This window comes from Pinus tabuliformis, chromosome 2_1 (assembly GCF_031772625.1).
Source record: "Pinus tabuliformis cultivar Carrire ecotype Pingquan chromosome 2_1, CPIR1, whole genome shotgun sequence".
Lineage (NCBI taxonomy): Eukaryota > Viridiplantae > Streptophyta > Pinopsida > Pinales > Pinaceae > Pinus > Pinus tabuliformis.
This window is the reverse complement of record NC_142299.1, coordinates 437,091,211-437,163,299: the sequence shown is the minus strand read 5'-3', so window position 1 is coordinate 437,163,299 and position 72,089 is coordinate 437,091,211. Positions and strand designations below refer to the sequence as shown.

The following is a 72,089-nucleotide window of genomic DNA, read 5'->3' as shown; positions in this document are numbered from 1 at the left end:
TTTCTTAGCAATGTGACCAACTCTACCACAATAAAAACATTTGGGTCCTGAATCACTTTTGTTTGAAGACATACCTTGAGGTGGTTTTCTTTGTGGTGTACCTCCACCTTTCTATCCTGCACTTGCCTTCCCTCTAAAGGGCTTCTTCTTCGAAATTAAAGCAAGATCTAAACTCTGGGGTTTCAGAGTCATCCACCTTTCTTCCTCTTGAATCAGGATCCCTGTCAATTCTTCAACTTTTGGGGCTTTCTCTCTCACATTCAAGCATGTGATAAACATCTGATAGTCATCATTCATACCATTCATGGTGATCGTGACAAGATTATTGTTTGACACTATCTCCCCTATGTCACACAAGTTATCTCTGAGCTCCTTCATTCAAGATATGAACGCAACCACTGATTCATTCTCCTCCATTTTAATGGAGAGAATCTTGCTTTTCAGAACCAATAGGCGATTTGTGTTTTTGATCTCGTACAGGTCCTTGAGAGTTGTCCAAATTTCATTTGTTGATTTACATTCTCAGATGTGAGGGATAATACAATCTTTCACTGACAATTTTAAGAACACTTTTTCTTTATTCTCCCTCTTTTCCTAGTCTTGTATTGTTGTTGTTTTTCTGCCTGTAGCTATGGTCGAATTCAACTCATCACTACTTGCAATCGCCCATGCGTTTTACCCCTCCAACAGGGTCTGCAACTTAAATTTCCAATTAGAATAATTGGATCCGTCGAGCTTATTTCTCTCATTCAAGTATGCCTCTACCACTTGATTGTTCATATTGATAGGTCTATCTCAAAAAATACATTCCACCTCCAACAATTGAAATAAAACGGATCTATCTCCAGATTTTAAAAAAATGGTGCTCTTACTAAAACCCCTTTCAGATGGGTGCACAAAACAAATCCTTTTTAAGGATATATAAACCTTCTTAAAAAAATGATCCCCTTTTTAAATGCGCCCCAAACACTTTCCACTTAAAAATATTATAACCCCTTAAAAAAAAAGAATTCAAAAGGAGAAAAAATGATTTCAAAGATACCCAATGATAGAGCTCCTTTCTTTTGATTGCGCCTCCAGAAGGTCTCCACAGTCAATCAACACCATGACCTGTGCACTCAAGTTCTCTTCTCCTCGAAACAAAATCGCAGCAGATCTTGATCCACTACCCGGCTTCTGCTGCAGTTGACAAATCAGATCCCCTACCTTAGATCAGGTTGGTCGACCTATGCCAACTCATCCCTCCTCATGTTGTTTTGTCAACTGACTCCACGTGCAAATGGATATCTAATCAATTCGATCAATGCGCGCAACGATGCCAACTCGTAAACCTCAAATTTTGCCACAAAAACCTCCACACCACGACTTCACAGTAGATCCATGACCTCCAATAGCTTATATAAGAGCAAAATTCGGCCACACACCCGGCACCAAGCTGCCACCAATGGACCTGCCCAGCTTCCATTGCAATTGATAGATGCGATCAACCAACCACCAGCACCCAGATCCACCATGCAATGCTAGATGTGTGGATCTCAGTCCACCGCTGCACCACACCTCACCGTTGCGCCCCGAGACCACAACTCTGCCACCACCACCCTCACCGTTGATTGGCCTAATCAGTGGAGCCATAGAGTGAGCTCCCACGATTCCACTGCACTAACAGTCTATAAATACATAGTCAATGGTTCATAAGTGCCAAAACTTGGTAGTGTTCATTGTTCTAAATCTACACATCCACGCAAACTACAGTTCGATACTCTCTTGGAATGAGCATCGCTCCACAAATTCAAAGCTGCTCATGCTCTTGGTCACTGTTTCCTTCCGGCTGGTTCCTCCGATCAACAATAGCTACACCGATTACCAGGCAACTACGCTGATCTCCAGGCTTGCGCAACAATGCCTTAAAAAAATAGCGAGTCAGCCAACCTCCACATTGATTAGGAGCAATGCCCTTTTTCTAGTCAAATTCGTGTTGAGGTGAATCACATAGATTAAAGGGTGATAAGCGTGATTTTTATGCCAAATCCTACGCTACTCCAAAGCTAGGTCAACACTACTTCCAACTATTAATCCAGCACTGCTTCAATTATCCTCACCAAAAAAAAAAAAAACTTCTCGTGCTATACTTCAACACTTTTGCCCCCTCACCAGCAGACCTCCTTCATATCACTAAGGGCCACAATCCTGCCCAAGGCACTCACCCAATCGCCAAAGCACTCTGGTTTTGACTCACTCAACCTTGAAGTTCACCTGGAGAGTGCCTTACAAACCTGTTTGAAAACAAAAGTGACCGTAGGAAGTTGGCACTGAAGGACAAACTCAAAAAGATCAAGATGGAGAAGGGCGACTCAATTTCTAAGAACTTGATCAAGTTCATCCAATGTCAGGATGAGTTTGGAAGTGTCGGAGTTACTATTGGAGAAAATGATCCAATGATCCTAGCACTTCTAGGCCTTCCCAAGAGCTGCCACAGTTACCAAGACTCAGTTAAGTGGAGGTAGAATCTACCAAAGTGGGAGCGGCTGTGGTCTGACTTGGTATAAGAAGAGATTTGGCGGAACACCAGAGATGGGACCTCATCCAAAGAAGTGGAAGAGGAATTTTTGCTAATCAAAAAAGAAGATAAATCCAAGTGAGAGAAGTCCCAAGGTAAGGAGGGTGGCAAGAAGAATAACTTGTCAAACATCAAGTGTTTTCATTGTCACAAGTTCAAGCACTATGTCACAAAATGCCCACAGAAGAAAGAAAGCAAGAAGGAGCCGCAGTAGCAGCAGTAGGTGAAGCTCTAGCTTTACAATTTGAACTTGATTTCACTCTCATTGCATGCATGGCAAGCACTGTAATGGGAAGCATGTGGTATCTCAACAACGGTGCCTCATTCCATATGATGAGGAATAAAGATCTCTTCAGTGACTTGGAGGGGAAAGACATCAAGAAGAACATAAAGTTTGGAGATGATGGGAGGTATAGCATGACCGATACTGGTATTGTTACTATTACTTTTCAGAGGGATTCTGGCTCCCCTCTCAGACTCATGGATGTGATGTATGTTCTAGGAATAAAGAAGAATCTTGTTTCCATCATGGTATTGGAAGGCCATTGCTAAGATGTTATTATTAGCAAAGGAAAGATTTCCTTAGACACATCACCACAAGAAAAGTGAAACAGATCGGTGTGCTAGTCAAGAACCTGTATGCACTTGAGGTACAAGATGCATGCAAAACCTTGAGGAGCAAGGAAAAGGTTAGAGACTTGGTTGTTGAGAGGGAGTATGAATTACCTCTCAACATGTAGCCTCAGAAGCAACCTCAAAGTTGTGGAGAAACCGCAATTGGAGAAGCAGAGAGGAGATCGAATGGAGACATCCACTCAAGCAGATACCTCCAGTAGAGGGAAATTTCGAGCCATGTGGGCAGAGGAAGAACATGCAGCCATACCTCCAAGTGAGAGGTGGGGCAATGTGAAGCAATAGTCCCAAGAGTTCAGAAATTAGGTAGGATCCATTGAGGTGTTTTCTTGTCTCATGGATCATTACCTTGCTACAGGAGCCAACAATTTTCAATAACAAGAGGATCAGTGTCGGTCAGATACTAAGGAGTGCAAAGTAGTGTTGACAACAGAGCAGGAGGCTCAGGAGTAGAGACAGTAGCAACACAATTTTCCCAATAGATAGTTGTAGACACAGTTGATTCAGCTTATTTTGTTAGGATGTTTTTTTATTGCAGATGTTGTATTACCAACAAAAACAATTAAAAGTGTTGCATGCAAGACATTCCAAATGTACCAAATCGGGATAGAGTTGAATTTATTTCTTGTTGAGAGGGAGTGTTGAAAATAGCAACAAGAAATGTTAAAAATAGCATCAAGAAAAATCCTAATTTAATTTGTCCTTGAATTAACTTAGGAATTAAATTATAATTCAATTCTCATAGCAACTTGTAGTAGTTAACTAAGTTAATTTGACTTAGTTGGCTCAGTAAATTCATGTTGGAAGTCTATCTAGAGTCATGTAGAGTGATCCCTAAATTTTCGGGGCCCAAGTTGAGTTCTTATTGAGTTGTAATTATTTAATTCAATTTAACTGAGTTAAAAATTTAGTTAAACTAGTTCTAACTATTGGAGGAACTAGTGAGAGGTCAAGTGAATTAAATTGGATTTAACTCACATGCAATGATCAATCAGATAGCTCATAACTCACTCAAAATAATGCATGTCAATTCAGAGGAAGACCTAGTTGAGATTAGAGTTCAAGGACAATGTACTATCAATTGTAAAATCATCTAACTTAAAGAGGTGATGCATGCAATTAGAGGAAGTCCTATGGATGGATTGTGCAGTTATGAGTGAGGAATTTACCAATTAAATATGGGATAATTCCCTAGGAAACTGCGTAAGGAAGTAGGAGCTTGGAAGGCAATAGATTTGGCTAAGTATTGGCTTGAGCTAGCTTGTGAAAAAGTGAGATAGTTTGTACTTGTGTAGAGATTGTTCAGGTTGAATAAGCATTGCATTTTCTTCTCAGATATTCTGGTTAATGCAATATAAAAATAGCGGGGTTTTTAGCTAGTGCTTTCCCTAGAAAAATATTGTGTTGTGTTTGATTGAAATTATTCATTTTCTACTTCGTTATTTCATCGATCAATTTTTGTTTCCACTGATGAGTAGAGTAGATTCAAGTCTATTGTTCTAGCATATTACATAAGTAGTTTGAATCTACAGTCAAAATCTACATTGCATTGTGACAACTATTTTCTAAATATGAAAATCAACGAGGTCAACCATCGTCGACCATTGTCCAACATCACATTGTGACAAATGTTATCTCAATTTGAAAATCAATCATGGTCAAGTATAGTCCAACGTCGCATTATGACATAGATTTTATTAATATGAAAATCAACTGTGGTCAACCATGTTTATTTGAGGGTTTATATACCTTTGGTTTATAATATTTATCTCTTGGGTTTAATATTATTCCCTTGGGTTTTTAGTATTAATCCCTTGGTTTTATAATATTTATCTTAGGGTTTATATACCTTGGGTTTATAATATTAATCCTCTGTGTTTAATATTATTCCCTAGGTTTTATAATACCTTGGGGTTTTAGAATTAATCTAGTGGGTTTATAATATCAATCCCTTCGGTTTATCAATCTAAGGGTTCATATTCCTAGGGTATAATATTATTCGTAAGGTTTATAATATTAATCCTGGGGTTTAATATAAATCCCTTGAGTTTATAATCATGGTCAACCATGCAAAACCATGGTCCAATGTCACATTGTGACAAAGATTGCCTCAATATGAAAATCAACCATGGTCAAATTTTGCATTGGGACAAAGATTGACTCAATATGAAAATCAACCATGGTAAAAACATGGTCAACCATGTTTATTTTAAGGTTTATAGTATTTATCTTAGGTTTTATATACCTAGCATTTATAATATTAATCCCTTAGGTTTAATATTACTCATTTGGGCTTATAATTCCTTAGGTTTTTAGTATTAATCCCCTGACTTTATTATTCCCTCCAATTTATAATATTAGTCTACTGGGTTTATTAATCTATGGGTTAATTTTCCTAGGGTGTAATATTATTCATAGGGTTTATAATATCTTTAATCCTTGATTTTAATATAAATCCATTGCATTTATAATCATGGTCAACCATGGTCCATCGTCACATTGTGACAAAATTTTTCTCAATATGAAAATCAACCTGGTCCAATGTCGGAATGTGACAAAGATTGCCTCGATATGTAAATCAATCATATTGAACTATGATCAACCATGGTCCAATGTCGCTTTGTGACATAAATTATCTCAATATGAAAATGAACCATGGTCAACCACGATCAACCATGTTTATTTTAGGGTTTATAATATTTATCTTAGGGTTTATATATCTTGTGTTTATAATATTATTCCCTTGGTTTTATAATACCTTGGGGTTTTAGAATTAATCCCTTCGGCTTATTATTCCCTTAGGTTTATAATATCAAACACTTGGTTTCATTAATCTATGGGTTCAAATTCCGAGGGTATAATATTATTAATATGGTTTATAATATTAATTCTAGGGTTTAATATAAATCCCTTGCATTTACAATCATGGTCAACCATGGTCAACGATGGTCCAATGTCACATTGTGCGAAAGATTGTCTTAATATGAAAATCAACCATGGTCAATCATGGTCCAATGATGCATTGTGACAAACGTTGTCTCAGCATGAAAATCAACGATGGTAAACCATGGTCAACCGTATTTATTTTAGGGTTTGTAAAATTTATCTTAGGGTTTTTATAGCTTGGTTTTATAATATTTATCCCTTGGGTTTAATATTATTCTCTTGATTTTATAATCCCTTGGGATTTTAGTATTAATCCCTTGGTTTATTATTCCTTTGAGTTTATTAATATAAGTGTTCATATTCCTAGGGTATAGTATTATTCATAGGGTTTATAATATTAATCTTTGGGTTTAATATAAATCCATTGGGTTTATAATCATGGTAAACCATGGTCCAATGTCACATTGTGACAAAGATTTTCTTAATATGAAAACCAATGAATGTTGCATTGTGACAAGGATTGTCTCAATATGAAAACCAACCATGGTCAACCATGTTAAATCATAATAATAATCATAATAATCATTATTATAGGCCTTCAGCGTATATCAACCATATTTACTAATGTGGTTTTGCATGTGATTGATATAAGCCTTTGACGTATATCAAATGCATTTACTAATGTGATTGTGCTAGCACAACCATATTAAAAATAAAACATGGTTAGCTATGATCAACCATGGTCACACTGTGACAAAGATTGTATCAATATGAAAATCAACCATGGTCAACCATGGTCCAATATATCATTGTCACAAAGATTGTCTTCATATGAAAATCAATCATGGTCAAACATGGTCCAACATCACATTGTCACAAATATTGTCTCAATATGAAAATTCAACCATGGTAAACCATGGTCAATCATGTTTATTTTAAGGTTTATAATATTTATCTTAGGATTTATATACCTTGGGTTTATAATATTATTCCCTCAAGTTTATAATCCCTTAGGTTTTTAGTGTTAATGCCTTGTGTTTATTATTCTCTTGGGTTTATAATGTCAATCCCTTAGGTTTATTAATCTATGGGTTCATATACCTAGGGTATAAAATTATTCCTAGGGTTTAGAATATTAATCTTGGGGTTCAATATAAATCTCTTGTGTTTATAATCATGGTCAACCATAGTACAACATCATATTGTGAGAAATATTGTCTCAATAAGAACATCAAGCATGGTTAACCGTCGTCAACCATGATTAACCACGATCAACCACGATTAAGAATAATAAACAAATATAAACATTATTATTGTTATTATTATCAATTATATTTTTCAAAAATAATATTAAAAATTAATTAATTATTTTATAATTGTTTAGTTTGATTTTATACTTTTGTGATCCATATTTAATTATTATTTTTAAATATAATTATTTAGTTTGGTTTTACATTTTATAAAAATATTTAGTTATTTAATATTATTTATTATTTAATTTAAATTTATTATTATTATTTAATAATATTATTAATGGATAAGAGTAACAATATTAATTAATAACAATAATTTTAATAATAACAATTATTTTAAAATGATAATCATTATTATTATATATTTAATATTATTAATTAATTAATTAATTTTTATTACATAATTTAAAATTTAATAATAATAAATGGCATTTAATATTATATAATAATAACTATTAATTATAATGATAATAATAATAATAACTATTAATTATAATGATAATAATAATATTTTTATTTCAATAGTTTTTTTGTATTATTATTATATCCGCAAAAAGCATGTAGGTTATAATATTTTTTCTTTTAGTAAAATAGATTGACTTTCTATTAATTTTGAAATTTCTAAATAGATTTTATGAAGTTCATTAAAATTTTGAAAAAATTAAATATTAAACTAAATATTTTGAAAATAAAAAATAAATTTTGAAAATTTTTAACATTGAATTTCTATTTTATGATTGGTTCATTTATAAGAAATGACTAATTTCATGGTGTTTAAAATTGAATTGTAGGAAAAAAAAATATTTAAAAAACAAAAAATCAAAAATATCTTGTATGCAACCAAGTGTCATAACATCTAATAAAGAGTACACCTATCAAATCTGAATATTTATGAAAATGAATTGTCATTGTATGAAGTACCAAACCAAGTGTGGTAACATTTAATAAAGAACACGCCTATCAAATCTAAATATTGATACTTAATAATTTACTTTTACACAACTTTTTCAATATTTATTTTTACTATATAGTTTTACTAATAAAAATGTACAAGACAATAAATATAGTTTTTTTTTCCCCTAGGAAAAAATCGTAATTTTATTCATAAATTGATAAAATTACATTTTGTAGATGCCATAGGCATATGCAGATGGCTGATCCTGTAATAACAGGCAGCATAACAAAGAAAATAACACTGAATAGCAGATGAATAAATCCTGTAAGGACAGGATCCAACAAAATAACAGAAAAAAATAAAATAAAAATGTTCCAGCAATCCTATTCTTTTCTTCCCTTCTTCTTCTCTACCCGGCGCCATCCTCCCGAATCAACTGTGGGTGTAGTTGTAGCTAGCTGGTTTCCCATGGTGATCATTTGTTGTTCTTTGTCTGATTCTGAGCCCGCCGAGCTATGGGTTCTCTTTATGCCACTAACTTCCATTTGCAGCTCTTGATGTAGATCTGTAATGATCAGCCCCGTATGAGTAGAAAGGTTTTTTGCTTCCTGAGTTTGTTTCTGTCCCATTTGAGGTTCTGGTTCCATGTGGTTCTCTGGAGGGTCCTCCTTGATGTCCTCTTCTTCCAACGGCTCTGTGTGTTGCCAGCCTTTGGGTTTTTTTTGTTGTTTCTTAGTTTTCCTAGAGTCCTTTCGAGCTGATGGACACTCATTCTGGAGATGCCCTGTCTGCAAACAGTTCCTGCACCTGAATGCTGTGTTTTCGTAGTCGAGCTGTTGTATCCATTGGGTATTGTTGAAGTTTAGCGTGATGTGGTCTGGTAGCCCCTGACTCAGATCCACTTCTACGCATATTCTGGCGAATGTAAAGATACCCCTGACTGCTCTGTCTTCATCCATTTTTAGGAATTTCCCTAGAGAATTCCCAATGGCGGTTAGCACTTTATGATGCCAGAAATGCAGTGGGAGCCCGTGAAGCCTCACCCATACAGGCATGGTTGAGACTTTCATTGTATTAGCATCAAATCCCGAGAACCAGGGGGTTGTGAAGAGGCCAGCACTGCCCCAGAACCATGGCCCCTGTTTAATAATACTGTCTCTTTCCTGTTCTGTATCAAAACTAACTATGAAAAATCCTTTAGGGCAGAGGTAAATTTCGCAGTTAGATGTCCATGTTGTATAGATCCATTGATGCAGGGCATCTGATTTTGGCCAGAATCCATTGAATCTACATATAACTGTAGTATTCGATAAATCAGTATATAGGGTAATTACCTCTGGTATAGATACCTGAAGAGTTGGTGATTCTGGCTTTTGCTCGACAATGTAGGGTCCTAGCAGTTCTGTTGTTGGTGCTGCTTTGCTTCCCCTTTTTTCTTCCTTTCCTTTTACTGCATCCCGAAAGGAACCTGTATTTTTAGAGCTGATTCCAGAGCTTCCGCCACGCAGTCGGAGGGTTAGATTAATGGTTGAATCATTAGCTATGCCATAATGCTGCAGGGTTTTGTTGTCTTGCAGATTGAACCCTGAATAAATGAGGTTTTGAAATCATTCTGGGATTCCATGGCGGCCCTGTATTTCCTTTTTTAACTCCTGGATGCTTGTTGCCTTCCTGAGCTGCATGCAGTAGTGTTTTCCTTCAAGCAATTTGATGAAGATCCGAATCAGATCTGCATCTGTATGGGTTAGATCGGTGCTGTGGAGCCTTTGTTGAGCCAGATCTGTACCCCTGCGCAGTGGATCGCTCCTGTGGTCTTTATCTTGAAGCATGACCGAGACAAGATGGGTTTGCCGATCTGATCGCTTAATCAAGCCCTGATGCCCATGATTGTTCTCCAGATCTGGCGATCTTCCACCTCCAATAATCCATTTTTTAGTTTCAATGGGCTTAGGTTCTGAGCGCGCCTTATTTGATTCAGGATCGGAGGTTCGAGTCACCCCAGGGCGCTCTGATTTCAGATCTGAGCCGCTCCTGTTTCTTTCAACTAGAAATGGGCTCGTATTCTTTATGGCTCCAGCATGCGCAGCCATCTCCGGCCATTCCGTTTCGTTCTTACCCTTAATCTCAATTAAAGGCTGCAGATCCAGGTATGGTTGCGTTGCCGGTTGCAGATCTGGGCGTTTACTGTGTATTCCTTCCTGACCGTAACCTGTTACAGAAAGGGCAAGAGGTATTTCATGAGAGTAACCCTTAATCAGATGGTGAAAAAACGACCTTGCCCTGCGAGCGGTCCATTCATCATCCGAGCTGCAGTACCAGAACCTTGTCTGCGCATTCTGTTGGGATGGTCCAGCGTTCGATCGCCATGGTTTCTCTGTCATCTCTGCCTCTTCGCAGCGCATCGTGACGGCGGCACCGTAAACCCTATCCATCCTCACTTCCAACTCCCTTCGTTTGATCAAAGAAGTTCCCCGACAATAAATATAGTTATTCATATATTATATTATATTATTTTTAATTTAACAATTTTTAACTTTTTAGTTAATAATTATATAATGAATCTAATATAAAATAAATAACAACATATTTTTAAGTTATAATAACCATTTAAATTTTTGAAGAATTCTTCGGCGAGAATCACATGGAGAAATTTATGTCGACGCGTTTCGAACCAACCAGTGTGGTTCATCGTCAGGACAAGTTGAATGAGCAGATCTAGCTATGCACTTTAAATAGATCGGGCAGAATATCCAATGACTCAAATTTCTCGATAAGGTAATAGCTAAAAAGACAACAGCTCAATTTGACCTGATAACGGCTAGTTTGACCATGATAAGGGGTATTATATTAATTTATATTATTTATTTATTTTATTTATATAAAAGAAATTTCAGTTATAATATAGAATAAATTAATATAATATAATAAGTAAATCATAAAATAAATTAATTTCAAATAAATTAATTTTAAATATATCAATAAATCTAAATTAATTTAACGGAAAATTTGCTAGGGCAATGGCGATGAGAGACGCAGCTACCAGAGCAGTCACATCAGATGAAGGCAGAGTCGTCAAAGGTTCTTCAGTTGCCAACGTTGATGATTTCATAGCAGAAATCAACAAACTATTCCGCGCACCAAAACCAGGAACTGATGCATGCTGCAACGACGGTCGAAGGGTTCCGAACCAGGGCCGAAATGCATTCATACCAGCGGCCAGTTTGGATGGCGAAGACGCCGCATTACACTCTATCAGGACAGTGAGGCAGCATCATTCCTGGCTTGGCTTTCAACGAAAATCCGGGATAATGCGGTTGGAGACGAGGGTTTCAATAGCTTTCGGCACTCTGGTACCCTTTGCGTTGGATGATTTCTTTGTGGCAGAGAATCCGGCGTTCCCAGAAGGCGTAGAATGGCCTCAGGCATCTTGCATGGAACCCAAATCCTGGCGCATCTTGCATGGAACCCAAATCCTGGAACTCAATGTTCTAAATCTGCTCAATGGGGTCACAGATCTGCCTTTATTACAGATCTGCAGCCTTCGAATCCTCAAGATCCGATGTCAAGGGTCATGGATCTGCTCTGAATCGGGAGTACTGACTATGCATGGTAGTCAGATGATCAGATCTGCAGTTAAACCATCAAATCAGGAGCCCAGAAGATCTTGGGGCCTTAAAAAAACCCAGATCGATGGACAAGCAGCTTGCAGGAGGCAAGTTCAGACGAGATCAACTCTGAAGCAGCTTTCGATCGTGAACCAGCTGGATCTGCCGGAAGAACCTCATGCATTCCAGATCCAAGTTAATCTTTCCGGCAAAACGACAATGTTATGGGTTTGCGCAACAGATCTTGTGCAGGATCTTCTGCAAAAACTTGAATGCCGGCTGGGGATTCCCTCCTCCTGCCTCAGATTGCTGTATAAGGGTAAGCAGCTTATGCATTCCCTTCCTCTTTCTTTTTACAGCATTCAAAAGGACGCGTCTATTGGGGTTTCTTTCCGTCTAAGAGGTGGTTCATTTGGGCAAACCTCCTCTGCCCCATCTTTCTCTTACAAAGATGCAGCACGCAAAAATGCTGCCCAACCTCAGTTCTCTTCAAAGGCATCCCAGCTACATGAAGCTCCAAAGCCGTTTCTGGTAGACAAATCAGAGGAAATTCCCTCCATCGACTTCTCTAATCCTAGGGTTGAAAGCCGCTACCAGAGCTTTGCAGAATCCGCACTCATTTGCAGATTTAATGGCCTATGGCCTCGCACAACAGATCTTTATCAATGGGTCCATTCCTCTTGGACTAAAAAGTGTAAAATCTTCTTATGTTCAAAAGGTTTTTTCCTGGTGCTTTTTGAATCAAGCGAAGACTACCAAAAAGCCTTAACGGGAAGCCCTTGGTTCTGGTGTTCAGCTGGGCTTTTTCTAACTCCCTGGTTTCCTAACTTCAACCTCTCTACAACAGTCATTTCCAAGCTTCCCATTTGGGTCAGGCTCCCGAATCTTCCGGCACATTTTTGGGATTTCTCTGTCTTCCTAGCTATTGGAAACACTTTGGGACGATACCTGGCTACAGATACCTCAAGAAGGGAAAATGGTCTCTACAGTTATGGCAGACTGTGTGCAGAAATAGATAACAGCAAAGGACTGTCGGATCAGATTAATCTCAAATTTGGAGATTTCCATTGGACTCAACCACTGGATTACGAGAACATAGCCTTCCGCTGTCGCCATTGTCATCAAACAGGGCACCTTCAGAGTACATGTTCACAGCTCAAAGACAAAAAGAAGAGTCTGAATCGTAAGCCCAAATCCAAGAGATGGAATCCTTTTGAGCCACCCCGTCCGCTGGACGATTTAGACTTCTCGAGTTCGGAGGAGGAGGAATCTGAGGCAAATGTGCAGGTTGATGAGGAAATTGAAGCTGATCTACAGAATGAGGAAATTCCGAAGGACGCCCCCTCGGCTCACCAGGAGGCTCCCTCTAACCAGCAGATTTCTCAGAAACGTACCCATCTCTCTTCGTCCTCAGACTCTGACAAGGATGATCAGCCATCAGGACAAAATAATCTACAACTTGTCATGACACAGCCAAACTCCACTGGGTGGATAAAAGTGAGCAAGAAAAAAGGCAAAAAATGTCGATTTGCAGGAAACAACCCTTCGGGGTAGCCTTTTGATCAGTACTTTCCTTTGTATTCCTTTGCTTCTATGACCTGTCCCTTGTCTGTCTATTTGGAGCAAGGTTGATTCCCTATCACCTTCGGCTCCATTGCTTCTCTGCTAAGCCTGTTTCCAGGCTTGATTGTACTATATTTTCCATCACTTAATAGAATTAGTCTTTACTCAGAAAAAAATAAAAAAATCTAAATTAATTTAAAATTGTTAGAAACATATACTAGAATAAGTAAAATTAATATATTATAATAAGTAAATCATTAAAAATAATAATAATAAATAAATAAATAATTTCAAATATATTAATTAATAAGAATAAGAATAAAATTAATTTTGAACTGTTAGATAAAAATATTAGTTAGTTATAACAGCTAGTTTGACCATGATAAGGGGCATTATATTAGTTTATATTATTTATTTATTTATTTTTATTTTTTAAATAAATTCGGTTACTAATATAGAATAAATTAATATAATATAATAAGTAAATCATAAAATTAATTAATTTCAAATATATTAATATATTAATAAATCTAAATTAATTTAAAATTGTCGAATTGAGGCTTCTGTGATCCATATCATTTATGAGAGATTTTTCAGCGAAAATCACATAGAATATCATTTGTCGACGTGTTTTGAACCAACTAGTGTGGTTCATTGTCAGGACAAGTTGAAGAAACAGATCCAGCTTAGCATGTTAAATAGTCTGAGCAGAGTCTCCAACGACTAATTCGACCAACGGCTAATTTTAACCTTGGGACCAGGGTCAAATTATTATTATTATTATTATTATTATTCAATTTTTAATAAATAAAATAATTTTAATTGGTGTTAATGGTTAGTTAGAAAACTAATTCATTTATTTATTTAATAATTAATAACTATAAAGATTATAATAATAGGTTGTTAATAAAAGTTAGTTAGAATTAATAACAATATAAGAACGAGGTAAAAAAATAAATAAATAAAAAAATAAAAAAATAAAAATAAAAATAATTTAGTTAATTAATTAGAACGTAACAAATAACCATAAAAAATAAATATATATATATATATATATATATATATATATATATATATATATATATATATAGATATAAATAAAAAATAATAATAATAATAATAATAAATAAAAAATAAAAAATAAATAAAAATACATAAATAAATATTAATGTATGTAAATTAAAAAAGCTGGTTATAAAAGGTACTAAAATAAATAAATAATAAAATAAAAATAAAAATAAATTAGTTAATTAATTAGAACGTAACAAATAACCATAAAAAATAAATAAATAAATAAATAATTAAAAAAAAAATGATAATAATATATATATATATATATATATATATATATATATATATATATATATATATAATAATGATAATAATAATACGTAACAAGAAAAGATTATCAAGTTAAATAAGTTAACTAATAAAAATCATAATCCTTTAGTTAGGAAGAGAGGGTTGGGTTCCAACAGCGGCTTATCTTCCATCCGTCCTCTCTATTGAGATTGTTCGGTCTTTTCTCAATTTCAAGGGTTTCCCTAAATTTTCAGTGATGGAATTGCGAAACCCTAGCGATAACACTCGCCTCCTCTATGCAGACATGATGATTGGTACTCTCTTAAGAGGCATAATGTCCCCTCGACCTTTAGACCCCTCAACACCATCCGTAAATCCCTCAGATCTGTGAAGGATCCTATCAACCCTAAGGACATGAAAGGGGTTTATATTATTCCTTGTTCCTGTGGGGCACCCTATATTGGTGAGACTGGTCGCTCCATTAGTCAAAGGATTAGTGAGCATGCAGCTGACCTCAGGCATAGGAGAACCAAGTCTTTCGCTTTAGCTGAGCATGCAGAGAGTACCAATCATCATGTCTGGATAGAGGAGGCGAGTGTTATCGCTAGGGTTTCGCAATTCCATCACCGAAAATTTAGGGAAGCCCTTGAAATTGAGAAAAGACTGAACAATCTCAATAGAGAGGACGGATGGAAGATAAGCAACTGTTGGATCCCAACCCTCTCTTCCTAACTGAAGGATTATGATTTTTATTAGTTAACTTATTTAACTTGATAATCTTTTCTTGTTACGTATTATTATTATTATTATAATTATTATTATTGATATATATATATATATATATATATATATATATATATATATATATATATATATATATATATATATATATTATTTATTATTATTATTATTATTTATTTATTTATTTATGGTTATTTGTTACGTTCTAATTAATTAATTAACTAATTTATTTTTATTTTTATTTTATTATTTATTTATTTATTTTTATTTATTTTTTATTTATTTATTTTTTTACTTCGTTCCAATTATTTTTATTTTTAAGTTACCTCGTTCCTATATTTTTATTATTTCTAACTAACTTTTATTAACAACCTATTATTATAATCTTTATAGTTATTAATTATTAAATAAATAAATGAATTAGTTTTCTAACTAACCATTAACACCAATTAAAATTATTTTATTTATTAAAAATTGAAGAATAATAATAATAATAATAAATAAATAAATAATAGTAATAATAATATTAATAATTTGACCCTGGTCGCAAGGTCAAAATTAGCCATTGGTCGAATTAGCCGTTGGAGACTCTGCTCATACTATTTAACATGCTAAGCTGGATCTGTTTCTTCAACTTGTCCTGACGATGAACCACACTAGTTGGTTCGAAACGCGTCGACAAATGATATTCTATGTGATTTTCACTGAAGAATCTCTCATAAATAATTTAAAACTGTTAGAAATATATAATAGAATAAGTAAAATTAATAAGTAAATCAATCAAATAATAATAATAATAATAATAAATAAATAAATAATTTCAAATATATTAATTAATAAGAATAAAATTAATTTTAGATTGTTAGATAAAAATATTAGTTAGTAATATAAATATTCGTCAAAAAAATTAGAGAACTCAAGGGTTGGAAATATAAAAATTAATTCAAGGTCTATTTAATGGTAAAAAAAAATAATAAAAAAATTGTATATTAATTATAAAATAGATTAATTTTAAAATTAACTTTATGTAAATTAAGTTTAAATTGATACCAAAAAAATAAAAATAAATAATAATAATAATAATAATTTTACCATATTAAAATTAATTAATAGTTTAAATTAATTAATTAAATTAATTTTTGTAGATAAATTAAGTTTAAATTAATAGTCAAAGAGTTTTCACATATAAATTAAAAATATAAATAAATAAATTACCATATTAAAAATTAATTTGTCGATGAAATAAGGGAGGAAAAGAAAGAAAACGACTAGGAGGAGAGGGCTGGGATCCAGCAACTACTGATCTTCTAACCATCCTCTCTATTGAGGTTGTTCGGTCTTTTTTCAATCTCGAGGGCTTCCCTAAATTTCCGGTGTTGGAATTACGACACTCTAGCAATCACACTAGCCTCCTCGATGCAGACATGATGATTGGTTTTCTCCACATGCTCTGCTAAAGCGGAAGACTTAGTTCTCATATGCTTGAGGTCAGCTGCGTGCTCACTAATCCTTTGATTAATGGAGCGATCAGTCTCACCAATATAGGGGGTCCCACAAGAACAAGGAATAATATAAACCCCTTTCATGTCCTTAGGGTCGATGGGATCCTTTATAGATCTGAGGGATTTACGAATGGTGTTGAGAGGTCTAAAAGTTGCAGGGACATTATGCTTCTTAAGAACCCTCGCAATCTTATCTTAATTTAAATATATTTTCATTAATTAATTTAAACTAGTAATTAATTTTAATATAGTAAAATTATTATTATTATTATTTTATTTATTTATTTATTTATTTTGGTATCAATTTAAACTTAATTTACATAAATTTAATTTTAAAATTAATCTATTTTATAATTAATATACAATTTTTATTTTATTTTATTTTTTTACCATTAAATAGACCTTGAATTAATTTTTATATTTCCAACCCTTGAGTTCTCTAATTTTTTGACGAATATTTATATTACTAACTAATATTTTTATCTAACAATCTAAAATTAATTTTATTCTTATTAATTAATATATTTGAAATTATTTATTTATTTATTTATTATTATTATTATTTGATTGATTTACTTATTAATTTTACTTATTCTATTATATATTTCTAACAATTTTAAATTAATTTAGATTTATTAATATATTAATATATTTGAAATTAATTTATTTTATGATTTACTTATTATATTATATTAATTTATTCTATATTAATAACCGAATTTCCTTAAAAAATAAAAATAAATAAACAAATATATAAATAATATAAATTAATATAATGCCCTTTATCATGGTCAAACTAGCCGTTATAACTAACTAATATTTTTATCCAACAGTTCAAAATTAATTTTATTCTTATTCTTATTAATTAATATATTTGAAATTATTTATTTATTTATTATTATTATTATTATTGATGATTTACTCATTATAATATATTAATTTTACTTATTATAGTATATATTTCTAACAATTTAAAATTAATTTAGATTTATTAATATATTTAAAATTAATTTATTTTATGATTTACTTATTATATTATATTAATTTATTCTATATTATAACTGAATTTTTTTTATATAAATTAATATAATACCCCTTATCATGGTCTAACTAGCCGTTATCAGGTCAAATCGAGCTTTGTCTTTTTAGCCGTTACCTTATCGAGAAATTTAAGTCATTGGATATTCTGCCCGATTTATTTAAAGTGCATAGCCAGATCTGCTCATTCAACTTGTCCTGATGATGAACCACACTAGTTGGTTCGAAACGCGTCGACATAAATTTCTCCATGTGATTTTCGCCGAAGAATTCTTCAAAAATTTGATATGGATCACAGAAGTGTCAATTCAATAACCATTTAAATTAATTTATTTGCATAAACTATTTAGAGTTCTTTTTAAATATTATTTATTTATAATTTATTTATTTAGAAAATGTTTAATTTTTTTATTTTTTTTTATATGAAAAATATTGATGTTTCATTTCAAAATTTATATATTTATAATTTTTAGTAAATTTTTTACATAATAATAATAATAATTTAATTTTAAGATATATAAATATGATATTATATGTAAAACTATTTTAAATTGAGGTTTATGATTAATATGTATTATAGTTTATGATATATATATATATATATATATATATATATATATATATATATATATATATATATATATATATATATATATATATATATATATATATATATATATATATATATATATATAGATATGGTTTTGGAGGTTTTAACTCTGTAAACATTTAAATTAATCTAAAGAAGCTATCAATTACATTTTACATAAGGAGGTACTAAGTAGCAACATTGCATATTACACTTGTTTATTAATTTATTTAATTTAATTGTTGTTGTTGTTGTTTTTCTCATATTTATAATAATTAAAGAATATTAATAATGTTTAGAATTTTTTTTTTTTTTTTTTTTTTTAACTAAAACGGGTGTATCTTTATTTGAATTGGAAGAAATTTGGACTTACGCCAATGCTGCCATCATTACATTGCATCTAATTCTGTTCCATAATGCATGCTGCAGAATCCTCATGGATTACATGGGTGGATAGAACTATCCCTGTTATGAGGATTTGACCTTTCCCAAGTGTACAGCCCTTATTTGCCAACAGATCAGCTTCGCTATTCAAATTTCTAAGTATGTGGAAGCATTTGTAGGATTCAAAATCGAGTAGGACTTCCTTCAATCTGCTCAGAGTTTTGTTAAGGCTTACATTAATGAACAAGTTCTCCAAATTTATCTTTTTAATTATGAGCTCGGAATCTCCGAAAACTTGGATTTCTTTGTCCCCTCTGTCTCTAGCAATTTGGCAGGCTTTAAGAAGGCTTAATATCTCGGCTTGATTGTTAGATTTCTGCACAATGCCCCAGGAGAAGATGTCCCTTTTGACTCCATCCGGGTCATAGATGACCCCACCTGCCCCAGCAGCCCCGGGGTTGCCTTTGGAGGTGCCATCAAAGAAGATCGTGGATATTTTTTGTTTTTTCCACCATTCTTGAAAGTTCTCTTCAGTTTCTCTTATTCTCCAGATTGGATTCATTGATTGAGGGGCATAAAACAACCTCCGGGGGTAGGGGGAGAGAGAATTCAGCCACCTTTCTTCTTCGGGAAGCAGCGATGGGTCTGCAGAAAAGTACTGCTGTTGGGCAGCTTCCAGGAGGAGGGATTTCGCTTTTGCAGCTACAGCTAGAGGAGTTTGTTCTTTTCCATTGAAGATCAGGTTGTTCCGGGCCAGCCAAGTCTGCCAGCAAGTGAATTTGGGGATGGAAATCCAGATTTTTCTCCAAAAAGATTTGTTGGGGATTTTGTGGGGGTAGCAATGATTCCAGGCGTCGAAGAGATCAGCTACAGAGTTGTACGAGGGAACAGTGATTTGGAACTCATAACGGATAAGACACCACACCTCTTTGACAAACTTGCAGTCCATGAAGAGGTGCTTAGCTGTTTCTTCACTATTTCTGCACAGCTTGCATCTGTGAGGCCTAGTAATGCCTCTTTTCATCAGACTGTCACCGGTTAGCAATTTATTATGAGCCAGCGTCCAAAAAAAGAAGTTGACTTTTGGTAGAGTGAGGGGCTCCCATACTTTCTTCTAGAATTCCAGGTTTCTGCTGCTGTTCTTTGTGGGTTGGAGAGCGTTGAAGGCTGCCGCTGATGTATAAGTCCCAGAGCGCCCCCAACCCCATCTCTCCTTCGACCATCTGCTCACTGGAGCTGCTTCCTCCAGCAACTCATCGAGCACAATCATCTGATGGTTTAGGCGGCCTGGGATGCCATGGAAATCCCAACCGATTTATGCGCCACAACTGTCCCACTTGGAAAGATCATAAACACTGTTGATTCCAGCGCGCTCCAACCATTGTCTTATTTCGTCGATTTCCTCGTTTTCTGAAAGAGGGGCGCTGTCCATAATACGATCATGCCACAGTTTTGTATGTTTACCGTTGCGGGCATTTTATAAACTCTGTCTTTGAATAAATTCAAACTTTTATTACAGAGTTTCCATACCTGGGAGGCGTTAATTGTTTGGGAAGCCTGTAGATTTCGAAGCAATACCTTATGGGCATACTTTGCTTTCAAAGTTTCGCTGACAGGGTTCTTTGGATTCTCATATAAATTCCAGAGTATTTTTCCCCCCAACGCCAGATTAACCATGGCTGGATCCCTGATTTGCAGACCTCCTTCTGCAAAAGGGCGTTTCACCTGTTCCCATTTCACAAGATGCATTTTATGGGTGTTCCCTTTCCCACCTTGCCAGAGGAAGTCACGAATCAGTTTGGAGATGTGGTCTGTCACCTGCTTTGGTGCTAGTAGGAAGGCAGCTTGGTAAATTGGTAATGCTGAGAGAACAGACTTGATCAAGATGACCTTACCACCGGAAGTGAGCCAATACCCTCCCCAGCTTGTGATCTTTGTCTTGATTTTGCTGATGACTTCAGACCACAGAGCTCTCTTATTGCAGCCATTAATGATAGGGAGTCCAAGGTATTTTATCGTCTCCCATTGGGCTTGGCTATTGAAACCTAGGAGAGCAGAGATGTTTGTGAGCTCCTGTTGATCGATATTCCATCCATAGACTTCACTTTTCCTTTCATTTATGGAGGCTCCCGTGGCCCTGCAGTAACTTTTTAGGACTTCATCAAAAGCTTTGGCAATTCTAGGAGAAGCTCCTCCGAGTAGGAGAGAGTCGTCTGCAAAAAGAGCATGATTCTGGGCAGGAGAGTGAATGGAAGGTTTAAGGCCTGGAAGAGTGCCTGCCGCTTTTTCTGCTGAGAGTTTTCTGCTGAGAGTGTCCGCCATCAAAATGTAAAGGAAGGGAGAGAGGGGGCATCCCTGCCTAAGACCTCTCTGGGCATGGAAAAAGGAGGTGGGGCGGCCAGGGTTTCCTGGTTTGTTGTAGCTATCGTTTTCTGACTGTTTTCTTTGCCATTTGGATTTTTGCCTTGGGTGTGATTGGAACTGCTTGGAGCCTCTTTCAGGGGGCCTTTCCCAGTGCCCTTCCTATTGGGTTTTTGGGCTAGAGTACACTGCTCTCCTTTTTGGTTCTCTGGAAGATCTTCTGCCTTTTTCTTGCAGTGTTTGGCAAAATGCCCGTAGCCATGGCAGTGTCTGCATTTGAATGGGATCTGTTCGTAGTCCAGCTCTTGGACATGGGTCCATCCTGCGACTGTGAGATTGATGGCTTCCGGTAAGCCCTCCTCTAGGTCTACTTCGACGCAAATGCGGGCACAGGAGTATTGATCTTTCCTTGGGGCTTGATCGATATAATTGCCTAAGGCGTTGCCTATGATCTGGAGGGACTTAGGATTCCAGCAATGAAGAGGAAGATGGGGGAGGCGTACCCAGACCGGAACGGCCGTAGGAACGTCCTGAGCTGGATCAAAATCAGGCGACCATTTATTGAGGTATAGACCTTGCGGCCCCATGAAGTAAGGGCCATTCCTGAAAATCAAGCTTCTGTCCTCTGCACTTTCGAAGACAAAGACGAAGAAACCTTTGCCAACGAAATAGCTTTTAACTCCCTCTTTGATAAGCGGCTTCCAGTTCCTTTGAGTCCACTCCTCCACCGATTTGGGAGAGGGCCAGAGGCCCGTGAACTGGCCAATGAGGCCGCGCTCAGCAGCTTTACAGGTTTCTTCCTCGGGGAGGGCGACAGAGGGGATGGTGTCCATCTTCTTCACAAATTTCTGCTGGCTCACAGAGGGAGGGCGCTTATTGCATTGTGCAATCATTTCTTTGAAGGCAGAAACCTCCGGGGGGGGGAGGCAGATCCGAGCCCCCAGAGGGCTCCATGGCTGCGCGCAGCAGCAGCAGAACAGAGACAAGACGCGGCGGCCCAAGGGGCGCGAGATAGCTCGGAAGCCCTAGCTCGGTTACTCGCAAAGTTCTTCACGGGCAGAGCTCTAATGTTTAGAATATTATATCTATGGACATGTTTATCAATAAAATATTTTTTAATATAATAATAATTTCCTATATATATCCATTGACATTTTTGCCATAATTTGTTTTAATTATTTTGAAATATTAATATATTCTTTTAGTATGAGAATTTTGAAATGGTGTATCAAAAGTTGAGTTTGTCATTTTTATAAATATGCATGATTTATTAGAGAGTCTCAATTAATTTATTATCTTCTTAAGATTTGATAAACTACATTGGTCTTAGTGGACGTTAATCATTATCATCATCATCATCATCAACATCTATTAAAGATATTCCATTATAACAATTTGTCACAACAATAATTATAATTTTAGTATAACTATGCTGTTGTTGAGATCTTCTGGAATACGATGTTGCAACACTATGTGTCTACGTTTCAAGCAAACACTTCACTCATCTTTAGCGATAGAAAGCTATATTACTGATACAATGAGTGCTAGGCCAAGAATAAATACATCAAGAATGTGAGCGTTAAGGGATGTAAGGATATTTGATGAACGTTATTGAAAACTAAAAAAATAATTAAAACTATAAAGGAAGAGGTCAACTAAGATTAGTAATAATAATATTATATAATTAAATCAAATCCTTAGTTTAGGAATAAATTAAATTAATGTAAATTTAAAAGATTAGTCAAAACGACAAAAAAAGGGAGGTAAATGAATTGAATACAATATAATCAATAATATGAGTGGTTAATATTAATTAAAATAATAAGGTTAATAAGAAATTTTGGTCAAAGTAACGATAAGTTACAAATATTAATTAGAGAAAGCCAAATTAACAAATTAATAAATAAAGAATTACATTAAAATATCAGATATGAAAAAGATGATGGTAAAAGTAAAAGGTAAAGAATTAGGTCAAAATGAAAAATCAATGATAAAGATAAGGTTAACAAGGAGATATTATAACTAGCAATAACCCTAAAAGGTGCAAAGAGAGGCTCATAGGATTTTTAAATTGTGATAATTTCAAAGACATTTACATTTGAATTCAACTTCCAATATTATCAACATTTCAAGGGAGAATATATCACTATTTAATAAGAAATAAAAAGTGGAATCTCAACCCATTAATTGATTATATCAAATTAAGAAAAAGTTAAGACATCTTTTTAGGTGATCTTTTTCAAGTTTCAATGTGAAGTTAGAAATATTTCTGGTTGTGGCCCAAACTGTAATAAACCCATATATACGGTTATATAACTTCAATAAACCCATACATATGGTTATATAACTTCTTAAGAAGTGTTGGTTAGATCTTTATAAATATCCTTATATGTAGTTATGTAATTTCTCATAAATTATTGGGGAGATCATTTTTAAGAGAGGTGGATTAGAAGAGTATCTCATTTATCAAGAAAGAAATTTGCAACTTTGAATCAATTGTCTCCAAAAATGAAAGGAAAGTGAAAGGGATTCCTGTTCGGCCTGCACTGTGACCTCAATTAGAGTCTCCACAGATGGAGACATGTCCTCCTACATGGCCATCACATGTCCAATAGCTCTGACACAAATATACTACCAAACCCTCAGTGCATTTTCCAATGTTGTTATTAGTCAATAATGGGGGGTTAGTTTCGAACTTGTGACTTCATCATGGCCCGCTCCTCATTTCGTAGTGTTGTTAGTAGTCATTAATAGGGGGTTAGTGTAGAACTTGTGAATTCATCGTGGCGCACTCTAAGTTTGGCTAGTGTAGAAAAAATAGATATTGAAACAGAATGGATTTACCATTTGAGCTAGTAAATCCTGAACAGGAAGTATGTACGAGCATTTGTCTGACAAATATGATTTACCATTTGAGCTAGTAAATCCTTTATTAATGATGCCATAACCCTTCCATATCATGTCATCTACCGTGCACAGGGAGCTCATACGAAAAGTTGCTTTTGAGAAAATTGTGGCAAAAAGGTGTGTGATAGTCCACATTCTACCTACCATGCATAGGAAGCTCACACTCGAAAAGTTGCTTTTGGGAAAGTTGCCTACCCTACACAGGAAGCTCACACTCGAAAAGTTGCTATTGGGAAAGTTGTGGCGAATAGGTGTGTGATAGTCCGCATTCTACCTACCGTGCACAGGAAGCTCACACTCGAAAAGTTGCTTTTGGGAAAGTTGCCTACCCCGCACAAGAAGCTCACACTCGAAAAGTTGCTTTTGGGAAAGTTGTGGCGAAAAGGAGTGTGATAGTCCGCATTCTACCTACAGTGCACAGGAAGCTCACTGTCACGCCCCTACACCTGCGGTGATCTTCCAACCGCTTGTAGCGAGGTGCGGCACCACCGAATGTTTTCTTTTAACAATACTAGCACTCGTGGACTACGCCTACTTCAACATGAACACACTTAGTTTATGTTTTTACGACCGAATAAAGCATTATCCTTTATACTTTAGTGAAGACCATTCTCAATTATTAACCATGTACAATAAACTGAGAACATCAACAATAATCAAGTACAAAGGGAGGGGCAACTCCCGAACAGTCTGCCCAACAATATATTAAGAATATCAGATTTTACAATGTACAAGTGTGCCTTGCCAAACCAAGACTACACTTAACCAATTTTACAATATAAGCAACCTGCTTTACAACCGTGTGCACCCTTGCGCAAGGAGAAGAAGTGCTCACCCGAGCCTCTCAACCTTCCTACCAAGTCCTGCGCACATATCTCGAACCCCGGCACGCTTGTCACACTCCAACCGGCATAAAACCCAAAACTGCACCTTAGAAGGCCTACGCATGAGATATGCGTAGCCTCTTTTACCCCTGCGCAGCTTTACTCCTCTTATGCGTATGAGAGAATGTGATGAACGTGTGATTCAATGGTTTACAAATGAGCTTCATGCTCTTTACTTATACCATTCCATGCGTGTCTTTAAGGGGGGGGGTGCGCAGCCCCATGGCCGACCCCCACAAGCCTATTAACAAGCCCATGCAACTCCATTTACACGTCGGCTTCCATATATTTTGTATTGCATATAAATGTGCTTTCTTCAACACTTAGTCGTATTAAGTGTCCTTCGTTTACTTCGCGCCCGCCTTGCGCCCATCGTTCACTCATCGCCCATCGCGCGCTCGTCGTTTACCTTGCGCTCGCCTTGCGTCCGTCGTTCACCCATCGCTCGGAGGCCTTACATTCTCCTCCACCTAAAATCGTTGTCGTCCTCGACAACATATCATCCTGGTAGCTCTCTACCAAGATCATCATTCATTCACGATGTCGACCTTTCTACACAAGGCAAACATCCTTGCAACATATGTAGAGACTCTTTCTCCACTATGTCCCGGCCTAGTGACCGCTGCCACCAAGCTCACCATACCAAAGTATGTATCTCCATAATCCATGCTCAGGTCCATGGAAACTCCATCCATCTCATCTGCAACATGTTGCCCATATGTGTGTCTCCTCCAAGTGAAGGGAACATCTCCTCAAACCGACTCTTGATGTGCCCCATTCAGGTCCATGAAGCTCTCTTCATCATCTGCAATGTGCCATCCTCAAGTCTTCATAGAAACAAGTATGCACTTGTCTCATCTATCCATGTGCTGCCCATGATCCTTGATCAAATCAGCTCCCATGTATAGAAAGTCGTTGAGTCTCGGCTCAACCCATGCTCAAGTGTATCACCAAAGCATCATCATCATCATTGTAACTTCATCACTTCAAAGTGCCCCTTATCGATCCTCTACATCAAGTCACTCTTCCAAGCCATGCCCATACATGCACTTTGAAAGTATGCATCCCATACTGCATCAAAGTCACCTGACCTCAGCTCCTCAATGTGTTAGATCTTTAAGTCCACCATGCATGAAGTCCCTAAGTCACAACAATCCCATGTCCTCATGAGCTCCATAACCCATCCCCATGTAGTAGGAATGCTCCATAGCTGCTCACAAGTCCATCCAAGTCTTCAATCTTATCAACTCTCGATGTGCCCCATTCAGGTCCATGAAGTCCTCTTCATCATCTGCAATGTGCCATCCTCAAGTCTCCAATCTTATCAACTCTTGATGTGCCCCATTCAGGTCCATGAAGTTCTCTTCATCATCTGCAATGTGCCATCCTCAAGTCTCCAATCTTATCAACTCTTGATGTGCCCCATTCAGGTCCATGAAGTCCTCTTCATCATCTGCAATGTGCCATCCTCAAGTCCCCATGTCACACTAGCAAGTCCTCCTGCATAACATTCCTGCCCTAGCACTCCTCTTTGGATGTCCCTTGACATCTCTACAAGTGCTTCCACACAATGTCCTTGCATAGGTCTGCCATGCTCCATATCTTCAAGTCTCCAACCTGATGTCCATGACTAAGTTGCCCATGTAGTCCAACCAAGTAGACACATCACAACATCTGGCCATCCCATCCGAGTCTTCAACTTTTGGTTTAGTGAACTCGGTCACCCAACCATCTCATCATCATGTCATGAGTCCCTTCATCATAGCTCCTCCACCAAAGTGTCCATCAAGACTTACTCTTGGTCTCGGCCATGACAAGTCCACCCAAAACATCACAAGTGTGTGCCCTCCTCAACCTGTCCATGAGTCATGCCGGGCACTTAGCCAATTCATGTGGCTAAAGCATGACTCATTCTTCCACAACGATCATCAAGTTCCACCCTTGTCCCGGGTCCTTGCACCTTTCATCATAAGGTCACAAGTAACCCCAACAAGCTTTCCAACAACTGACAATCCTTGCTCTTCCATACAAGGTTCCATCATAGTCATCCATGGTGAGATGTCCTCTTGCCTTGGCAAACTGGCTTTGCCCTTCCCTGCACATTGTCCATCTTCCAAATCCCCAAATGAAACACAAGTATTAATACTTACTTCATCATCATGAGGCTCCTCCATGTGAGTGACCTCATCCATCCATGTTGATAAACTGCACGATCCTGGTTCAACTTGATCAGCCTCAAGTTCATCCTCCATCGTAGTCATGCCTGCAACATCTTCATCACAGAAAGGGACAACAATAGCCTTGTTGCCCTTCAAGAATTCTTGTCCAAGTATCACATCGAAGTCACTCATCTCCATCACTATGAAGTCCAACTGACTCTTCCATTCTTTCATCTGTACAGGTACATCGTGTACCAAACCTGCCACCTTAGCTCTAGAATTTACTGCCTTGACCTCCATATTAGATGTCAGCCCAGCCTCTTTTGCTAATCGTGTTGTCATTAAGTTATGTGTAGCACCTGTGTCTACCAGAGCTTGAATGGTCTTGCCATGAACCATCAAGTCTACGAAACCCAGACTATTCATCCATGATTTCTCCATAACCTTATCTGCATCGGCTTCACCTGTCATCAATTTCCAAGTGTCCTCACACTTGCTCCACCAGCTTCTGACCGAGCTCTGATACCAACTGTCACGCCCTTACACCTGCGGTGATCTTCCAACCGCTTGTAGCGAGGTGCGGCACCAACGAATGTTTTCTTTTAACAATACTAGCACCCGTGGACTACGCCTACTTCAACATGAACATACTTAGTTTGTGTTTTTACGACCGAATAAAGCATTATCCTTTATACTTTAGTGAAGACCATTCTCAATTATTAACCATGTACAATAAACCGTAAACATCAACAATAATCAAGTACAAAGAGAGGGGCAACTCCCGAACAGTCTGCCCAACAATATATTAAGAATATCAGATTTTACAATGTACAAGTGTGCCTTGCCAAACCAAGTCTACACTTAACCAATTTTACAATATAAGCAACCTGCTTTACAACCGTGTGCACCCTTGCGCAAGGAGAAGAAGTGCTCACCCGAGCCTCTCAACCTTCCTACCAAGTCCTGCACACATATCTCGAACCCCGACACACTTGTCACACTCCAACCGGCATAAAACCCAAAACTGCACCTTAGAAGGCCTACGCATGAGATATGCGTAGCCTCTTTTACCCCTGCGCAGCTTTACTCTTCTTATGCGTATGAGAGAATGCCATGAACGTGTGATTCAATGGTTTATAAATGAGCTTCATGCTCTTTACTTATACCATTCCATGCGTGTCTTTAAGGGGGGGGTGCGCAGTCCCATGGCCGACCCCCACAAGCCTATTAACAAGCCCATGCAACTCCATTTACACGTCGGCTTCCATATATTTTGTATTGCATATAAATGTGCTCTCTTCAACATTTAGTCATATTAAGTGTCCTTCGTTTACTTCGCGTCCGCCTTGCGCCCATCGTTCACTCATCGCCCATCGCGCGCTCGTCGTTTACCTTGCGCTCGCCTTGCGTCCGTCGTTCACCCATCGCTCGGAGGCCTTACACTCACACTCGAAAAGTTGCTTTTGGGAAAGTTGCCTACCCAGAAGCTCACACTCGAAAAGTTGCTTTTGGGAAGTTGTGGCGAAAAGGAGTGTGATAGTCCGCATTCTACCGTGCACAGGAAGCTCACACTCGAAAAGTTGTTTTTAGGAAAGTTGTGGCGAAAAGGTGTGTGATGGTCCGCAGGAAGTGGGTAGTGGGCACCAATAGAAAACGACCAAATCGTTGAGACTTTGACGTCTAAGGACCAATAAACATATTTTATGTTGGCGAGTGTTTCTTGGGTTTCTTGGCGGCTTGAAAATTACAGAAAGCAACCTTATACACTAGGGATTCAATCGTTTAAATAACTAGGTATTGATACACAGACAGAGTAGCAAAGGTGCAGCTGGTAACTTCATTGGAGTTGCTAGATCATTCAGTCGAAAATATAGAGGTTGAGCTCACATTCCCCAATATCTGTAAAACATTTTGGTTATTGCTTCTCTGTTATTCTATATCCAATGGCAGATATGATGAACTTGACAACAGTTAAATGTGCTTTCTTCAACACTTAGTCGTATTAAGTGTCCTTCGTTTACTTCGCGTCCGCCTTGCGCCCATCGTTCACTCATCACCCATCGCGTGCTCGTCGTTTACCTTGCGCTCGCCTTGCGTCCGTCGTTCACCCATCGCTCGGAGGTCTTACATTCTCCTCCACCTAAAATCGTTGTCGTCCTCGACAACATATCATCCTGGTAGCTCTCTACCAAGATCATCATTCATTCACGATGTCGACCTTTCTACACAAGGCAAACATCCTTGCAACATATGTAGAGACTCTTTCTCCACTATGTCCCGGCCTAGTGACCGCTGCCACCAAGCTCACCATACCAAAGTATGTATCTCCATAATCCATGCTCAGGTCCATGGAAACTCCATCCATCTCATCTGCAACATGTTGCCCATATGTGTGTCTCCTCCAAGTGAAGGGAACATCTCCTCAAACCGACTCTTGATGTGCCCCATTCAGGTCCATGAAGCTCTCTTCATCATCTGCAATGTGCCATCCTCAAGTCTTCATAGAAACAAGTATGCACTTGTCTCATCTATCCATGTGCTGCCCATGATCCTTGATCAAATCAGCGCCCATGTATAGAAAGTCGTTGAGTCTCGGCTCAACCCATGCTCAAGTATATCACCAAAGCATCATCATCATCATTGTAACTTCATCACTTCAAAGTGCCCCTTATCGATCCTCTACATCAAGTCACTCTTCCAAGCCATGCCCATACATGCACTTTGAAAGTATGCATCCCATACTGCATCAAAGTCACCTGACCTCAGCTCCTCAATGTGTTAGATCTTTAAGTCCACCATGCATGAAGTCCCTAAGTCACAACAATCCCATGTCCTCATGAGCTCCATAACCCATCCCCATGTAGTAGGAATGCTCCATAGCTGCTCACAAGTCCATCCAAGTCTTCAATCTTATCAACTCTCGATGTGCCCCATTCAGGTCCATGAAGTCCTCTTCATCATCTGCAATGTGCCATCCTCAAGTCTCCAATCTTATCAACTCTTGATGTGCTCCATTCAGGTCCATGAAGTTCTCTTCATCATCTGCAATGTGCCATCCTCAAGTCTCCAATCTTATCAACTCTTGATGTGCCCCATTCAGGTCCATGAAGTCCTCTTCATCATCTGCAATGTGCCATCCTCAAGTCCCCATGTCACACTAGCAAGTCCTCCTGCATAACATTCCTTCCCTAGCACTCCTCTTTGGATGTCCCTTGACATCTCTACAAGTGCTTCCACACAATGTCCTTGCATAGGTCTGCCATGCTCCATATCTTCAAGTCTCCAACCTGATGTCCATGACTAAGTTGCCCATGTAGTCCAACCAAGTAGACACATCACAACATCTGGCCATCCCATCCAAGTCTTCAACTTTTGGTTTAGTGAACTCGGTCACCCAACCATCTCATCATCATGTCATGAGTCCCTTCATCATAGCTCCTCCACCAAAGTATCCATCAAGACTTACTCTTGGTCTCGGCCATGACAAGTCCACCCAAAACATCACAAGTGTGTGCCCTCCTCAACCTGTCCATGAGTCATGCCGGGCACTTAGCCAATTCATGTGGCTAAAGCATGACTCATTCTTCCACAACGATCATCAAGTTCCACCCTTGTCCCGGGTCCTTGCACCTTTCATCATAAGGTCACAAGTAACCCCAACAAGCTTTCCAACAACTGACAATCCTTGCTCTTCCATACAAGGTTCCATCATAGTCATCCATGGTGAGATGTCCTCTTGCCTTGGCAAACTGGCTTTGCCCTTCCCTGCACATGGTCCATCTTCCAAATGCCCAAATGAAACACAAGTATCAATACTTACTTCATCATCATGAGGCTCCTCCATGTGAGTGACCTCATCCATCCATGTTGACAAACTGCACGATCCTGGTTCAACTTGATCAGCCTCAAGTTCATCCTCCATCGTAGTCATGCCTGCAACATCTTCATCACAGAAGGGGACAACAATAGCCTTGTTGCCCTTCAAGAATTCTTGTCCAAGTATCACATCGAAGTCATTCATCTCCATCACTATGAAGTCCAACTGACTCTTCCATTCTTTCATCTGTACAGGTACATCGTGTACCAAACCTGCCACCTTAGCTCTAGAGTTTACTGCCTTGACCTCCATATTAGATGTCAGCCCAGCCTCTTTTGCTAACCGTGTTGTCATAAAGTTATGTGTAGCACCTGTGTCTACCAGAGCTTGAATGGTCTTGCCATGAACCATCAAGTCTACGAAACCCAGACTATTCATCCATGATTTCTCCATAACCTTATCTGCATCGGCTTCACCTGTCATCAATTTCCAAGTGTCCTCACACTTGCTCCACCAGCTCCTGACCGAGCTCTGATACCAACTGTCACGCCCCTACACCTGCGGTGATCTTCCAACCGCTTGTAGCGAGGTGCGGCACCACCGAATGTTTTCTTTTAACAATACTAGCACCCGTGGACTACGCCTACTTCAACATGAACATACTTAGTTTATGTTTTTACGACCGAATAAAGCATTATCCTTTATACTTTAGTGAAGACCATTCTCAATTATTAACCATGTACAATAAACCGTAAACATCAACAATAATCAAGTACAAAGAGAGGGGCAACTCCCGAACAGTCTGCCCAACAATATATTAAGAATATCAGATTTTACAATGTACGAGCCTCCAACATCTTCACTTGGGTGGGTGTTCCTCTTTGCAGACACTGCCAGACTCGTTTGGGAAGTTGACGGGCCTCCAAAGTCTTTACTTGGGCGGGTGTTCCTCTTTGCAGACGCTGCCAGACTCGTTGGGGAAGTTGACGGGCCTCCAAAGTCTTAACCCGGTGTTCTGCTCTGCAGACGTTACCAGACTCGGTTAAGAACTTGGGTATATTCTCCACTGTGTAGACTATCCAAAGCTCTCAGAGTCAGTTTGGAACTTGACGGGTTTCCAAAGTCTTTACTATGCAGAGTCTCCCACGCTAGGTTGAAAACTTTATGGGACTCCAACGTTGAGCATTTTGGAAGAGTGTTGCAATTCACAGATGCTGTCTACAATTGAGCATTTTGAGGTCGTTGAAAATGTCCCAAACGGCACTGTTGTGGTATTAAGTCAATCAGCGGCACGCCCGGTTTTTCTCATTGGGTGATAATGTTTGGTAGTCTTACCTATGTTTGTATGGTTTTTTTTTTTATTATTATTTATGGTCATATGAATATAAAATGCATTTGAAAATATTATATTAGCGAAATTTTGTATGATGTTTCATGTTGGTTCCAAACGTGTAAAGATCTGTCTTTTTTTATTGTTTCTTATCATACGAATATAAAATATATTTTAAAAAATTATATTAATGAAATTTTAAGACTTTAAGATTTTTAAAGGTTTTTTAACAAGAATATAAAGATTGGCTTAAATAAAAAGTTTTAGGTTGGTTTGAAAAAGGTAAATAATTAAATGAAAAGTTGTTTATTAGGTTTTTAATTTAATATTTATTAAATGTGGTAATATTTTTTTTTGAATTTTTACAAAATAAAAAGAAAATATATATTATATAATTTAGATTTTAAAATAAAAATAAAAAATTTGTTATATGATTTGGATTTTGATTTTTTTTTTCCTTTTCTCTTTGTATGTTTTTTCGAAATATGGTTAGAGAAAATTTGATTATTATATGATTTGGATTTATTTTTTTAGGAATTATGATTAGAGAAAAATTGATTATTATATGATTTGGATTCTTTTTAAAGAATTATGATTAAATTTTTTTATATAGTTAAAATGAAATTCTATTTCTGAAAGTATTAATACATGGAATATTTTAGAAAAAAATTACTATTTTAAATTATACAATTTCAATTAATAATTTTACAATTTTAACAAAATTTTAAAAAAATTAATTGAATTTTGAATAAAAACAAGTAAAAAATATTTAAATCATAACAAGTTTAAATTAAGTTAGATCTAAGACTTTCCTGATTCATAATGTAGATATTAGTTTTTGGGATTAATCACATTGTTAGGATTTGGTCAACCTTTGGAACCAACTAATGTGGTTTAAATTAAGTTATTTTTGAGCTGCGAGGCTCATTCTACAACCTAGTATGAGGGGATGTGTAAGTTTGTCCCTCCATGTCTAGTTAAAATAAAAATTATATTCTAAATAGAAAAATAATGTTGGCTATAATTAAAAAAAATGAATACGTTGTAAAGTAATTAGAAGTAAAAAAAAATGTGTGAATGAGATGTTTAAATCTTATATTTTAACAGGAGATTTAAATAAACTATTTGAAGATCTATGCTAACTAATTTATGTGGTATCTATGTATAGGAAAGAAATTAAGTTTTATGGTTAGAATTTTTAGTTTCTCCTATAGATACTTTATTTAGCGTTCAAAACTACAATGAAAAACAACACAATGTATTTTGCACTATAAAAAAGTTCACTCGTGAAGAAATTTGATCCCTCTTGGCTCATGTTAGATCCGTACTTAAGATGGATTTATGCTGGTTGTTTTATTTTTATTTTTAAGGAATGCAAATCTATCTAATATACTCGTGTATATCAAGTGATAGTGAGGAATGATTGTTATTCTTCTCACATAAATTCAATTTCTACAAATAACATTGATAACATTGACATCTAACCTTTTTGTATCAAAAGTATGTATGTTTCCTCCTAAGAGGTCGCAGGAGTATGTATGCCTTCGTAGACTTAACAATCAAATGGTTGCATTGAGGTGGCCAAACAAGGGGTCTCATACACCCATTTAGTATGGGCTTACCCGTGACCTTAAAATTAGATAAGAAGAAGAAGAAGAAAGAAGAAATGAATTTAAAATGAGAAATAAAAAAAATGTTTAAAAATATGAACAATTAAAATAATATTTTATATATATATATGAATATTAGAATTTAATCATTTACAAAAGGATAAATTAAAAAATAAATATTTAATTTAATGAATATTTAAAATTTTAGTTTTTCCAACCAATTATTATTAACATCTCATTTTTTTTTTGTGAAATTTGCAAGTGAGCCTAATAAGGTATCTCCACAATGAATATATGCAATTCCAATAATTCATTTTCTATTAATATTTTTAATTCTCAATCTTTTAAATTATTAATTTACAAGGTCATCATGAAGAGTAATTATGTCATAAATAAGATTCAACTTGGATAAAGATCATAATAATTTATCCTTCCAGCTACAAGGTATCTCAAAAATTGATATTTGCAATTCCAATAATTCTTTTTATTTTAATGTTTGTAATTCTTAATCTTTTACATTCTTAATTTATGAGGTCATCAAGAAGATTAATCATGTCATAAATAAGATATGAGCTTGGATAGAGATTGTAACAATTTATCGTTTCAACCATTTGAACTAGACACAATGAATTTTCAAGGTTGAATTGATTATATTAATTTTGTTAAGATTAATTTAAACTCTTTCCTTCTCCATTTCCAGAAGTTTATGTGTGTGTGTGTGTGTGTGTGAATTAATGTTATGATATTATGTAGAAAACAAATTTACATGGATTTCAAAAGTGACCATGGAGGATAAAACCTCTCCTCATCTTGTTGCCATTGACGACCAGAGGACCAAAAGACTCCCATAACCAGGTTACATCGAGGCCAAAGCTAGAATTGGACTATCTTGCTACCCAACTATCCCATACATAAATAACAAATAGACTACCCAAGTATAAATGTCGCCTACAAATTTCAAACAACAAAAGATCCCACCAGAATTCCAACATAAGAGACCTTGAAAAATTACTATGACCAATACATAAACAACCAAATTGAGACTAAATTGTCGCATCCAACCATTTCCATAAAAAAAGATTTCAAAAGAAATAACAAGTTCTTTTCAAAACGAGCTGAGAACCACCACGAAGATCATGACGTCGCAACCGGCCTATGTCGACACAAAAAGGAGACCAAAAGAGATAACAATTGCCCTACATAAACATACCAATAACTATGAGAAGACCAACTTAATGCACTACCTACCATTTATGCTCAATGATCAATATCTGAGGATGAAATATTTGTTGAAGTCCTTGCACTAGAACTAGGAGGATCCATTAGGTCCCCACCATCTAAATCACAGAAATATGGCTCTCCACATGCGCCAGGTGGGAGTCAATCCTATCCAAGAAAAACATTTGATTCCTGAGCAGCCTCTCGATGTCTTCTAGGGATGCAAAAGCATTGTACTTCTCCACTTGCTTATCCTTCAAGACCAAGCCCAAAAAGGTCTTCATTTGCCAACGAAGATCCACATAGTTTAGTTAAGAACCCAAGCCAACATGTCCTCCAAAAGCTCAGAATCCGAAAAGTATTGTCTCCCCTAGTATGCCCAGGGTCAAGAACCCAAGCCAACATGTCCTCCAAAAGCTCAGAATCCGAAAAGTATTGTCTCCCCCCCCACTTGGGTCTCAAGATTACAAATTTCCTTCCAAGTATTTGGTGAAACAAAATTGAAATATGCCATAGCCAAGTCATGGGCACAAAGTCTCACGCCTCATTTCCCTAGCTGAGCTCTTCCACCTCCCCCCATTTTTCAACTCATTCTCTATCTTTGCGACATAGCTGAGACTCGGGGGGCACACTTATTGCAACTGCTATGAATGCATCTACCTGCAAAAAAAAAGAGAATGGATGTGAACCACCTCCTACAAGACCATGATACCAGTAGACCAAATCATCACAAAAGCTCTAGACATGTGACCCAAACTTTATAAAAGACCCACTAATTGAGACAAGGGATGAAACTTCCTCGACCAAGACCCTTTTCCCATTAACCATTGAACACGAGAAAGACAATACCAATACCAAATGACTTCACAAACCAAGAGTGTGCAACTAGACAATGAATTCAACAACCAACGCTCATCCTTCCATGGAAATGACCCAACATTTCAGAAACCTCGTAATTCACTTTGAATAGGACTCACAAGCCCCAACTTAAGCCATAAATGCACACCTCAAAACAAAACCCAACGCCAAACTAATAAATTTCTCCAGATAGAATCCCTAGACCAAAGATGAAAATACATACACAAAGATTTGTCCCCTAGACACACATACCTAGACCCGATGAAACACCTAAATAAGGAAACCAAGAATAGAAAATAAATAACCTTAGATTCCACGTTGCACTTGAGACTAGAAGCCCCCAATAACTCTTCTAGAAAGTAATCTCCCAGCTTCCATGAAGAAGACTAGGCATCTAGGGAACACCAAGCATTCAAATGACATTTACATTGGCCAACAATACCTCCTTTCCAACCTTTGAAACCCACTACAACCCACAACACTAAGATTCTCACACACTCAAAATGAACAAAGGAACTACACCAGGAGGCCAAGGACCTTACCTTGATTCCTCTCTACTCACCATATAATGTCTCACCGCCCATCGAAGACCTTAAATAAACCACCACCAACTGTGATACTGCATGCAAGGGAAAGCTTCGTCCTCCCTCTTTAAATGCTTAGTGTGTACTCAGGGTGGTGGGTGTAGCCTCCAAGGCCTCGTTCCATCTGCATTTACACCCCCATCGAGGGAGTATATACAATTTTAAAAATAATGATAAAATTTAAATCAATTTAGTATATCTTCACTATAATAACAATGAATACATTGAAATTTCCATGTAACCATCTCCCTCCCTTTATCATCACATTTGAGGAGGGGTATGATTTTTGTCTTTTCTCATTGATTTGATCCGTCGGGGTTATGAATTTATTTCCATTAGAACTATCCATCATTGTGTGGACCAAAGATAATGGATGGTTCTATTCTCATGTTTTCATTTGGCCCTTTTGAAAGTTTAGATAAACATGAAATTAAAATATTAGTCATGTGATACACATAAATAAGTAAGATTATGACTCTTGGTTTCATATCTGAAGAGGTCTCTTCTAATTCTCATGACTCTTGATGTTCACTTGTGGCTTTTCAATTTCCGTGCAAGTGAATATTACAATTTACATAATTCCCGATGGATTATGTTTCCAACATTCACCCCTACCCTAGTCCTACCTTAACCCAAAGGGTGTATTTGAGTCTAAGAAGAGAGCTGGAATATGAAGGTAAATAACAACTAATGGCTAGATGTGATCTATAAATGTAGTGGTTTAAGGAAGACCACAAATCAAATGGGGTAGAACAAATCGCAGTCTTCTACTAGTGGTGGTTTAAAGAAGATCAAAAATCAAAAAGGTAGTACAAGCCAAAGTCTTCTATCAATAGTAGTTTAAGGCTAGTCACCAACTATAGAACTTGGCTTGATTCAATTCCTAGAGCAATTCCTAATCTTGCTAGAAGTTTATGTCTTCTACTAAATGGAAGTGATTTTTATAATGGTTTAAAGATAACCACAAACTATTGAAATGGTGGTTTGAAGATGACTACAAGTTATATAGCAAAAGCAATAAGTCTTCTACTAAGTGGTGGTTTAAGGAGGACCACAAACCAACTGTTGGTTTTGGGATGACCATAAACCAAATTTTGTTCATGGAACATGAGTTTGTCTTTGGTTACATCTTAGACTCTGATTTTGGTTGACTCTGGCTCTAGGCTTTGAGTACTAGCTTTGGTTCTGACTATGGCTCAAACTCACTTAATATGAATTTGAAACTAGTAGTTCACTATCAATTTCCACCTCATTAGATACAAGGTGAGAGGAAGTGAAAATGAAAAGTATGTGATTTTTAGCTTCGAGAGGAAGTTCCTATACATTTGAAGGTTAAACACATCATACGAAACATGTCACTAATGTTGATATTTCTTTGAAAATTTTATATAACTAATCTAGTATTTATGCATGGAAAGTTTCCATTCTTAGAAGACTATGTGATGTGACACAATCCAAGGTCTTGCAACAACCAAACATGAATTACATAACCATAATTGTTATTATAGAGTGCACAACCCCAACCATTTGGTTTTGGATACTGTATTAAATTAATTCAAATGACTAAATCACAAAGCATAATAGAGAGTGATTTAAGCCTACACATGAGAAATCAAAATAGATTTCGAATATTTTCTGTTCATTCAGAATGTGATGTTACATACAAGAAATTTAGATCGAAGAGAGTGGAGTCCTCAAAGTACTTGTAATTCACATGTTGTTACATAGTGATACCATGCAACAACCAAAACACTCTCGCTAACTCATATAATGACCAGTTGATCTGAAATTAAAAACTTGAAGGTTTCTTAAAAAAAAAATTTGCAAGTCTATGTATTGTGGGAGATGGATCAAGTTGCAAAAGCACATAAACTTAGTGCTTTTAGCTTAGTTTGTAGAAATAAAACAAAGAAAAATGAACCATAAAAGAAACACAACACAACAATTTGATACTGGATTTGATCCTTCCTGGGCTACGTCTCTGGGTCTAGCTTCCAATGTTGGGCCTCTTCAATTATATGCTCAAATCTGAAATTATATCAATTTATTATGCTCAAATAGAAAAATAGTGCTGCCAATGGATTTAGAATGCTCAAAAATCCCTATCTAGGCTCTTCTTAAGCTGAAAAAGCTTTAAAATGAGCAAGATATGCTTGCTGAAACCAAGATTTGTTATATGTTCTGCAATTCTGCAAAAATAGCTAACCATTCTATGTATTCTGCCTTTTCCCTGCCTGCCAAAAGACAAATTTTCCTAGCACTGATGGGATTCCTATCAAAAAATGCATAAAATGTCACCTCTTTAACTCCGTTAATAACCCCTTAAGCACCCAATTTTCAGCCCCAATAAGCGGTCATATGGCCCATATGGTAAGGGGTCAGGCTAACCACATGTCCCCACCAGTTTAGTTATGTTGCTCCAACCGTTGGTTATGGGGTTGGTTTGTGACTGATGACCGATGCTTATCCTCCCAGCACCTCTGTTGTAGCCTCCTGCTGATGGTCTTGTGGGCACTACATAGAACCAGGGTTTGGGCCTAGTCCCTACCCATCTACCTTCAGCTCCTCCCAACTGGTTGTGTGGTGGCATATAAGACTAGGGGCTAGGTATAACTACTCGACCCCTCTTCCCTAAATGTGCCATTACTCGGTTTGAAATAAAAATGCCCACAATGTTATGTTAAGAACCATTGCATTGGTGTGCTAGTAAGGTGTTGTGATGGCTTGCCAAAGGTCTAGGGGTCGAACCCTGTCGAGGCCCTTTGGCCCTGTTGAAAAAATAATTTCGAATAAGAATCTGCCATGTGGTGGCCTATGATTGGTCATAAACAAAACACACCAACCAATAAAATCTCGCCAACCCAGCTTGTATGACCCTTCCACATGTCAACATGGGATTGGCCTGTCTAAAATCGTACCATACATAATCAGTTGATGACATCATCATATGGATTTTCGAGTCAGAAACCTAGTCAACTATATTATTTGACTTTTTAGTTATTTGGAAAAAACTTCAGAACATCATAACTTTCTCATACGACTTTAGATTGAGGCGATTCAAGCGATGTTAGAGACAAGACGACAAAAACTATGATTTGGCATTTGTTTTGAGTGATTTTGAGTACTTCCATTTTTGAGAATTTTTCTGATCCCCTAGATCATTCCTCCCCACTAGAAGCTTTTGAACCACCAAAAGTCTTGTTTCATTCAACAAGTAAGTGAAGTACAACTCCCTCACTTTTCTTATCTCAATCCAATTGAATTTACTTGGATTAGTTCCTTTGAGCCCCATACGAAGATACTCCACGTTGCCTCTGCGTGAAGTTCTTATCCTCTTGTCAAGAATAGTATATTGCTACAATTATTCTATGTATTCAGGAGAAAATTCTTATATGGATGGAATCTGAACATTCTCTCCTTGATATTCAATCATAGGAGTCTCATATAATCTCAATTTTTCCACATTCACGACGACATAAATTTTCATGTATGGTGAAAAATCTAATTGAAAAGCATTATTACCAATCTTCTCTAAGATTGTAAAAAGACCATATTTGATTGCCTTGAGCTTTTTACCTTCACCTTGAAGTCTTTCCTTGCTGATATATAGCCAAACTTGATCTCCCACCTAGAAGATGTGGTCAACATGATGCTTGTCATGTCTCGCCTTGTACTTGGCTTGACTCTTCTCCAACTGTTTTTGTACCATCAGATGCACCAAATGAATTTGTTTAATGAAGCGCTTTGCTTGTCACCGCAACATCTTTCCCAAAGATAAAATCTAAGGGAGATTTGGTAAATATCCCAAACTTGCTTCGAATGGAGATGTCTTAGTTGAAGAATGCTTAGCTCTATTGTAGGCATGTTAAATGTAATGTAAGTTTTCATCTCAAAGCTTAAGATGTTTGTTGCAGTATCCATGAAGGATATGTACTATTGTTCTATTCACTACATCTGATTGCCCATTGATTTTTGGATGAAATTTTATGCTCTTCTTCAACTTGGTGTCCATCAGTTCCCATAAACTTGATCAAAATTTCCTGAAAAATTGAGAATCTTGATAAGAAATAATAGAAGTGGGAAACCCAAAGTGTACCCATACATTTTGGAAGAACATCTTTGTGGTTTTTTTAGTTGTAACATATTCCTTACATGGCATCAACACACACATTTTGCTGAAATGATCCACAACAACATACAAATAATCATGACCTTTCTTTGACATTGGTAGTCCTACAAAATCCATAGAAATACTTCCAAAGGACGAGAAAGAAAGTGGAGTATAAAAACCCAATTTCCTATTGCTAGGCTTTCTATTAGCACACATAGAACCTCCTCTTACATATCTTGAAACACTTTCATTCATGTGAGGCCAATAACAATATCTCTGTAATTGTCAAACTGTTTTTCCTACACCAAGGTGACCAGTAATAAGAGAAGTATGAGCTTCCCTTATGATGTTGACTCTTTCACCTTGTGGAACACATGAATTTCCAAGATGATACAACTTGTTATGAACATGATAATCCAACTCTTTAACATGATTGCCTTAAATCAAAGTTGCATAAACATATTTAAAATCATCATCTTGAGCATATTGTTCAATATAAATTTCATGCATGATTGAGTTATGCTTAAGAATGACAGATCCATTAAAATTAGGGCTTGACAGCATATCAAAAACTTTGTTGTATATACCTTTCTTGTACCTAATTACCAAATGGAGCTGTTGTATAAATCCCATCCACAATCCACTTGAAATGTCTAGCTTGTTGTAGCTTGGTTTGAAATTGTAAATATTGCATAGGTTTATGGTCAGTATGAATAGTTGTTTCCTTACCCATCAAATAATGCTTCCATTTCTTCATGCTTTGTACCAAGGCATACAACTCTTTATCATAAGTGTAGGTTTTAACCCCATACAAAAATGTTGGAAATATTACTGAGAAGTGTGGGGGACGGGGGGGGGGGGCGTGGGCGGCGGGGGTGAATCAGTATTAGCAAATCAATAACCTTTTCATTTCCATTATCAAATTCATATACGCTACTTCAGTTAAGGCAACCCGCGTGTATACGCAACTGTGTTTAATGCAACTAGCATATATCCATCAAACTTATGATTCAGTTAATTCATCATATGAGTGCATCAGAACATTATTAACCATATAAACAGTAAACATGTGCAATAAAACAGAATAGATCATCACACATAAGAAGCACACATGAACACCATGATATAAGGTGGAAACCCAATGCGGGACAAAAACCACCTACTGTTGTTTTCTTTAAGATAAGAAAAACCTGTTTACAATATTGTACTAGTGCAGACTCATACCAGTACGCAGGCACCCACCTGCAAAAGGCTACAACCTTCTCTCATTCTCTAGCTTCTACTAGAAGGGAGCTACAACCCCCTAGCTCTTGTACTAGCCAATATATATTTACTAGTATGTAGGCGCCGGCCTACAGAAGGCTACAACCTTCTCTTTTCTTCCAAGGACCACGTTTCATAAATTTTCATACTGCATCCATCAATACAACACAATCACCACTGCAATACAACCATCAACTATATCTGCATCATCAATCTCTGAATCACCCAACAATTGAATCACTGAAACCCTGTCATCAAAACACAGTCACCAGAACATAGAGCAAAACCCAGAACTCTGCAACAACCACTAGAACCAACAACAACCTCAAATATCAAATGTCATAATGTATACGCTACTTGGCTGTGTCAAACCAGCGTGTATACGCTCTTTCACCAAAGGGAACCTGCGTACAGATATGAAAATAATTACTTATACCTTTGCTGCAATTTTCAACTTCAGATATACCCAGACCATAAGATATAAAGGATAAGACATGCGTCAGTATTCAGATCTATTCATGATCATACCATATAATGATAATGCATTTTAGTCTTCATAGTCCCAGTTCATCAACCTTCATTTGCCACATAGGTGCATCCTTAACAAAGCATCACATACCCATAACTTGCATACTAGATCTCACCCTTCATCAAATATTCATCACTTGCACGCTTGCACTATGGCCTAATGATCTTCTTCTCCTTATATAGGTTTAGGCCTCTCTCAATACCATGGTCCAAAACCACGTAGGACCAATACCTTGGACTTGGGGTCAATACCACGGACCAAATACCATGGACCAATATCGAAATACCATGGACCAAATACCACGGACCAAAACTTAGTTTTCCAACATGTACATGTCTTTCCTTCTGTGAAAGTGTGTGTGTATGTTATACACGCCTTTTGGTTTGCTAACTTGCGTGTACACGCGGCTTGGTCTATAGTGAACCTGTGTGTACACGCGGCTTGGTCTATAGTGAACTTGCGTATACCTTACTTTCTTCATTCTTTTTGTTTACCTGCTATACTATGATCTTCCATCTGAGAGAGTTGTCATTAATGACAACACTTGTGGCATACCTATATCATAATGCCAACAAAAATTACCCGCACACGAATTCTAAAACAAAAAATAAACAATGCGAGAGCATAACACATAAAACACATATACATAAAGATTTTCCCCTGGATCCCAAAACCGGGACTACCAGATTGATTTTTCATTATTTTCCTTTTATATGTTACAATACATATATATACATGCTGAAGCATCCAATACCATGGACCAAAAACCATCGCGACCAAAACCATGTACGAAAACAATGCACAAAACCATAGGTAGGTTCGCTCATCTAATATAGGGCCCAAAAATATTTTCCTCAGGGTGCTGCCCCAGACCCCATAGAGGGGGGCTACCGGCCCCCATCAAACCTCTTGGATAGGGGGGCTTCCCCCCCCCCATAACCCCCCGGTTAACTAGGGGAGTTAGTTGTGGAAAGAATATAACACAACCCAACATTCTCCCACTTGTTGTTTTCTTTCCACGGGAGAGCTTAGTCATTTATCCATCCCTGCAATTCCCATTGTTTCTCTACACCAAGAGAACTTCTCAGAGCTCACAAATTTTGTCAATGCATCTGCAATATTCTTTAAAGTGTCCACCTTTACCAGCAACACCTTTTTGTCTTCTATCATATCCTTCACAAAGTGATACTGAACATCAATGTGCTTTTTCTTTGAATGGTAAGCGGAGTTCTTTGCCAAGAAAATTGCACTTTGGCTGTCACAATCTATCCTTAAGGATCCTTGCACTAACCCCATACTTGAACACAATCTCTACAACTAGACTGCTTCCTTGCTTGCATGAGTGGCTTCCATGTATTCTGCCTCTGTAGTTGATAGTGCCACTATAGATTGTTTCTTACTCATCCAAATGACTGCACCTCCAAATAGGTTAAACACATACCCACTTGTAGGTCTTCTCTGATCCACATCTCCAACCCAGTTTGCATTAACAAAGCCATGAATATTCAATATTATGTCCAATCTTGGTCTTCCTTGGTAGCACAAATCATAATCACTAGTGCCACACAAATACCTGAAAACCTGTTTCACTGTTGTCCAATGCTCCTTCCTTGGTTTTGACATAAACCTGCTCAATACTCCCATTGCATGTGCAATTTCTGGTCTAGCATAGACCATTGCATACATTAGGCTATCAACTACACTTGCATATGGAACACGGGACATGTCATCTTCCTCTTCTTGTGTCTTGGGACACTGTTCAGCAGATAAATTCACACCTACAGGAATAGGAACCTTCACCAGTTTACTATCCTACATATTTAACCTCTGTAGTATTGTCTCAACATACTTCCTCTGGTTTAACCAGAGCTTCCTCTTTGCCCAATCTCTTTTAATTTCCATGCCCAAAATATAGTTTGCAGCACCAAGATCTTTCATGTCGAATTTGGAGGACAATTGGGTCTTCAAATCCTGGATAATTTCTTTTTCATTTCCAACCAACAACAGATCATCCACATACAAGACTAGATAAATAACACGGTCACCAATTAATTTAAAATACACACAGTGATATGCTTTTCATCTGGTGAAGCCAAGTCCCCATATAAATGCATCAAATTTCTGATACCACATCCTTGGTGACTGTTTTAACCCATACAAAGACTTTTTTAACTTGCATACCAATTATTTCTTATCCTTCATCGCAAAGCCTTCAGGTTGCTTCATGTAGATCTCCTCTTTCAGATCCTCGTGAAGAAATGTTGTCTTCACATCCACCCGTTCTACCTCAAAATCAAAAGCAGCAACAACAGATAAAAGTAATCTAATAGAACCTACCTTAGCAACAAGAGAAAACGTATCACCAAAATCAATTCCCGACACTTGGGAATAACCTTTTGCTACCAACTGAACTTTGTATTTCTCCACCTTTCCTTCTACATTCGTCTTCTTCTTGAACACCCATTTGCTGCCAATGGGTTTCCTTCCAGCCGACAACTCCACCAGATCCCATGCTTCATTCTTGTGCAAAGATGCCATTTCATCAACCATGGCCTCTTTCCAGAGTTTTCCATCCTCTGAATCTATTGCTTCCTTCACAGTTCTGGGATCATCATTAGTAATAGATAAAACAAAATTTTGAACAAAAAGCAGATGGACTATACCTTTCTGGCTGCCTTCTTTCTCGAATTGATCTTCTCACAACCGAAGTTTGTGGCTCTTCATCTTCTGATTCCTCTTCTGCTGTAGAGTCTGATTCTTTCTCCTTTAGCTCAAACTCTATCTTCTCAGGTACCTTTGATGGCACTTCATGTTTAATAATATATTTCACCTCTCTGAACACCACATCTTGGTTGTACACAACTTTCCTTGTTATTGGGTTCCAAAGCTTATAACCCTTTAAACCATCCTTATACCCAATAAATATGCAATTTTTATATTTACTATCCAAATTTGTTCTTTTCTCCTTTGGAACATGTACATATGCATCACATCCAAATACCCTCAGATGTGAAAGAGAGGGTTTGTTACCAGTCCATACCTCTTGTGGAGTCTTATCCTCCAACGCTAATGAAGGTGATCCGTTGACCAGGTAACATGCAGTCTCCACTGCCTCTGCCCATAATTCTTGTCCTAACCCAACACCACTGAGCATCTTCTTGCCCTTTCCATCAACGTCTTGTTCATTCTTTCTACAACTCCATTTTGCTCAGATATGTATGGAGTAGTCTTTTGTCGTGATATACCACACTTCTTACAGAATTCTTCAAATTCCTTGATGCAAAACTCTCCATCGTTATCTATCATTAGCACCTTTATCTTCTTCTCTGTTTGGTTTTCCACCAGAGACTTAAATTCTTTAAACCTGTCAAAGACTTCATATTTCTTCTTAAGGAAATATATCCATGTATTCCTTGAGAAGTCATCTATAAATGATACATAGTACAAAGACTTACCCAGTGATGGAACCTTCACATGTCCAAACACATATCTGTGCACAAGCTCTAATATTTTTTTCGCCCTCTTACCACTAGAGGGGAAACTCACCCGATTCTGCTACCCATATACACAATTTTCATAAAAATCAAAATCCAGAGAGATATTAGTGATACCTTCTATCATACCTTTACCATGAAGTATTCGAAGGCCCTTCTCTCCAATATTTCCAAGCCTTTAATGCCATAGCATGGTCTTTTCTCCACTTTCAGGAACCATAGAATTGTTGCATCCATCAACAACAGTGCTACCTTGCAGCTTGTACAGAGTTCCAATATGAACTCCTTGCATCAATACCAGTGCTCCTAGAACCATCTTGCAGGTGTATTTCTTGAACACTGTTTTTACACCTGCATCATCTAGCTTGCTTACATAAATTAGATTTATGGCTAATGCAGGAATATGAGAAACACCCAGAAGTGTTCTAATCCTTCCACCTTGTAACTTCAACTTGACTTTTACCTGACCAATGATTGTAGCCTTCCTATCATTCCCTAAGAAGACATCACCACCATCATATTTTTCATACTCGCAGAACCATTCTCTATGGGGAGTGAAGTGAAAGGATGCACCTGAGTCAATCAACCATGCCTCATGATATACATGTGTACTTGAAGAAGCCAAGTACGCATCCCCTCCTTCATCTGAGGTGGTTTTTGCCTCTACAGGAGGAGCATCATTAGATCCCTTTCCTTTGTCAGGAGCTTTAGATTTACATTCCGTCTTGTAGTGCCCTTCCTTTCCACATTTCCAGCACACCACCTTTACAGGTTTTGCTAGAGACTTAGATCTCCCTTTAGAATTAGATCTCCCACTCGATGACTTATTTTTGTTTCTGTTCAGGGACCGTGCTCGTACAGACAAGGCATCACCATTTTGGCACTCCATATTTTTCCATCTCATCTCCTCCATTAGTAAGGATGAGATTATTTCATCAAACTGCAAGAAAATTGCATTTCTACCTATTGCAATAACCAGATTATCCCACGAATCTAGTAGAGAACATGACAAACTGATGCACTTATCTTCCTCTGAAATTTTAATATCAACATATAATAACTGATTTACCACAGTATTAAATGCGTTCAGATGCTCTGTCACCAAGTCTCTGTCTTTTATCCTTAGGTTATACAACTTTTTCGGTAGGAACAGTTTATTCACCAGAGACTTAGATTGGTACAAAGTCTCTTATTTGACCCACAAAGCCTTAGTCGTAGCTTCCCCTGATACATTCAGCAATACTAAATTTGAGACACACAATCGTATTGTGCTCTTTGCCTTCTGATCCAACTTCTTCCATTCTTCATCAGACACTCCTGTTGGTTTAGTACCCATATCTACCGTGATCCACTGATCTTTATCTACCAATAGATCCTCCATCTTGAGTTTCCATAACTCAAAACTATGACCATTAAATTTCTTGATCTCTATCTTTCCACTGCTCGCCATCTTCTTTCACCACTACAATCGATCCTGTAGATCTCCCACTTAACAGGGTCTACCATAGGCCCGAGGGAAACCCCTCAACAACTAAGGTGTCCCCTTGAAGCCAAAACAACTATGATACCAAATGTAGGTTTTAACCCCATATAGAAATTACCTACATATGAATTCTAAAACACATAAAATAAACAATGCGATAGCATAACACATAAAACACATATACACAGAGATTTCCCCTGGATCCCAAAATCAGGACTACCAAATATATTTTTCATTATTTTCCTTTCATATGTTACAATACATATATATACATGCCGAAGCATCCAATACCATGGACTGAAAACCATCGCGCCCAAAACCATGTGCGAAAACCATGCACAAAACCATAGGTAAGTTCGCTCACATAATATAAGGTCCAAAAAAAATTTCCCGAGGCCGCTGCCCCAGACCTTGTAGAGGGGGGTTACTCGACCCCATCAAACCCCCTATAACCACCTAGTTAACTAGGGGAGCTAGTCATGGAAAGAATATAACACAACCAAACAATAAGTTGGATAGTTAATTATTGCATTGGTAATGTAAAACCCTTCTCCCACATTTACCCAAGTTAGCTAGTCTGCTAGGGTAAACATGTGATGAGAGGCTACTATGATGTGATTCAACTCCCCATGTACAATTAAGGAAGTGGAATCGATAAAACCAAACCAATATGATGTTCCACACATGCTACATAACCTTCAGGAGCTAACTAACCCTTCTAGGTGACCAAGCCTTGAGATAACTTGACATTTCACTGATCTGGACCCCCAGCTGCTCCCATGACAAGCCATGCATGCGACTGAGGTCTTCTAGTCACTCCCACAACAAGGCATGCCAACGATTGTGGACTTTTTCAACCAATTCTCAGCCAGTGACCCCAAATATTGTGCCACTTTTGAAGGGCCAAGACTTAGGCCACTGCCCAGAACTTCATCAAATTTCAGAAATGATAAATAGCAATGGAATAAGGCTACTAATGCAATCATTGGTACAAGAAATTGATCTGAACCCTACTATCCATGATAGGAATTTTGTCAAACATGTCACAAATATGCAATCTATAGTTCATAACAATAGATATGAGCATAGATATCTCATACTTATCTCAGACTCGTGAAGAAGCATTGATGTTGTAACACCCTCCTCCCACATTTACCCAAGTTAACTGACCCGCTGGGGTAAACATGTGATGAGATTCTACTACAATCTGATTCAACTCCCCATATACAATTAAGGAAGTGGCACTGACACAACACAACCAATCTGACCTTCTGCACATAGCACAAACTTCATTAAATTCTGACCATTGGGGTAAATTCTTGCTCATATTTGATAAACTTCAATAAATTCCTTAACTTCTGTGATGTGCTACGAAATGGTTTGCACGGTACTTCTATTTTGGCTTCAGCCCTTCCATCTTCAAATAAAGACACAAACTGCAAAACACTTCTAACAAGTATAGTTGCTACAGGGTGTTTATTGTGGTGGTTGGGACTATTATTTCAATCAGTCCCCCTTAATCACAATTGCCCCTATTGAAAATTCCCAAACAATTTCCGAGATAAACAAAACTTTCACGTGCCAATGGCTTTGTGAAGATATCAACAAATTGTTCCTGTTACCTGCAGTGCTGCAACACAATTTCATCATTGTTAATCAAATCTCCGATAAAATAATATTTAGCATCAATATGTTTGGTCCTCTTGTGAAAGAAAAAATTCTTTAACAATGCAATTGCTGAGGTGTTGTTGCAGAAAATAGTTGTCGTTCCCTCTTGGTCATGATGAAGATCCCTCAACATCCTCCTCATCCAAACTGCCTAACACACTGTTGTTGTTGCTGCGACATATTCAACTTCTGTTGTTGACAATGACACTATTGGCCGCTTCTTGGAGGCCCATGAAATGGCTTCGGAACCAAAATGGAAAACATATCTTAACGTGCTCTTTCTGTCATCGACACTTCTTGCCCAATCACTGTCAGTGTAACCAACCAACCTGAAATCACTTGTTGTTGTGTACAAAACGCCATACTGTTTTGTCCCATTAACATACCCTAGAATCCTTTTTGCTGCTTGCCAATGTGTCTCCTTGGGTGTCTCCATTAACCTCGACACCAAACTTACTACATACATTATATTTGATCTAGTGGTAGTCAAATACATCAAGCTACATGTCATGCTTTTGTATAATGTTGGATTGGCATTGCTGTTGTAATCTTCTTTGCTCAACTTCAACCCCATGACAGTTGGAGTTGGTGTGGGCTTGCTGTTCTACATTTTAAACCCCTCCAATATGTCTGCCACATACTTCACTTGAGAGATAAAAATGCTATTTTTCTATTTGCTTCACTTCTATGCCCAAAAAATATCTTAACAGTCCCAAGTCAGTCATTTCAAATTCACTCTTCATGACTTGTTTGAAATCAGCGATGAGGAAATCATCACTGCCTGTAAAAATCAAATCATCTACATATAAGACAACAATAAGAATCTTACCATCACTCTCTTTGATGTAGAGAGTAGGCTCACTGTCACATTTGTCAAAACCATTGTCCAACAAGTAGGAATCTATCCTGCTATACCATGCACGCGGTGCTTGCTTCAACCCATAAAGAGATTTCCTCAACCGATACACTTTGTCTTCTTGGCCTTCTACCTCATAACTAGGCGGTTGCACAACATACACTTCCTCTTTCAACACTCCATTCAAGAATGCTGATTTTAAGTCCATTTGATACACTTTCCACTTATGCTGCACGACAATCGCCACAACTGCCCGCACTATCTCCATCCTTGCGACTGGCGCAAAATTCTTCACGTAATATCTTCCATGCTACTACTTATATCATTTGATGACTAGGCTTGCTTTGTGGCTTTCAATCTATCCCTCAATGTTGCTTTTGGTCTTATAGACCCACTTCACTCCAATGACATGTTTTCCTTTCGGAAGGTTCACTAACTCCCATGTGTCATTCCTTTCTATTGCTTCTATTTCTTCCTCCATTGTCGAAACCCATTTTTCTTCTTTGACTTTATCCTCAAAATGGATTGGGTCATCTACATGACAAAACAAGGCAAATAAGGAATTCAGACTAGTGTTACTATCAACTTCATCTTGCTCATAAATTTCATTTAAATTTCTGAATTTTGAATTTTGGTCTACGCCTACTGAAGATGGGCTTGACATATCACTTGGTGTTGCGCTTTGCTGCGTGCTTGGAGAAGCACTTGCTTAGTTGCGCAAAATTGTCCTATTATTTGTTGATGGTGTTTCTTGTTGCCTGCTTTGTTGCGCTTGAATAGGAGTAGTGGGAGTCAATGTTGAGGAATTACTTGTTGCTGTTAATTCCTCTTTGTCCTCATGTGGTATACATGCTTTGACATTGACTTTCTTCTCTAAACTTCCATCCCATGCTTCCTCTTCTAAAAACTACACATCTCTGTTGATTATGACCTTCTTGGTTAATGGATTGTAGAGTTTGTATGCCTTGGATTCATCACTGTATCCAACAAATATACATTTCTCCCCCTTTCTATCCAACTTCTTCCTCAACTCATCCAGCACATGTGCATACGCCACACATCCAAAAACTCTCATGTGAGTGACACTATGCTTTCTTCCACTCCATGCCTCTTCAGGAACTATGTTCTGGACGCTTTTGGTTGGACATCTATTCAAGATATATGTTGCACAAGCGACAGCTTCAGCCCAATAATCATTTGGAAAATGCTTTGCCTTCATCATACTAGCCATTTCCATAATGGTCCTATTCTTCCTTTCTGCCACACCATTTTGCTGAGGTGTATACCTTGTTGTAAATTTCTTGTGAATTCCATGATCCCTACAAAAATGAAGGAAATCATTTGAGTTGTATTCTCCACCTCTGTCAGTCCTGAGGACTTTGATGTAGTGTTCACTTTTCTTCTCAATAAGAGATTTGTATTGGCGAAAGTGCTCAAACACTTCGACCCATGTCTTCGTTTTGTAGTCATCTATGAAGGTCAATTAATAGTGGCTTCCACCAATTGTTGGTGTCTGCATTGGTCCACATAAATCTGAGTGGACAATCTCCAAAGGTGCCTTTGCCTTTACTGACTTTCCTGCTAGAAATGTCTCTCTATGTTGCTTGCCCAAGATACGTCCTTCACATAGGTTGTCCGGTTTTTCTATGAGTGGTAGTCCCTTCACCATGCTTTTCCTATGCAGAAAATTCAAACCTCCAAAGTTGAGATGTCCAAATATCAAATGCCATAACCAATTTTCATCTTTGACCTCTGCTTGAAAGTTTACTTGTATGACATCCGTATCTTTTCTTGCATCCTCTTGTGGGTTCATTGAGAGTTGTGCTTGTGCACCTTCTCTCTGCAAATCTGATCTTATTTTTAGGGGAAACATTCTATTGTTTGTCATCTGAACCTTTGCAATCAACTGTCTGAATGGAGGTCTATCCAAAATTATGCACACATCATTTTTGAAAAAGACATTATAGCCCTTTTGTATGAGCTGTCAAATGCTCATGAGGTTATGCTTCAAACTGGGGACAAAGTAAACATCTGATATGTACTTATTCTCCCCCTTCTTTGTTAGGATATTAACGCTTCCTTTTCCCATAACAAAGACTTTGATATCAGTCTGTAATGTCACTTCAGATTTCACACTTTCATCTAGATTGGAAAATGTTTCTATGTTTCCTGACATGTGGTTGCTACACCCTGAATCTTGATACCATATATCATATCACTTTGTTTTTCTTGTGCTACATTACAAGCTAAAAACGTGTTATCATGGTTCTGACTTTCTTTTGTGAAATTTATGCTTGGCTTGTTATATTTCTTCTTTCTACATTCATTTGCATAATGTCCATACTTCTTATAGTAATGACATTGAACTTGAGATTTATCATACCTCTGACCTTGTGCTTGATTTTGGCTTGGGCCTTGACTTGGATTTTGATTGCTGCCTCTTCCATTTGAGCTTGAAGGGCTGCTTCTTCCACCTCTGTGTGGTATTCTTCCTCTTCCTCTAGCATATGATCTTCCTCTACCTCGAACTTGACCAAATGATACTTGTGTTTTGAAGGCATGCTCCAATGAGGAGCTTGTTTCTCTATTTAGTCTATGTACATGAGAAATCAGTGATGCATTAAGCTCATCCACTAAGAACTCTGAGAGATCATTTGTCTCTTCTCAAATCTTGCTAGAAAACTTCTCAAAACTTTCTCAACTATTCTTCTTTCCTCAAGTGTCTCACCATGAGACCTGATTTGAGTAACCAGCCCAATTACATGTGAAAAAAATGAGTCTACATTCTCAGACTCTTTCATACAAAGTATTTCAAAGTCTCTTCTCAACATTTGCAGCTTTGTTGTCTTGACTTTTGCCATGCCTTGGTGGGTTGTCTAGAGTGTGTCCCATTCTTGCTTGGACTTCATTGCTACTGCAACCCTTGGGAAAACACTTTCATGAACTGCTTGAAAAATGTAGAAGAGGGTTTTTGCATCCTTCTTCCTGTTATCTCTTAACAACTCTCTTTTTTCTTGAGACAGGACATTGTATGTTGTTGCATCTGCTGGTTCTTGAAAACCATTCTCCACCAAATGCCAAATGTCTTGAGAAGAAAACATGTCCTTCATTGTAATAGCCCAATAATCATAATTTTTGCCTTTAAACTGAGGTATTTGAGGATTAGTCAATCTTTTGCTTGATGTTTCCATTTCTAAGTGTAAGAAAACAAACTTTCTACCTGCTTGTAAATATGCTAAAAACAATCTACCCTCAAAACAATTTTAACTTCTAGTAAAAACACTTGTTTTTACATTAACAAAGTTTAACCCGAAATTCTTGTTATTACATTAACATAGTTTAACCTAAAAACACTTGTTTTTACATTAACAGAGTTTAACCCGTTCTGGTACCATGTTAGAAAATAGGATTTAGGTGGAGAGATAGAGGGGAGAAGAAGCATAGGAAAGTAGTTTCGCGGAGAGTTCACATGCGTTAAGGATTTTGGCATAGCTATACAAGGATTTAACATAGCTATCCCGAGGCTTAAAAAACACATAATTCACTCATGGCAAAAAAAATAGAGTAAAACAGAGTAAGCTTGGAGCAACACAATAAAAATTTAAGATTAAATTCTAATTCATGAAAATGCATTTATATGAGACTGTGGCTCATTCACCAAGTAAAACAAATGTTTACAGTGATTTACACTTCACAAGGGGTTACAGAATAACACACAGTAAAACACAGTAACTGTTGTTTTCACGCACCCACCAAAATTTTCTCTACGATTTTCTCCTCACTCTAGGTGTCTAACTTAACCAACCTCTCTTTCCCTTACTTACAAAATGACTTTTACATCTATATTTATCTCAACATAGAATTTGACATTAATACATGACAAAGAAAAATAATTAATACAATGTTATTGTTGAGTGTGGACAGTAATTGCGTAGGTGTTTATGGAGTAGGGACAATAGTTGCGCTGTAAATGCTTGCCCATATTTGCTAAACTTCATGTGATGTGCTACAGAATGGTTCGCGTGGTACTTTTATTCTGGCTTCAGTCCTTCCATATTCAAACAAAGATGCAACCCGCAAAAATACTTTTGACAAGTATGGCTGCTATTAGGGTGTTTATTGCAGTGGTTGGGATTATTATTTCCAACACACATCTGATTGGGAAGGATGGTTGGGTCTTCGTAACCTAGAGAACATATGCGTTGTTGAGGTCAACAGTGAAAATTGTATAAGAATGCACGACCATGTTAGAGACCTTGGCAGAGATCTTGCAAAGGAAACTCCTGGATGTGAGCTTCGGCTTTGGTGGCTAACTGACAACATTTTAGGATTGACCATCTTGTTTTTAAAAGTTCGAGGTGATCAATTTAGGTGCGTGGAATTAGCATGGTTCACGGAAATGTCTCTAAACAATCTTTGGAAACCCTTGCGGACAGCTTCAACCTAACTTGCTTACAATTTATTCGGGCTGAAGGCTATTTTGTTGAATGCCTATTCCGGGTTGGGAAGTTACCACAACTAATATATCTCTATTGGGAGAATTTCCCATACTCATCCTTAACTTCCTTGATTTCACTCAAAACTTTACGAGTTTTATATATACAAAACGTGAGCCACCTACAAACACTGTGGCAACATGAATCTCAGGTAATCTTTTCTTTTTTCTTTGAAGCAAATTTTTGTTTTGTTTTTCTCCAAATTATAAATATCGCTTGCACTTGATAATCGTCTTCACATACCACAATGCCAAAATATTCACAATTACATTGTCAAACACACTTTATTAATGTACATTGCAGGCAACTCTCAAATTGAGGGAATTGTATATTCGTGCTCCCCTTTCAAAAGTTCCAAAGTCCATTAGAACGCTGAAGCACCTCCAAAAATTTGTCTTGTATGAGAGTCACCTTGAAATTTTTCCAAATGAATTCTGTCATATGGATTCCTTAAGACACGTTGGATTAAAGTATTGCTCAGTCTGCAGACGCTCCCAAACTCACTGGGGAACTTAAATGAGTCTTCAAAGTTTGGACCTATGCAGGTGTTTTGCTCTGTAGACACTCCCAGACTCAGTTGGGAATTTAACGGGACTCCAAAGTCTTGACTTGGAGGGGTGCTCTACTCTCTAGATGCCCCCAAACTCAATTTGTACCTTGTTGTCACTCCAAAGCCTTGACTTAGGTGGGTGCTTCTCTTTGCAGAGGCTACGTGACTCGGTTGGGAACTTGACGGGTCTCCAACGTCTTGACTTGGGGGGATGTTCTAGTCTACAAAAGCTCCTAGATTCGATTGGAAACTTGATGGGCCTCTGACTTTTTCACTTAGGCTGGTGCTTCTCTTTGTAGATGCTTCTAGACTCGGTTGGAAACTTGATAAGCCTACAACATTTTAATTTGAGTGGGTGCTTCTCGCTGCAAACACTCCCAGACTCTATTGGGAATTTGGTGGGCCTCCAATATCTTGACTTAGGTAGATGCTCTACTCTATAGATGCTCCCAGATTCGGTTGGGAGCTTGACAGGTCTCCCACAGCTTCACTTGGGTGGGTGCTCGGTTATGCAAATGCTACCAGACTCAATTGAGCATTTGATGGGTCTCCAACGTCTTCACTTTGGGTAATGCACCGCTATGCAAATGTTACAGACACTCCCAAATTGGATTGGGAATTTAATGGGCCTCCAATGTCTTCACTTGGGTCAGTGCTTTGCTCTGCAGACGCTCCTAAAGTGGGTTGGCAACTTGACCAACCTCCAACATCTTCACTTTCGTTGATGCACCGTTATGCAAATGTTGCAGACACTCCTAGATTGGATTGGGAATTTAATGGGCCTCCAACAACTTCACCTGGGCTAGTTCTTTGCTTTGTCGACACTCCCAGAGTGGGTTGGCAACTTGACGAGCCTCCAGCGTCTTCACTTGAGTGGGTGTTCTTCTTTGTAGGTGCTCCCAAACTCAGTAGGGAACTTGATAGGCCTCCAAAGCAGGCCTGGAATTTGACGTCTTTTAAGACGTATTTTAGGTTTCAAGACGTATTTGACGACAACCGGAAAATTTAACCCGTCACATATGACTTCTCTTTGATATCTGCAACTTGTCAGAATGACATCTGATTTCAAATTTAAATCATCAAAAATTATAATACCTATACCATTGAAGGGATTTTCCTCTCAGCATAAGTTTAAATACAAGTAGTTGGCTGCACTCTCAATCTCTCGAGCATATCCATATTAAATCCACAACTCTACGATAAAGCATAATTGCATTGAATATTTATAACTGGGAATTCAAGTTTCCAACAATTGTTCTACACTCTCAATCGCAGTTGTCTATAATGTGACTTTTTGGAAGCCTTTCCGATGGGTTTTTCCTGTCAAAATCCGGCAGCAATTTATTGGAATCGCAAGTTTGATAGCTAGTTTCTGCACAATCAAAGCGTCCCAGGGGTTTTCCAGGGTGCTGAATCCAAATATGCAGTTAAAAAACCATTTTAACTACAACAAATCAAGATTTAACCTCAATTTCTTCTGCCGGATTCCGTCACCGGAATCTCCAAAAAGTCGCATTATAGACAACTCCCTCTCAATCTCTCTGGCATGCCCATAGTAACTCAAATACGGTGAAAGCTTATTAATCAAAATACAATGCCATATCACAATCATTTAGTGCACTCAGATTGTGTTCCAAATTCCAATGTAATCTTTCTAAAACATCCCCGCAAAAACAGGGTTCCCCCATCCCCATCTTCAACTACGCCTGGCACCCTTGGGCCTTTCCCATTTCCCACAGGATTCCGGCACCGAATCCATCTCATGCGGGGAATTCCCTTTTGGCTACAAGAATCGTTTCACGAGCCTTTCTATTGTAGTCCTACTATTCATATAGAGGCGAATGTTGTCGAGGACAGCGTGGACGACTTGCCCTCCGCTGCCATAACCTTTCTGATTAAGATGTTTTTGGCATTGTGCAGAAATGGAAGGAGAGGAGGATATGACATAATTCTTTAAAATTAAGGTATGCCTCCATGGTAAAACATGATTTATTTTGTTAATGCAAATTGAAAATTAAAGAGCTTGGTTTATTATAAATGGTTCAAATGGTTTTGTGAGTAGATTTTTATCATTTTTGTTTAAATATTTAAATATTGTTAAGTAGATTAGTTTATTATCATAATCTTATGTTTTCAAATTCGATTTCTGATTTTCTTAGTGCACCATATCTCTTTCTATTGTTTTCTCTTTGAATTTATCATCTTTCAAGTCAATTTTTTTTCTTTCAATACAATAGGTGGTTTGACATTTTACCAATTTTTTTTGGAATACTCATAAAAATTTTAGTAAAATATTTTTATTTTTGGAAACCTAATGCAATTGATCTTTTATGAATACCATTCATGTAAATTTGTTGTATAATGCAATGTCCTATAGCACCCATAATTACTTCTAGTTAGAATTTGTGTGTTTATCACTGGATTTGTTAAGGGTTCAAACTTTGTACAATCCTAATAACCAAATTGTTATCTCAACTAAAAACATTTTGGGATAATCTTTTAAGAAGACACCATATGATTATAAGTTTTTAAAATAGTTATTATATAATAATATGTTTGGCTGAATATATCAAATTCCAAGTTTGATATGTTATTCATTTGTGTGAACTTTTCATATGCATTTTGAAACTTCACATATTCAAATTTAAATGGATTGAGATAGCATTCATACTAATACTAATAATATTGAATGCACTCAAAACTTTAAATTTATTGACATAAGCGTACTTATGCACTTCACACTTCCTCAAGAGTTGAGAGGCCATCCTGATCTCACTCGCATGCCCAACCAGGGTTTAAAATGTCTATAGTTTACATCGTTTCTATTACTCTAGTAAAGCACAGAAGTATTTTGAGGTGTTTTTGACTTGCTAAAGAAATGCTAGGACTTACTCCCAATGTGATTGTGGAGGTTGAACGTTTGATTGAGGCTGTTAGTTTTATGAGTTTTATGAATGTACATGGTTTGAGGTTAATAAAAATTTAGTTGTTGCAGCGAGTGGTAGGCACTTGATGTTGGAAGCTTTTCTTATTTAAAAAAAAAAATCAAAATGCTATTGTGTATTTTTTAAAATAATTTAATTGTATTTTTGGGTGGATTTTAAAAAATTAACTTAATTGTTTTTTAGGTTTAATGTTGATTTAATTAGTTATATTATATTTTGGATTGTTTTATAATTTAATTGTTTTAATGATTAAATGAAATTGAAGTTTAATTTAATATAATTATAACACATAACTCTTAAATAAGAAGTAAGGATTAGTTGTTTTGTTTATATTTTCAAAAGTCTGAAGAATTTATAATGCTTTGTATGAGTAAGAATAAAAATAAATTATGGATATCTCATTATTATAAATCTTTTAGCCAAAAGCATTAAGTATGAGTCTCAGTGGTTTTTTTCTTCATCAATTCTTTCTCTCACATACGCATAGATATATACTTAATTAAAATCATATAAAATTTAAAGATATAAAAATTAATTGAATTAAGGTCTAATTATTTTTCATTATATAAATAGAAAGTTATTATATGAATAACAAAATCTATATCCTTAAATCCACTTTGCAAATTGAAATAGTTTTTAATGTCAAATATTTTATAACATAAAATAAAATTGAGAATGAAATAACTTAATTTTTTTTAATTTGAAAATAAGAGACTATGATTAAAAAGAGAGAACTAAACCAAAGATATTACTATAGAATAAAATTGCAACAATTCTCAGGAAAAACAAGGTACTTTTGGAGGAAGATTAATGAAATTTGAGATGCAAAAGTAGTTGAAAGAGACTTTCGAGATAAGAGAAAGTTGACATTTACAAATTTGAGTAAAATGTAAAATGAAAAGCATGAAAAATACAATAACGTCATATGACTTCCATGTGATAAGCAGTGAAGATTTGAAATTCCAAGATTCCAGGCCTGCTCCAAAGTAAAGACTTTGGCGGGTGTTCTGCTCAGCAGATATTACCAGAGTCGGTTGAGAACTTGACCGGGCTTCAAACTCTGCGATTGGGTAGATTCTCCGCTGTGAAAACTATACAAAGCTCTCAGGGTCGGTTGGGAACTTGACGGGTTGGCGCAGGTGCAACACTATGCAGAGTCTCCCACGCTCCTTCGGAAATTTGATGGGACTCCAACGTTTTCACTTGGAACATTGGAAGGGTATTGCAATCTACAGATGTTGCAAATTTGAGATCGTTGGAAATGCTTGAGGTGTCTTAATGTCTTAAACGAGAATGTCGTAGGTATTAAATCAATCAGCCGCACCAGGTTGTTGCACCCCAATGATCTCCCCTGCAATGAATGGATTCTTTTTAGCATTTTGAGGTCGTTGGAAATGCTTGAGGGGTGTCTTAATGTCTTAAACTGCAATGTCGTAGGTATTAAATCAATCAGTCGCACGCCCCGATATTGCACCCCGATGATCTCCCTCGAATGAATGGATTTATTTTTGTATTTGATTTTATGGTGCGCAAATTGATTATGGCTTGAGGCCATCCTTAAATCGATTGCAGATTTCTGGAATACTTGGGAATCCCACAGACATGGGTGCGGTCATTTTTTCGACCGTGCTCATGTCCCTCGGATTTCTCAATAGTAGTCTATCATTTTTTTCACTGTGTCCATGTCCGTCAGATTTCTCAATATTTCGGGAATCTGGATAATATTGGATTGTTTAATGTATCCAATAGTTTTGGGTTTTTTCATTAGGTGATAATGTCCGCATAGTCTAACTAGGCGGAGGAGTTGCTCAGAAAGTTATAAAAAATTGGGTCATATTTAGAGAAAATCCAGTAAGAATTTTTGTAAATCCAAGTTATAGTTATTAAACTTCAAAATTTTAAGTGTCTTAAAAGATTTTGATGGTGCTGAATCCATTTCCACTATCAAAAACACTATTGAAACACTGTTTCTACAAGATTTTTTGAAATTTTTTTGCCTAGATTCATTTTTTTGCCTAGATTCCCACCAATTTTGGCCGTCCAAGCAATTCCTCCGCCTCATTAGAGGACTCCAATAATATTTGCCACTCTTACGTAAATATTTGTATATATACTTTTCCCCATATATATTCTTAAATGTATATGTTTGCATGATTTTTTTATTATTTTTTGTTATATCAATAAATGTATTTAAAGATATTATATTAGCCAAATTTTGTGTAAAATTGTTTTTTTTTTTTTTTTTTCTTTTCGGAAGGTGGCAAAACCTATCAAACTCAGGTGTCAAACCAACAATGAGGACAGTCATCTCTGGCTGCTATCCGCGAATGTCGGTTTGACTCATCACTGTTATCAAGGAAAACCACGCCACCTGTAATAACCCGCTGGTGGTCCGTAAGGGAGCAGGCTTTCACTCCTGCCAGATGCCTTTTATATGAATATAAAATGTATTTAAAAATTTATTTTAATGAAATTTTAATATTTTAAAATTTTAAATTTTCTTTTATTTATAATAATACAAAGATTTGTTTAAATAAGATGAGAGTCGTTTAAAGTGGCTGGAATCTGGACAAAACAATTTCAAAAAATCTTGTCTAAGACACCTAAAATTTTGAAGTTTAACCACTGTAATTTAGATTTATAAAAATCCTTGCCGGATTTTCTCAAAATATGACCAGAATTTCCATAACTTTCTCGGCAAAAAAGTACTCTCCTTCGGAATAATTTTTTTTAAGTTGGTTTGATAAGTTTAAGTAGTTAAATGAAAAATTCTTTATCATGTTTTTTATATTTAATATTTATTAAATTTGGTAAAAAAAATTCATATATGCTTTTTTTACAAATTTATTAAAATAAAAATGTAATTATTATATGATTTGGATTTTTTTCTATAAATTAGGATTAGATAAAATTCGATTATTATATCATTTGGATTTTTTTCTATAAATTAGGATTAGATAAAATTCGATTATTATATCATTTGGATTTTTTTCAAAAAATTATGATTAGAGTTTTGTTATATAATTGAAATGAAATTGTATTTTTTTTTTTTTTAATCGCAACGGATATTTTATAAAAGGGTGGCCAAAGCCATTTCAAGTTTTACATTTTCCTGTTTCTAAAAGAACAGATTTCTGCATTTACAAAATCAACTTGTCCTTTCAAGGAATGGCTGCCATGTACGGTTCTCCTGCATCTATGCTGATCATGTTCTTTTCTAGATTACATCCAATATTTGCCAGGCTGTCTGCTTTTGTGTTTAATTCTCTGAGGATGTGGTAGATTTGAACTGAAGAGAAGTCCTTCAAGAGTCGATTCACTCTTAATATCTGTTTGTTCAATATTGGATCCTTGAGCCCTTTCTTGTTTAATGGAGATTTTATCAGCAATTCTGAGTCTCCAAACACTAGAATTTCCTTTGGGTTTCCTTTTCTGACCAGTTGGCAAGCTTTTAAAAGACTGAGGACTTCTGCCTGATTATTGGTTTTAATTCCAAGACCCCATCTGTAGTCCTCTTTTCTTCCATTCGGGAAGTAGATGATCCCCCCAGCTCCTGACCTGCCTGGATTACCTTTCGAAGCTCCATCAAAGAAAATAGTGCATTTTCCTTGAGATTTCCACCACTTCTGGAAGTTTTCCAAAGTGTCTCGAATCTGCCAGTTTTCCTTGTGTTTTGGGCGAGTGATTAAAGAAGGGCTCGATGAAGGAATGTAATCACCCAGCCATGCTCTTTCTTCATCTCTTAGGGAGCTGTCTCTGACATTGGTTTGTCTCAGAGTTTCTATAAGTAGTTTCTTGGCCTTTTCTGCGACATTTCCTGCAGACATTTCTTTTTGATTAAAAACAATTTCATTCCGGGAGAGCCACAACTTCCAGCACACATATTTTGGAGCTGCAATCCACACCTTATGCCAAAGAGTCTTGTCTGCGATGCTGTAAGGATACCGAGCTTTCCAAGACAAAAACATGTCTGTTATTGAACAATGCACCGGTGGACTAACATTCAGTCCCGCCAAGAAGCTGGCCCAGGCCATCTGTGCATACTCACATTCAATGAACATGTGAGCTGAGGTCTCCAAGGCTTTTTTGCAGAACACGCATCGATGTGGACCTGCAATGTTCCTTTTACAAAGATTTTCTCCAGTCAGTATTTTGTTATGAAACAAGGTCCAGAAGAAGAAATTGATCTTCGGAATGCTGAAGTTTTCCCAGATCTGCCTCCACACTGCTTCCGGGTGCAAAGAGTCCTTTTTGCCTTGCATCTGTAAGTACCCTTGCTTGGCTGTGTAAACCCCTGTTTGTCCCCAACCCCATGAATCTTCCTCGTCTTTGTGCACTGGAGTGAAGTCTGTGATTGCATCCATGAAGTAGTTTAGCTGATTTTTTAGGTGTGCTGGTATGTTGGGCAGAGTCCAACACTGCCAATTGCCTTTGTTATCCCACTCTGCAATGTCCTCGATTTTCCTGATTCCTTTTGATCTTAACCAAACTCTTAAATCTGCGATTTCGTTTATGACCGAAAGAGGAGGGTGGCCCATGATTCGGTCTCTCCACAGCAATGATTTTTTGCCGTTCCCTGGAATTTTATACAAATGTGTCCTGAAGAAGTCTAACCCTTTACAACAAAGCCTCCAAGCCTGTGTTCCTCCAGGAGAAGGCGCTGGGTTGTAGGAAATGATCGACCGATTTCTGAGATATTTTAAATGAAATTGTATTTTTGAAAGTACAAATATATTGAATATTTTAGAAAAAAACACCGTTTTAAATTGTACAATTTCAATCAATAATTTTACAATTTCAATAAAGTTTTCAAAACTTAATTGAATTTTAAATAAAAGGAACTAAAAAAATATTCAATCAAGTGTAAATTGAGTTATTTTTATTTTTAAGGAATGTAAATTTATCTGATATACTTAAGTTTATCAAATTATTGTGAGGAATGATTGTCATTTTTCTCACCTAAATCAATTTCTACAAAAAAACATTGATAAATATTATTGTAATGGCATCTAACTTTGTATAAAAAATATAAAAAGAAAGAACAAATGAGTTTAAAACTAGAAATATAAAAAGTGTTCAAAATATGAAAAATTAAAATAAAATTTTATTTATTATATATTTCATCTCTTTTATATATATATATATGAGAATATTAAAATTTAATCATTTACAAAAGGGGAATTAAAAATTAAGTATTTAATTTAATGAATATTTAAAATTATAGTTTTTCTAACAAATTATTATCAACATTTAATTATATAATTTTTGGTGAAATTTGCAATTGAATGTATCTGGACAATTGATATATGCAATTCCAATAATTCATTTTCTTTTAATATTTTTAATTCTCAATCTTAGAAATTATTAATTTACTTCATCATCATGAAAAGTAATCATGCCATAATTAAGATTTGAACTTGGATAAAGATCATAATAATTTATCCTTTCAGCTACAAGGTATCTCAATAATTGTTATTTGCAATTCCAATAATTCTTTTTCTTTTGATGTTTTTAATCCTCAATCTATTAAATTTTTAATTTATGAGGTCATCATGAAGATTAATTGACATGTCATAAATAAGATATGCGCTTGGATAGAGATCATAACAATTTATCCTTTCAACCATTTGAGCTAGACACAATGAATTTTCAAAGTTGAATTGATTATATAAATTTTGGTAAAATTAATTTAAACTCTTTCTGTGACACCCCAGGTGTTGTAAATATTTATTAGTTACTTTTACTGTTGTGAACTCAGTAATTTACTAAGTAGAAGAAATGATGGACTCTGAACTAGTTTTTTGAAACGGTAATTAGTTATTATTTAAAACAAAAAACATTATCCCTATAAGAAGTCCTAGAATTTACCGATAAGGCCTCTATGAAAATATATGTATATATAAATTACAAGACACTTAAGAGTATGGAACATTTATATATTTCTTCATTTCCCCAAAGATGAGGGGAAGGGGAGGAGAGAAAAAACACTCAGGACCATGTCTGTGAAGTATTTTTCCCTTTGAGCTGAGAGAGCCAGTGGGGGACTTCAGTTGATTGATTTCCTCTGTTGAAAGAAAGTAAAATTCTAGGTTGGACTTGGAGGTCCTGATGCCAGTGAATTCAAAACTGTTGCCTAAGGGGGAGAAATTGGACGTCAAAATAGCAGATGAATGTTTAACTAATTAAGGGTTTTTCCTTTTATAAAGCTGTTGTGAGTAACTCCCTTGAAAGCCACTGGTTGTTATGTGATTTGCAAACTAGAATTTGTTATGATAGGTAGACGTAGATGTGATTTTGTGAATAGAAAACAATACAAGAAAATATTAAGTAAGAGGTTATTTCTTGAAAAGAACAGATAAGTATTTTGTCTGTTATTTATGAGTAGCTCAAACTACGAAGCAGTCGTCTCTTAAAATAGTTCTGTGTTTGTAAAGGGATTAATGGTAGGCGAAGTATATATATATAAATGAGCAAAAAGTATGTTGCTTTCTTTCCCGATATCCAAACCTGTAAATATTAAACTTTAACACAGTCCAACTTTTATAGTCATCAAGGATTCGGGGGTCCAAAGTCACAAAACGGTGTGGAAAATCTTGTAATATAAACCAAAAGAATCGAATTGCAATTATGTGTTTGAATGAGAAAGACCTTGACCAAAACCAAGCCAAGATTTCCTCGGCAGTTCCAGGCAGTCCCTTTCCTGCAAATGAAGGGTTGAGCTTTGAACACGGCCATGTCGTGACATAACATTGTCGTGTCTTCATGTCGGTAAACAATATATGGGTTATGTTTCTAACTAATGTTAGCGTTAGTTAACATAAACTGAAAACTCATTGAGACTCTTTGTATTAATCGACATTTCTCTTAAATTTCAATATGAAATAAGACCTACAAGTTATGTATTAGTTGAAATAACCATTGTATAATGTTCATAAGTAGATGAAAAAATGCTTCATAAAATATAAATCTAAAACATTGGGTTAAACTGAATGGAATAATTGTGGTTTTTGTGCGGGAATAGTGCAAAAATAGTCCCTACAGCCCCGAAGGGGTAGGGACTAATAACATGTTTACTAACTTTTATACGATAAAATGACAACATGACCACACTAACCAATAAGAAAATGTACATGACCACACTAACCAATAAGAAAATGTACATGCAAGGGAATTAGGGTTGTTACAACCTCCCTTGTGAGGGGAACATTGTTTGCAGTGTTCTATGACTATATCCAATAAGACAAAATATACGTAAGGCAACCTCTCATTAGGTTCCTTTCAACGAGATGATTTTGGTGATGTAAAATTTTGCCTCAAACAGGCTCCGAAATCATGAGATATGTTGTTACACTTATTCATAATGTACTCACGATTAGGCTTGTAAAGAAAGAAATGTTTATGTTGAACAAGTCTATAAAAAAGAAATTCGAAGATAGATAGTAAGTGTGAGATCTTTCAAAATAATAAGCATGAGAATGTGAAAAGTCCATGTGCAGAACAACTACTAACAATTCCATACTAAAGGGTAGAAAAATATTTGTATGGACAACATAACTTTAGGGTGTTTCTTTGATTTCAAACATGAGAACATTTTAGCAAGGAGCCTCCCTTCTTTTCTCTCAAGATGGGGAAGATGATCAAGGAGGATCAGAACATGAGTGTAGCCCAATCATTCTCATTAAAAGTTAAAGGGCTACACGTAAGAAATATGAACATGATATATAGTGAGACATTGAAATGTATTTAAAGCCTGCATCTGCTTCGATCATGACTCAATATGAAATCAAAGATTTCAGCGGATTACAATCAAGTGGAGTTTGGGTAGAAGTTTCTGAATGAAAATGTATGCCTTCATTTTTCTTGATGAATAATTAAGGTAGTAATTTGATATTTGATGTACACCTATAGGGGAATTTCAGTGATATTATCTAGGTGAGTAAGTCATAGCATGATAGTGCATCACAAGAAAATTATTCATTGAAACACAATTTTCATTCTTTCTATCTTCCTCCTTATGGCCATTGTTGTTTCTGTTGTGAGATCAGGGGCTTCCTCTTCTGATGACGATGAGTAGCCCTTTTCATGTCGTATATGTTTATAAATTTGGTTATTTGGGAAGTTTAGTGTTCTATATTTCATATTCTGGGAGTTCATTCCACACATTCAATGTGTCACTACTGCATCATATTTTTGAGTCACATTGACCTACTTTGTGGTCATTCACTGGACGTTAAATTTATCTTATTCATCTATGGAATTATCCCTGGGAAACTAAAAAAGAAAGCATCAGAAAATAGATAAACAATGTCGTTTGTTCAAATCTTCGATGTACTCACTTTGGTGAAATAATTGTAGTTATTACTCGCTTATCTTAGACAAGATTTGTAAAAATTATCTAGAAATTTGCCTCATGTCAAGCTTCCATACAATTTGTACTAAGTTTATTTTTAAATTTCGATTGAAGTTGTAGTTTAGTACAGATGAAAGGGAAACTCCAGTATAACAAAATATTTCATGTAAGACCCTGCATGTGAACTCTTTTGTATGCATAGATCATACTATGCTCCACATAGTGAGCCCATATCTCCAAGGGTTCTTCCGTGTTCTACCATTCATACCCACAATTAAATTCATGCATCCTATATACCTTGAAATGAAGCGGATATGCTCCTTTAGTTTAGAAATTCTGCACCTTTTCTGCCTAGACATCATGGTAAGGAAAAAAATGATCCCTTATGCATTTTTATTTGATGCCAAATAGAGGTTAAACATGAAAATGAATTTAGGTTCAATAAAAATGAAACTACCTAACATATGAAGACATTGTTTCATGTTGTTAAATAACAAATTTTGTTAGAGAGGCAACTCACCTTACATTTATGTACCAAAAAGGCATCCAATGCAAGAAGAAATAGCCAAAACAAAATGTAAGAACAAAATAGGGATTTGACAGAAATTAATCTATCAATAGGTTGGTCAGTTTTTAAAAATATTTTTGTCCACAAGGCCAACTATTCTAGGGCATGAAAAGCACATCTCACTATAGAATTCCTATGCAAACGGAATAAGGTGACAAATGAATAGCTCTAAAGTGTTGTAAGAAGCACCCACTCAATTCCAATGACAAAGAAGATATCCCAACTTTGCATTGCAGCAGGTAAAAGGTATATAATGCTACATACTACATTATTAATAGTCTTGCTCCTATGTTCACAACTATAAGTAATAAAGTTTGGTTAATATATGTTACGACATATTATTTGTGATTATTAACTAGAAATTGCACCACATGTTGCAAATGAAAAGTTGTAACTTGGCAGTAGCGTAGGAAAGAGTAGCATTAAATTGTTACTCTTCCATGATGACATCGAAAGCATCAATTGCAACATTTGGAGCAAAAGTCATTGATGTGGTTGATACTCAAAACCAATTCAACAATTTCAAACATTGTGAAAGCATGCAAAAGAATAAGAACTTTGTTCATGAAATAAGAGCCATTTTCAAACATTCTCCTGTGGTCTTCCAGATCTGCAAAGATCAACGTGAAGAAACCCTTGGCCCTCATTCGAAGTTTTGTTGGAACCACCAGCCTCTATTTCTTTTGGATCCATTTTAGTATATCTTTCTCCTTCAATTGAATGTCCATCAACTTATAAATCAAGGCATGGTACTTCATAAACTTCCATGATTCCTTTAGTTGATTATTGGGAATGATGTACTTGGGTTTTGATGTTACCTTGGGGAGGCACCACCCCCACAATCTAGACTACAATTGGGCCCTAAAACAGGGTTTCCTTTGTCCCAAAATTTTATGTAGAGGAACAGTTTGGTCCATCTGTGGGTTTCTGTGATCCCATAACAACATTGCGATTGGAGGGGATTGTGAGCGTCCCTGAGGTACCACTCATATGGCTCGTCAGTGGAAGAAGTTGATAAGAAAATGAAAATTAAAGCACTCAAATATGAAAAAAATCATAGTCGTGATTCAGTAAAAAAGCCTGTAAGGGCAAAGACTGCATGCAAATAATTTTATTGTCAATGGTCGTTTCTAAAACATAATCAAGAATAACATAATGGAATATTGGCACCACATTAGAAAGTTGGAAGAAAAAAAAAAAATGAGAATTGAGATATTGTGTAATATTTGATTCCAACACCAACAGAAGATGTCCAAGTATTCCTTTTGGTCCATCTTGAAATGATCATGAAAATCAACAAATAGGGATGTAGGGCGTGGCCCCTCTTTTCCATTGTTCAACATATCCATAATTGGAGTGAAGATCGTGAACCGGATATAAGATAAACCAAAAAACACAACGCTCCATCAATCATGTAAAACAATAACTGTTAAATTTAATTTGTTAATCAGAAAGAGAAGTGTAGAGATTCATAAGTGAAAGAGAATTGGAGAAATTCTAAAGCGTATGTTACGTGATTAAAAGTGCATTGCTGATAGAAAGATCGTTGATTGATGGTGAGGAAATTGGTATCGCCACAGCTAGGTTTGCAAAAATTCTTAGGTATTCGATTTTCCAAAAATAACGTAATTGCAATTATATGCAGATCGAAGTTATCGTCCAATTAATTTCCATCAAATTTTATTGTGAAACCATTGTTGACATTTTGGAGACCACTCAAATGCAGGGGCCAATCAGGACATTATGCATGTGGGGTTTAAGAGTCTCCGATTGCTCGTCATCCAAGATTATGTCACCTGAAAAACATCATTTACTAGGTCATATATCACAATAGTGTGTGATTTTACCTTCAATCTAATTCTCACGTATGTAAACCTTGATTTGTTGACATGAAGCTTCGTATATTCCAAGTTTGGTCCTTGCTTCCAATTTGATGGAAGAATATTGGAATCACTAACTGTTTTTGAGTTGTAGCATATTTTTCTCTTGTTTTCTTTGTTTCATTTTCTTGATATATGATCATTTTCGATATATGTTTTTCTTAGCTCTTTGTTTCATTCACTCATTTGGTTTTCTAGCTAAAATTAATGCTGATAAGCATTGGTGGGCTTTGGGAGAGACCTATTGTTATAGAAAATGAACGACCAGTCCTTCTGGCAGTCTACAATGATGTAAAATACTACGAATCAGAGAGAACCGTTTTCCTATCTTCCATTGAAGACCTATATAAATGGTGAGTGACATGATATAGGTGATTTTATTAAATATTTGAAAAGTGTTTATCCTGGAGGAGATGAAGATGAAACAAATTTTAATTCTAACATCGTCAAGCATGAAATGGTCAAGTCTCTTAGCTATGCTTGTGGACCCAGCCCAACCATTTCTCCAGGTTAGAATAAAGGGAGCCGAAAAAATATCCACCAAGTGGATCCTGCCAAAAAAATCGATGAAGTACCCTGCCAATGGGTCCAGTCTGTAGTGACCCCACCATACCTCATTATCTTCAATGGTGAAGTTCAAATAACCCACAAAAATAATGGATACCATATTTAACAGGTCACAGGATTCCAATTTATCCCAAAAGTATCTTCTAGAAGAATATGGCACATATGTATTAAGAATATTAAATATGTCCTTCAAGCCCCTCATCAAAACTAGATAAAAGGATACCTGCAAAGGATTTTTAGGCAAGAAAATTCATGAACTTAGGATCCCAAAAATCTGCAAGACCGCCAGATAAACTCAAAGAATCCACAACACATACCCACCAACTAAGACAAATGTATAGGAGATTGGGCCAAATTTTGTCTCCAATCATCATCGTCTCTTGTAAAAGGATAATAGAGGGGTGATTAACCCCAATCAAGTGCCGGAGTATGATGATTTTTTTGACACTCCCAAAGCCCCTCACGTTTAAGGATGTGATTATCATGGTAATCCCTCATAATCTGGAAAATAATCTCTAAGGGCCCGAATAAGAGAGAAAGTAGAAACAAAATATGTCATACCAAGATACAATGTTCTAGAAAGATTATGAAGATCACTATCAGCCCCATTCGAACAATTCGAAGGTTTCAAAAAATATTCCTTCATAATGGTCACATTATGATGAGAATTGGGACTGATAAAGATCTTAGGAGAGGAGGGTGAATGAATTAGCAAGGTCTCGAGATGGATAGCAGGATGAAGGCAGAAAAACTCGACATAACTCCGCACCAAATTAGTAGGAGAAACGTCTCTAGAAAAAGTCCCAAATTGAATGTGAGTAGGGTCGGGGCTAACAATCAATGAGTCATGAGTAGTGTAGGTTGTCCCATTCGCATCAAAAGATAGAGTTTGGGTAGATTCAAAATTGTATTAACATGGAGCAATTTATGGTACAGATAACAATGAAGGATGTTCAATACCATCAGAATGTGGCAGCGGAATATGCGAAGAAACAATACGTAAAGGATGGAATATAGAATCACTAAGGGAAACAACACTTGCTACCAAATCATTACAAATATGTTGCTCAGGACATGTCATAGGTGGTGTGATTTTAAGCTTACCCGAGAGAGAGTGCTGACTAATCTCCTGAGCCATTGGAGAGTCTACAAATGTGAATGGACGACCCCCATCACAGGTGGTCTCTGATATTCCATGTCACTGATTTCTAAATCTATGCGGGTGCTTAGCAATAATATGCCCAACATTATGATAACCTAGGTAGCAAAAAGGAATTGGCCAATAGTCAATTCGTTGCCTAGTAGAGAAGCCACCGCAATTGAGCTTCACCTTCGTGCTAAGGCCAACAACAAATTCCACCTCCACCGAAATCCATTCGACACATTTATCTCTCTGTAACATGATTTCTTCCTCCAGGAAAACAAATTTACCAATGGAATTGGCGATCATCATGAGTGATTCACGTGACTAGAATACGAGGGGTAAACTAGGGAGTTTATACCAAACCAATTTCTTTCGTGGTAATTCTTGGTATGGATCAAATTCCACATGCCACTGATGTAAAGAGAGGAAACCATGGCCATCAACCCAATACGATCCCAAAATCTTTTCATCTTCATCATCATTAATAAAGTGGAAGCAGAACCATTGATTGTATAAAATGCCTAAAAGAGGCGAGTACTTAAGAATAGGGTACTAGTGTTCTTTAACACAAGACGTCATCTGAGAGTCATCCATTCATATATAATACCACTTACCCGCCAAAGCCCGTTGTTGTAATCCTACCACCCGGTCCCAAAAAACATCAGAACCAAAAACGAGTTTTTGATAATCCAAATCAACCTTATCTGCGTTCTTTTTCCGTGAAAGATGGAATTTTTTTCCATGGATTACCACATTCAGGTTCAATAGCCGGTGGGGATACCAAAACATTTGAAATCATGTGTATAGCTCCATGTACAAGAGATATCCCAGAGGGTTGGACTCCCGACTTGGGATAGCCACGACTCTCTGCCTCAATGGTCTCATGTACCAATGCATTGAGTAATGGCATGTGATTGCCCCGGTTGCCTTTAGTATCAAGTGACATCCTCCCGATAGATGTAAAGGCCAGTTGTATAGCTGACACCGTCGACACTCTGCAACCCCACCTATATGTGCACCAAAGTAGAGAGCATTACTAAAAATACCTTATGTAGAAGTGTCTGAAAAAAACTCGATAAAATATGTAGACAAGGTAAATTAATGCCAATTATCAATTATAGGCCCCACTCATTGTAGGTCATCACCAACTTAATCCACTAGGACACCTTCAAGTACAATAAGCTGACTAATCACCACCAACCAATGTCGTTAAGAAAATCTCATCAAGCACACAATCGACAAATATCTTCAATGATGACCCAAACCATTAATGGATTTTCCCTCATAATTAATGGCCAACTTGGAAAATAAATATTTCCCCATACCAATAAATGACCCCAAGAGACTCCTTCTTAATAGAATTCAAAATTAAAATATGTTACCAACTCCACCAACCAAAATGAATGCACTTACGTAGCTATAAAGATCATCTGAAATCCCCTGATCAACCAATTCAAAACCAAAGAGGAGTAGGAATATCCACAAGAGAAAAGGTTTAGAAGAATGACC

At 36.6% G+C, this 72,089-nt stretch overlaps 2 protein-coding genes across 2 annotated transcripts; both read right to left on the bottom strand.

Moving 5' to 3' along the window:
- Window positions 1-18,964: 18,964 nt before the first annotated feature.
- LOC149200789 (uncharacterized) lies at window positions 18,965-19,972 on the bottom strand. The gene has a single exon (XM_089401068.1). The coding sequence runs from the start codon at window positions 19,970-19,972 to the stop codon at window positions 18,965-18,967; it is 1,008 nt and encodes a 335-aa protein (XP_089257194.1).
- A 90-nt stretch (window positions 19,973-20,062) lies between these two features.
- Window positions 20,063-21,270, bottom strand: LOC149200788 (uncharacterized). Its single transcript, XM_089401067.1, has 2 exons — window positions 20,479-21,270; window positions 20,063-20,218 (listed from the first exon to the last, which is right to left on the bottom strand). The coding sequence occupies exons 1-2, from the start codon at window positions 21,268-21,270 to the stop codon at window positions 20,063-20,065; spliced, it is 948 nt and encodes a 315-aa protein (XP_089257193.1).
- Between the last annotated feature and the right edge of the window lie 50,819 nt (window positions 21,271-72,089).

Excerpts from the sequence above, each read along its gene's own strand:
- LOC149200789 (XM_089401068.1), bottom strand. The coding sequence starts at position 19,972 with ATGAAAAGAGGCATTACTAGGCCTCACAGATGCAAGCTGTGCAGAAAT.
- LOC149200788 (XM_089401067.1), bottom strand. The coding sequence starts at position 21,270 with ATGGCGGACACTCTCAGCAGAAAACTCTCAGCAGAAAAAGCGGCAGGC. Across the intron at positions 20,219-20,478 it reads AAACAATTAACGCCTCCCAG|ATGATTGTGCTCGATGAGTT; the intron begins GTATGGAAACTC and ends CTAAACCATCAG.